At 45.3% G+C, this 69,657-nt stretch overlaps 6 protein-coding genes and 1 long non-coding RNA gene across 9 annotated transcripts; 3 read left to right on the top strand and 4 right to left on the bottom strand.

Annotated features, from left to right (window-relative positions):
- Nucleotides 1-572: 572 nt before the first annotated feature.
- Nucleotides 573-3,410, bottom strand: LOC135607526 (uncharacterized). Its single transcript, XM_065099463.1, has 5 exons — nt 3,156-3,410; nt 2,592-2,897; nt 1,998-2,489; nt 1,314-1,910; nt 573-1,241 (listed from the first exon to the last, which is right to left on the bottom strand). Exons 1-5 carry the CDS (start codon nt 3,408-3,410, stop codon nt 573-575), a joined length of 2,319 nt encoding a protein of 772 aa, XP_064955535.1.
- Nucleotides 3,411-6,672: 3,262 nt separating this feature from the next.
- Nucleotides 6,673-11,471, bottom strand: LOC103974368 (protein SMAX1-like). 2 transcript variants are annotated; one of them, XM_009389181.3, is made up of 3 exons: nt 9,310-11,471; nt 8,572-8,866; nt 6,673-8,492 (listed from the first exon to the last, which is right to left on the bottom strand). In XM_009389181.3, exons 1-3 carry the CDS (start codon nt 10,614-10,616, stop codon nt 6,897-6,899), a joined length of 3,198 nt encoding a protein of 1,065 aa, XP_009387456.2. In that variant the 5' UTR covers nt 10,617-11,471; the 3' UTR covers nt 6,673-6,896. The 2 variants fall into 2 exon arrangements, with proteins under 2 accessions (XP_009387456.2, XP_009387457.2); XM_009389182.3 differs by having other exon boundaries at nt 8,587-8,866; nt 9,310-11,469.
- Nucleotides 11,472-22,316: 10,845 nt separating this feature from the next.
- On the top strand, nt 22,317-24,404 carry LOC135607525 (uncharacterized). Its single transcript, XM_065099462.1, has 5 exons — nt 22,317-22,697; nt 22,806-23,091; nt 23,166-23,686; nt 23,754-23,858; nt 23,904-24,404. Exons 1-5 carry the CDS (start codon nt 22,317-22,319, stop codon nt 24,402-24,404), a joined length of 1,794 nt encoding a protein of 597 aa, XP_064955534.1.
- Nucleotides 24,405-31,573: 7,169 nt separating this feature from the next.
- Nucleotides 31,574-32,624, top strand: LOC103974367 (transcription factor IBH1-like 1). Its single transcript, XM_009389180.3, has 2 exons — nt 31,574-32,203; nt 32,328-32,624. Exons 1-2 carry the CDS (start codon nt 31,671-31,673, stop codon nt 32,437-32,439), a joined length of 645 nt encoding a protein of 214 aa, XP_009387455.2. The 5' UTR covers nt 31,574-31,670; the 3' UTR covers nt 32,440-32,624.
- Nucleotides 32,625-32,946: 322 nt separating this feature from the next.
- Nucleotides 32,947-35,908, bottom strand: LOC135607376 (uncharacterized). Of its 2 annotated transcripts, none has more exons than XR_010485162.1 (2): nt 34,390-35,908; nt 32,947-33,949 (listed from the first exon to the last, which is right to left on the bottom strand). It is a non-coding gene; the product is annotated as an uncharacterized LOC135607376 (long non-coding RNA). The 2 variants fall into 2 exon arrangements; XR_010485161.1 differs by having other exon boundaries at nt 35,287-35,908.
- Nucleotides 35,909-38,844: 2,936 nt separating this feature from the next.
- LOC103974366 (very-long-chain aldehyde decarbonylase GL1-2-like) lies at nt 38,845-42,625 on the top strand. The gene is made up of 11 exons (XM_009389179.3): nt 38,845-39,002; nt 39,074-39,288; nt 39,370-39,602; nt 39,707-39,926; nt 40,634-40,755; nt 40,905-41,161; nt 41,252-41,359; nt 41,470-41,676; nt 41,772-41,882; nt 41,964-42,137; nt 42,253-42,625. Exons 1-11 carry the CDS (start codon nt 38,952-38,954, stop codon nt 42,406-42,408), a joined length of 1,854 nt encoding a protein of 617 aa, XP_009387454.2. The 5' UTR covers nt 38,845-38,951; the 3' UTR covers nt 42,409-42,625.
- Nucleotides 42,626-43,804: 1,179 nt separating this feature from the next.
- Nucleotides 43,805-47,323, bottom strand: LOC135607375 (tetraspanin-7-like). The gene is made up of 2 exons (XM_065099146.1): nt 46,705-47,323; nt 43,805-44,293 (listed from the first exon to the last, which is right to left on the bottom strand). The coding sequence occupies exons 1-2, from the start codon at nt 47,203-47,205 to the stop codon at nt 43,973-43,975; spliced, it is 822 nt and encodes a 273-aa protein (XP_064955218.1). The 5' UTR covers nt 47,206-47,323; the 3' UTR covers nt 43,805-43,972.
- Between the last annotated feature and the right edge of the window lie 22,334 nt (nt 47,324-69,657).

Genomic DNA, 69,657 nt, shown 5'->3' with positions numbered 1-69,657 from the left:
AAGCATCCACAGAGCGGTCCGCGGAGTTCCAGGCGCGGTTGGAGACGTCGGAGGGGCGTAATACAGAGCTCCAGACGAAATTGAGAGCGTCGGTGGCCGAGGCTCGTTCGGCGAGGGTGGACTCCCTTGAGCTGCTCCGACGCCTCGAGGAGTCGCGAGACGAGGTGCGGGGGGCCTCAGAGGCTCTTGACGCCGAAATCTGCCAGAGGCCGGGGAGGGAAAGAAGCTGATCGAGGACTACAAAGACTCCCCGGGATTCCAGCTTGGCCATGTCCGGACCAGGCGGGTTTCATATGAGTACGGGTATTGGGTTGCCCTTGCTCGTTTCAAGGTGCGCAACCCCGGCTCGGAGGTTGTAGAGGATCCCTTTGGTTCCTTCCCTTAGGACTTGGACGTCGGTATGCCAGCCGATGTTCCCTTCGACGACAGCCCAGATGCCCCCGAGGAATGATGATCTTTGTACTTTTTTTGCTTTGTTTTGTAACCCACATTTTGAATAAACATGATCTTTCCCTTCTCCGGTAGACTGTCTGCGTCTCGGCACGGCTCTATCTTCAGCCCAGTCTTTTTTCTTACGGAAAGTATTTTTTGAGATTTTGGGCGTTCCAAGTCCTTGGCAGGGGATGGCCCATCATTGTGGTGAGTCGGAATGTTCCGATTCTGATGACTTCGGCCACCCGGTATGGGCCTTCCCAGTTTGGAGCTAACTTGCCTCTTGCCCTGGTCGGGTCGCTGACTTTGGTCCTTCGCAGGACCAGGTCGCCTAGCCTGATGTGCCGGGGTCGCACCCTTCGGTTGTAAATCTTTGCGACCGCCCTTTTGTACGAGAGGGCTCTTACAAGTGCGCTGGCGCGCCATTCTTCCAGCAGATAGAGGGCTGCTCGAAGTCCTTCATCCGAAGCCTTTTCGTCGTAGCTTCGTGTCCGGAGGGTGGTGGTGGCTACCTCAGGTGGCAGGACAGCCTCAGTTCCGAACGTGAGGCTGTATGGGGATTCTCCGGTTGCAGTTTTGGGAGTGGTGCGCAGCGACCATAGCACGCTGGGGAGCTCTTCTGTCCAGATCGATCGGGCTGCGGACACTCTTCTTTTGAGTCCATCCAGGATGGACCGGTTGGTCACCTCCGCTAGCCCGTTGGTCTGAGGATGGGCCACCGAACTGAACCTCAGCTGGATGCCATGATCGGCACAGAACTCTCGGAATCTTCTGCCGGCAAACTGAGGTCCATTGTCTGTGATGATGGCCTTGGGCAACCCGAACCGAGTTACTAGGTTCTTTCACACGAATTTCTCCACTTGATGTTCCGTGATCGTTGCCAGTGGTTCGGCCTCGACCCACTTCGTGAAATAGTCCACCCCCACAATTATGTACTTCCGCTGTCCAGAGGCTGGTGGGAAGGGTCCGAGCAGGTCCAAACCCCACTGCGCGAATGGCCACGCGCAGTCGATGGGACTGAGCGGAACCGCGGGCTGTCTGGGTGCGCGGGCGTGCTGCTGGCACGAACTGCACCGTCGAACGTAGGCTTTGGCGTCCAAGCACATGGTCGGCCAGTAGTAGCCTTGACGGAGTATCTTGTGCGCCAATGTTCGCCCGCCGATATGCTCACCGCATACCACCTCGTGGGTTTCAGTTAGAACCGTCTGGGCTTCGTCAGGCTCTAAACACCACAGGAGGGGATAGGTGAAGGACCGTTTGTAGAGGCGGCCACACTCCACGGTGTACCATGCGTGCGTACGTTGTAGGCGCCGAGCCGCGACTTCGTCGAGGGGGAGGGTTCCATCTTGCTTGAAGCGCAGCAACTCTTGTACCCACGTGGTCGGCGCGCCGCTTGGGGCTGTAGCTGCTATTTCGACGGCGCAGGCGGGGAGCTCCTCGACCCCTGGCCATGCTTCGGAGATCGATTTCGACGCCAGCTTAGTTAGTGCGTCGGCTCACTCGTTCTCCTCCCTCGGAACGTTAGATAGTGTAAAATAGCGAAACTTGGCGGTTAGGTCCCTTACCCGTGCCAGATATTTTGCCATGGTCGCGTCCCGAGCTTCGTATCCACCGTTGAGCTGCTCGGCCACAAGTTGCGAGTCGGTGAGGACGCGTATTGCGGCCACCTGCATCTCGAGGGCCAGCTCCAGCCCTGCTAGGAGCGCCTCGTACTCCGCCTCGTTGTTGGTGGCTTTGAATCCGAAGCGAAGGGATCGCTCGAACGAGCGTCCATCGGGGGCGAGGAGGACTAGCCCTGCGCCGGCGCCCTTTGGGTTGGCCGAGCCGTCGACGTGTAGGGTCCAAGCTTCAGGAGCCTGCTCGAGATCTACGTCCTCCAGCTGCGTTAGCTCCGCAATGAAGTCGGCTACCACCTGGGCCTTGATGGCGGTCCTGGGCGAGTAGCTTATGTCATGTTCGCTGAGCTCCACCGCCCATTTGAGGAGCCATCCTGCCACATCAAATTTTGTTAAGACCTGCCGAAGGGGTTGGTCGGTGATGACCTTCACCGGGTGTGCCTAGAAGTAGGGGCGCAACTTCCGAGCTGAGAGCACTAGGGCGAGCGCGAGTTTCTCTATCGGCGGGTAACGCTCCTCAGGTCCACTCAGGACGTGGCTGACGTAGTAGATTGGGAGTTGTTGGCCGGAGCTTTCTTTGACCAGGACGGAGCTGACTGCATGTTGGGAGGCCGCCAGGTAGAGGCCCAGCTTCTCACCCGGAGAGACGGAGGCGAGCCGGGGGAGGCTGGCCATGTGCTGTTTTATCTGTTTGAAAGCTTCCTCGCATTCTGATGTCCACTGGAAGCTCTTCGGGCTTTTGAGCGCCTTGAAGAATGGGAGGAAGCGATCGCCCGATCGGGCGAGGAAGCGAGACAAAGCGACAAGTCTTCCGTTAAGTCGCTGCAGGTCTTTAACCGTCCGGGGAGACTGCATATTGATTATAGCTTAGACCTTCTCTGGGTTAGCGTCGATTCCTCTCTCGTGCACGATGAACCCGAGGAACTTCCCGGAGGTGACGCCGAAAGCGCACTTTGTGGGGTTGAGCTACATGCCGAACTTACGTAGCGTTGCGAAGGCCTCGACCAGGTCTACAAGGTGTGTTCTGGCCTCTTGGCTTTTTACGATCATGTCGTCTACGTAGACTTCCATGTTCCTTCCTATTTGATGGGCGAACATCTTGTTTACCGTTCTCTGGTATGTGGCCCCAGCATTTTTCAGCTCGAACGGCATGACTTTGTAGAAGTACACGCCTTGATTGGTAAGGAAGGCCGTGTGCTCTCTGTCTCCGGGCACCATCTTGATCTGGTTATACCCTGAGTAGGCGTCCATAAAAGAGAGTCGCGCGTGACCGGTCATTGCGTCGACCAGCTGGTCGATCTTCGGGAGGGGGTAGCAGTCTTTGGGGCACGCGTCGTTGAGACTGGTGTAGTCAACACACATCCTCCAGCTTCCATTGTGTTTCTTTACGAGGACTACATTGGACAGCCACCGAGGATATTTGGTTTCTTCTATGAAGCCCGCGGCCAGGAGCCGGTCCACCTCTTCTTGTATTGCACGTTGTCGGTCAGGGGCCTAGCGTCGGGCCTTTTGTTTCACGGGGCGAGCGTCAGGTGGGATGTTGAGGTGGTGCTCCGCGATCTCGGGGTTGACACCCGTCATGTCCGATGGGGACCAGGCGAAGACGTCGGCATTTTCCCGTAGGAGACCGACGAGCTGCTCCCATTCCTGCTCTGGCAGCTCCGCTCCGATCTTCACGGTCTGGTCTAGTCGGGCTTCCATCAAAGGAACGTCAACGGTGGACCCCCTCGGCTCGGGATGAGGAGTCAGTTTTTTCGTTTCCCGCGGATCTGTCAGGGGTGGCTCGATCCTGGCTTTCTTGCCCAATGATACGGCGGTAAGGTAGCACCGCCTGGACTCTCGGGGACTTCCCGTGGCTTCCTCGACCCCATCGTGAGTCGGGAATTTAATGGTCTGGTAGTAGGTCGAGACAACCGCTCTGACCTTGTTGAGGGTCGGCCGGCCGAGTATGGCGTTGTAGGCGGTAGGGAGGTCGACCACCAGGAAAGTGGTCATCACCGTCTTCGACTTCGGTGGGGTCCCCAGAGTCAAGGGCAAAGTAATGGCCCCCAGGGGGGATATTGAATCTCCCGTGAAACCGGTGAGCGCCGAGCGCATCGGGCTCAGGTTCTCCGTGGCCAAGCCCAGCTTCTGAAAGGCGTCGAAGTAGAGTATGTCGGCCGAGCTCCCTGTGTCGACCATGATCCTCCTCATCTGCGCGTTGGCCACCCTGGCGGATATTACCAAGGTGTCGTCGTGGTCGGGTCGCTTGGCTGCTCTGGTTGGGAAGGTAATCTCGGGCTCCGGCTCGTGCCCCGAGGCTTCGTCGAGGGCAGCTCGGGCGTATGCCTTCCTGCCTGACGTGGAGCCTCCTCCTGATGCGAGGCCCCCGGCTATCACATCGATGTGCTGCTCGACGAGACCCTCTGGGCGAGGCGACTGCTCTTTGTTTGGCCGGAGGTACTGGCCGAGGTGTCCTCTGAGGATGAGCTCTTCGATTTGCCTCTTCAACTCGTAGCATTGCTCAGTGTCGTGCCCGTGCTGCCGATGAAATCGGCAATATCTTGATCGGTCTGCGAGCTCTCGCGGGTTCCTCATCGGGCGAGGGTCCTTGAGCAACCCCTTCCCCTTCTCGTGCAGGAATATTTCAGTCCGGGATGAATTCAAGGCGGGAAGAGGAGGCCTCGGGTCAGGTCTGTCCAACTTTCGTCAGGAGGCGGCGGGTTGTTGCTGTCGGGGCGGTTCTGACTTGACCTTTTTGTGTTCCTCCCGTCTTCCAGCCATCCAAGTCTCCGCGACGATAAACTGACTGGCACGCTGGAGCATCTCGGGGACCGTGACGGGGGGTCGCTCCACGAGCGACCAGAAGAACCTGGAGGGTCGCAGGCCTGTCATGAATGCCAGCATTAAGAAAGAGGGGGTCGCAGGCCTGTCATGAATGCCACAAAATGGGAGAGGGGCTCGTCCTCCTTTTGGTTGAGCCCGAGGAGCAATGCCATGGACGGCTTAGGCCGGGCGTACGCCAGGAAGTTAAGCTCAAAATCTTTGGCGAGCTGGTCGAAGGAGGCGACGGTCCCTGGTTTCAGGCCGTTGTACCACATGCGGGCCGGTCCCCGCAGAGTTGTGGGAAATGCCCTGCACATCAGGGCGTCAGAAGTCCCGAATAGCGCCATCTGGGCGCGAAAAGCGGCTACGTGGTCTGTCGGGTCGGTGGCGCCGTCATACGCATCCAGAGTGGGAAGGCGGAAGTGCGATGGGATCGCCTGATCTTGTATCTCGGGGGTGAACGGAGATCCCTGGCGTCCGTCCACCCCGAGCTCTCCCTTTGACTTGCGGACTTCCTGTTGTACCTCGTCAAGCCTTTGACTGACGAGGCGTAGCTGAGCTCGTAGGGCATTAGTCGAGTCGACGGTCGGAGCCTCGGGCTCGGGTCGGCTCGCCGTGTCTTCCGCTTCTCGGCTCCCCGGCCGAGCTGCGGGGTTTTGAGGTGAGACGGGAGGCTCAGGGGGTGGTGCGTGAGTCTGGACAGGGGTCTCTCGTTGCGGCGAGGGCCGGGTCGCGTGTGGAGGGGTTCGCTGGGAGACGAGCGGGATATTGGTCTGGACCATGGTGGTCAGGGTCCGGAGTTGGTGGGCGAGGTCGTGAAAAGCTTCGGGCGATACCGACGATGGGCCGACGGGTGCGCCGTCGGGAGGCGACAAGCTTGGGTCATTGAACAGTTGCCAGTAGCGTTCCGACACCGCTGCGGGGCGTTCGTTGCGAGCTTCATCGTGTGGGGGGTGTTCCCCCGAGGCGGGGAGCCCAGCGGTTGAGGACTCGCCGAGGTGGATTTGTTGGTCACCTGACATTTGAGGCCCTTCCTCTAGCGCCAATCTGTTACGGTAAGTAACTTTTTAGCCGTGACCTCGGGGTCGACATGGCTGGTTCAAGGCTCCAAATGGCTAGGTTCAGACGTGGTTCCTCCTTGGGGTCCTGAGATGGCGGACGCAGTGGGCCTGGCTGGGAAGCTCCGCCATGCCGAGAGGGCTCTACTACGGTCGCGTACCTGCACACAGGTCGGGTCGATAGCTCGGCCCGACTCCTCCGACGATCGAGTCAGTGATGTGGAGTGAAGTGTTGAGTGAGAGAGCCCCCTTCTTCGTTAGGAATCAGGGGGTATTTATAAGCGGGTTCGACATTACCTGATGTGCCATACTGCCAGAGCAGGGTCGTACCTCTGATGGCGTCTGTCGCTGTCATGGTCGTTGCGTGGAGGACCGGGCTACCGCAGGGTATGGGGGGTGTCAGCTAACGCCTCCCCCTGTCTCGGTCGATCATGGGGGTTCCGCCGGGGGGGTCGTTTGGGTACGTTCGATATGGGCGTGTGTCGTGTCGTTGTTAATGCTCGTTCTGGGGCAGTGCGCCGCACAAGACCTCCGTCGCGGGGGGTGTGTTACGTCGAATCCGGGGTGTTATGTCAAATCAATTAACTACCCCTATCAGGTGGCTGCCCCGACAGCTCATTTAATGATTTGTATGTGTCAAAAAAATCAAGGTATCCTGTGACACTCCTATGCTTGGAGCGTGTAAAGATTGAATCTAACTCGGGTGCTGCTCTGGGATACATCCTGAACATGGTATTGAAGACCACAGCAAAAGAGTGATGTTAAGAACGCTAATGTTCTGAACAAAATGAACCAAAAGAATATCGATGAACATACAACGAGTATTCTTAGCGTGATGAGTTTATATGGGTGTTTAATCTTCTCCAACCTGCTATACCTATCGACAGTCGAGTTCTTCCTCTTGACGTGAACTCACTACTCCTCTAACGAGTTACGAGAAATATACACATATATCCTCCAAAAAAAAATAAGTTTCTACAGCCCATCAACTGCCATGGCCATCATCAACGGCGATGGCAACCGTCGTCGGCAGCCAATCCTTGACGCAGCTCCTCTGCACTCGGTCTTCCTTCCCTGTGGATAGCCGAGCGACTACCACCCGGCCACCGACTTGCGGATGATCCTTCAGCTGCCTCAAGCTAGGGGCCAACACTCTCTCGGCCCAGTCATCAAAAGCCGCACCGCTGAGCCATAAACCACCAACGATTCGGTCGACAGCATCCTCGTCGATCTTTATTGCTCGCCCTTTGCCCATTATGGCGGTAAATTTCACGGATATGGACTCGGCTACGTTCCTTCTCAGCGTGACAAAGTCCACCGGCTTGAATGTTACAGCTTCATCCACCAATTCCACCAGTTCTGAGGCCAAGGACGACGTCGAACACTTGCTGACCAGCCTGCCCTTATCGTATTCACGCTCACTGGTGAGGTCGCTCGAGTTCCATGATCCCTCCCCGGACTCTGAATCGATTCCAGAAGCTAGATTCAGATCGAGCGATAGGTTGGTGCCAACCAACGACTCCGTTCTCAGCTTAATCGGCTGATCATCTTCACATAGCCAAGTTGGACGACGTTTCCCGGGCCTCTCCCCTGCTGTAATCTCCAGTTCCAGGCCACGATAAGCTGAATCCAGTATCCTTTCCTCACGCTTGAGGAGTGGGTAATAGGAGCTCTTCAGCTCTTCCGGCAGCCAGTCTGCGGTAAGGACAAAGATAACACTCCCCATGCTGACCTCCCGGCCGTATGAATCGGGCAGGCGGCCCCTCTCTATCGCCTGCTTAATCTTACCCTGTAGGAGCATGTCCGCTTGATCTACGTCCTCGAGCACGATCACCGAGAACGGGTTTCGCCGGACCGCCTCCACGACTCGGTCCACGGATGTCCTCCCACGGAAGCTCAAATTGGATTCTCCATCGTTGCCGCAGGTGCACGAAGCACGTCCAAAGTTAATGACGGTAGGTCCAACGCCAAACACCAGCTCCGATAGAGCACCTGCCATCTTCCTCTTACCAACCTTGTCGGGCCCAACGAGAAGAAGCCAAGTATCACCTTTACCACCACCACTCCGCCGCTTTCCGTTCACAGACTTGCATTGCATGACAACGGTAGCGATGGCTGATGCTGCTTCCTGCTGCCAACTGACTTTCTCGGAAAGCCCCTTGAATAGCCTCTTGAACATGTCGATGTCCAAATTGCCGTCAATTTTAGCGCTCTGCTGCACAGAGAAAGCGTCCTGCATGCATCCGGTGAAATCCTTGAGGAGCTCTTTATGGATTGTGTCCGATGAAGAATCGGCAACCTTTGAGCTCCCAAGGACCAAGTCGGTTTTCACTGGGCTCCCCGAAGGGCTGGTAGGCTGCTTGGCTGCATCCCTGTTCTGGTTGCTTGCCAACTGAAGGGGAGAGAGGCATCGAGATAGCGTGGACATGGGCTCAGATGGTGGATGTGGTCTCAACACGCTTGAAGTCTTTGACGGAGCCGGAGCCAAAGGCAGCTTGGAGGCGAGGTGCAACTGATGGATGTTGGGATGAAGACGGGAACATGTCTCACACCATCGCTTGAGCAGCTCTTCTTCCTTGGACTACACCACAATATCGTTCAATTGTAAAGCTGCAATAAGTAATACGAAATTGACGTGATTGCGCATCGTGATATGTCACCAATCGAATCGAAACCTGAAGAGGAGCAGATGAAGATTCGGTGCCGCCTCGCAGCCACTGAGGTAATGTCTGACCCGCCTCCGTCTTTGTAGTGTAGTCAGACTCCTTGGCGACGAGCTTCGCCAGTTCGAGCTCGTATCTCTCCAGACAGAGAGGGCAGAGGGTTGTCCTTTGCGAAGGAATGGTGCTCTCGGGTGGTCGACTTGAGGCTACAGCAGCGGCACTCATCCCCATTAAACCTTTCGCTGGCGCTGAAGTCCCCACAGAGTCGCCAAGCACGCCACTGCTCTCGGGCCTACAATTCGAATCAAGAAGAGGCTTAGTTCAACCTTCACTTCACTGTGTTGGTCTTCACACCACTACAAGATCTTGAAGAAAAGGGGAGAAAAATGGAGAATAAGCAGCAATACTATATGCAACTGCAAGAACTACTGTTCTTGAGCTCCTTAATTCATTCAGAAGAATCCACGACAGTAAAATCCTTCCTAGAATGAGGGCAAGAAGGTATTCGACAACCAAATCCCAACGCTGTCGAATTCATCCTACAAGATTAGATATTTCCACCGTAATAAGCGCAAGGACTCCCGACAGATAGACATGAACCGTCCATCAATGGATTTCCAGATGAAGAAACTGCAGAACTAAATGCAGTCGAAATGGTTGATTTAAGGATGCTGAAGGCGATGAGGCAAAGAGGAGCGGCATATAATAACCATCAGTAGGCAAGAAAGATCTCACCTTGGGAACATATTGGGGTGGGATGATCTCGGCGCGATCGGTACCGCCTGGAGATCCCAATCCTTCTCCATTGTCGGGTGGTACACCTGGCACCGGAGGTAGGTCGCAGAAGCTGCTGCGCCGACGAGCCACACCCGACCGCCATCGGCGAACCTCTTCAATAGTCTACCCATTTCCTCCACCGCAGCCCGGCCAACCTCTGAGACGACCGGCTTCGGCAGCTGCATTGGGCCAGAGCCCGCCGAGACGGCGGGGCTCTCTACGAGCCATTTGAGGTCTCCCAGGTCGAGAATCACACCGCGGCCGCTGCCGCAAATCATGGACTCGATTGAGCTGGTGAGCTCTCTGATTTTAATGGTGATCTGTGATTGGTCTGGGGAGGTGGTGGCGACTTCCTTTCCGAATGGGATAACTCGGGTGTTCCGCAGCAGCGACGGGCCGTCGTCGGATTGAATCCTTCGTAGCACTTCTCTCATCAAGGCATCAGGATTGCAGTCTCCAACGGGGATGGGGTTCCGCTTTTGGGATCTCAAGAGGATATCCAAGACCCGCTTCACGTCCTCCGTCCGCGGCTGATCGCCGCAACCTTCGACTGAGGTTGGGACGTTGCAGGCATTGTTGTTCTTGCGCTGCTGGAGGCGGGGATTCATGTACAGGTTGCGGAAGGGGGCGGCACTGCTAGTTAGACCGGGAACGAGAGAGGCGACGGGAGAAGGAGAGACGGTGGCAAGAGAAGCAATGAATGGCGGGGAAGCGGAGGCGGCGGTGGCAGCAGAAGAGGAGGAAGAGAGAGATTGCTCGACGACCGCTTTGGCGGCGGTGGAGGTGAAGCTGGCCTCGCGCATCACGCGGCTGACGGAGGGATCGTCGAGGATCGACATGAGGAGCTGCTCCAGCTCGACCTTGACTGCGAGGAGCGGCTGCTGCTGTTGCTCAGGGCATCCGCGGCGCTGGTTGGCCTGGGCGCGCTTCAGGGCCGCCATGAGTGCGTTGGAGATGGGAGGCTCCGCGAGAGCGGCGGCCCTGCTGCCGCCGTCAGCGCCGGGATCGGAGGCAGGGAGGCGGTCGAGGGCGACGGAGAAGCAAAGCTCGAGGGCGCGGCACTGCAGAGGGTGTGAGGACTGTGGGTGGGAACGGATGCAGGCCTGGCGGAGGAGGCCGGAGGGGGCGGCGAGGAAGGTGGCAGCGACGTGGAGCGGCGTCGTCTGCCCGTGGTTCCGCCGAGCAGCCTCAGCGATGGAGCAGGTGAGGACGCTCGCCGCCTCCGGCGTCAGCGTCTGCTGGATCGTGCTCAACCCCGCCCTCATCTCCTCTCCCTCTGTCTCTCTCTCTCTCTCTCTCTCCCACCCTCTTCTAATCAACCAAACACATGGGAAATAATCTTCCGGTTGCCAAAAATCTCAACTTTTCCAGCTTAAGACCAATAAGACTCCATTAAAAAAACCAGTCTTTCCTTTACCTCCACCCTGCTTCTATTCAGTGATCGAGAAACAAATGAACAAAGAAAGACGGACGGATTTATCAGAGGATAAAAGAAAGCTCCGGATGAAGAATTTCAATCAGAAGAAACCATGTCTGAACATGCCGAGGTTGTGAGAGAACAACTGATGGAACAAAGATAAGGCAAGAACAGACAGCACAAGAAAGCTAGCCCAAATTTTCTCCTTTGCTTCCAATAGGAGATGGTACCGACGTAAAGAGGAAGGAAGATGAGGGAGGTGGAATGGAATCTTCTTCTCTCATTTTGCTGCTCATTCCATTTTCCTGTTCACCTCTGAATGGATCTGCTTGCGAACTGCAAAAACAAAAAAAGGCATAACTCAGAGAGAGAGAGAGAGGATTTTTGGGACGATGGAGTTGGCTTTCTACGAAACAAAACAAAAGCCATTCCGTCGTCACCCCCTTAGCCCACCAAAGTAAAGCATCTCTCTCTCTCTCTCTCTCTCTCTCTCTCTCTCTCCTATTTTTCCCCTCATTACTTGTATAATCCAGTCTATCTTTTTCCCTTTAATTACTTGTCGCATTGTGATACGGTTATATTGAAGTACTGTTGACATAATCTCTGCGCTTTCCTCAACTTCTGATCCCTTTTTACTCCCACTATTCTTCCTTTTCTTCTCGTCAACATCCTTCCATTTCTCCCAGCTTCGCCTTCCGACTGCTGACCGCAGTCTTACTCTGTCTTCCTCCCCAAACTCTCAATGCACATTTCCTATTGATTTCTTTCTCTCCCCTGCCTGGAAACATGGACACCATTGTCTTCTCTCACTAGTTTATACAAAGTGCCGTTAATTAACAACGGAAACACATGATTAGATTTTAATATTGCTTGTTGCAGATATCCTTATCACCACCAAGAAATCATCATCATCATCATGATTCCCCCTCCCCCCACTCTCAGTTCCACCACCCTGCCGCCACGCCATGAAGCCCGCGCCCGCCCGCACGCTCATCTCTCTCTCTCGTCCGTTCTCCTGCCCTTTTACGCGTCCATCGAGGCCCTCGGTAAGGCCAGGAGTGGAGCTACGTGCACACACATCTTCTGTTCTCCCCTGCCATGTTCTCAGCTTTTCATGTCCAACTCTGCTTTTCCCCTCTCCTCCTCCGCTTGCCCACTTTTGGGATGTGATCTCTCTGTGGCCCAGACCTCATCTGCATTGGCCACAGACCCACAAAAATGCTCTCTCTCTCTCTCTCTCTCTCTCTCTCTCTATATATATATATATATATATATATATATATAAACTAGTCTTAGACAATCAAATTGTAAATTGTGTAAAATAATCAATGTTCGTAAGAAGCAAGAGATGGCTCCATCAGCTCAAGGAAAATGGATTGTTGTATTGCATTTTGCATGCATCAAATCTTACTCATGTTTAAACTGATGTTGCTACAATCTGGGGATTTTTTATGTATAAATATGATAAACTCGAGACGTCGGATAAGATTGTTCGATTGCTTTCCTATCAAAATAAAAAAGAAAGGACTGACTGACTGACTGACTGATTTAAGCTTAGGATTCCTTAAAGCTTGTCAACAACGGGAAGAGTTCCCCACTGGAAAGTGCAAAAGGAAAACGGACTTGTCCTACTGGTGAGTGCAGGAATCATTTTCTAGCATCAATGCATAAAGGAAACCCTCCTAAGCACCGCACCATTCATGACTTCCTTTCACTGTTTCTCATCAGTGCTCAAAATGAACAAAAAGTTGGGAGTGGATGAAGGCTTACTTAAAAAGCAAGGCTTTGTTGTGGTTGTCGTTGTAAATGTTGTCAGGTTCTGCTGCTGCTCTAAAGTGTCTTGAAAAGCTGATATTTTCCTTCCTTCTGAACTCGGCAAGCAAATTGCACGAGGCTGAGATGGATGTATGTGTGTGCACAATAGCTTTTGCCTTCTTCTTGGTTTGTTTATGCTGTAGGTATATGTGTTCAGTGTCAGATACTGGCAGCTCTTACAGTCGGTTTAAAGTAGAAATAGACGGATCCACAGAGAACATATAAAAATTAAATACCATTTTATTGGATAATATAAGTTTTGCATTAAAAAACAGTATTAAATGAACCTTTTTGTGTGTGTGTGTGTGTGTTGCTTTCTAGAGTTAGGAGACAGCAGTGGTTAGCTTCAAGGAAACTCTCTAGAACAGAATCCAAGTAGATGCTTATAGCGTTTGCTTTGCCAAGAAGAAAACTCACGTATTTGCTGAGTGCAGAGCAAGCACTTCAACCTCTCTACCTCCATGAAAGCTCCATCTATCTATCTGCATCGACATACAACACCACTTGTTTACCTTCATCAGCAACTCCGTTGAAAATTTTGTACCCGGTCGCACTTGCACCGGCTAGACAACTCCAAAGCGTCAAGATGGCATCTTTCTTTCGATGCGTGAAGATCTTTCCCCTGAGGAATTTGCCGGCCAAATAACTCCAATTCAGCCTAATAGAAGGAGAGATTCATTTGACCACACGAAAAGGGAGACTGAATGAATCATTTCGGAACTCACTCGCCTTCATTAAATTCATGTCTCGACCATGAGGCTTAAATGTGAACCTGTCAACTAATGATGCAGCTCTCATGCACGCGCTGAAGAGTGTAGCTGCCAAGTGGAACATGTTCTCTTTGCTTGAAGAGGGCGACAATTGAGTGCTACTCGGATCACCATGGCTGATACCTTCTCGTTAGATAGCTAGCAAGGGTAGAAGTCACGTATGCGTGATGATATTTAGCTGAAAGATCCAAAACAGTCCACGAACAGTAACCCTGGGTTCAAGAGACAAGGTGATGGTGACCCCAAGTTGAAAGAGAGCCATGAACACTGCACAGGTTCAGCTGATGATGCAAATACAAGGAGATATTTTTTTTATACATGCACTATTGCATGTGAAACAAAGGTGACAAACTTCGGGGACAAGGTCAAATTTCTGAGGGAGACTCATGGCCTCCATGCATATACTTGCTTCTTCCGGCTACTGTTTCTCTATGTAGAAGGAATCAGGGATGGGTTGGTGGTGAGCAATCCAACATCAAGGATGAGACCATTAATTGTCTCTGGACACACACCTACTTGCAAAGACATGGGGTTGTGATGGACAATCTGGGATGCAGTGGTCAGACACCAAGTGGATGTGTGAAATCTAGCATGGGTTTTAATGTGGGCACAGTGGATTTGAAAGGGCCCTATATACAGCTACTGTGGAGCAAGAAATGTTGACTTTGAACTTGGGGTCTCTATTCTTGCGTTGGTTCAATATAACATGTCTTTATGCAAGAATATTGCACCAATCACTGGGCACTGCAATGGTCAATCGCGAACGTTTCACAGACCTCGTACACACAATTCATTGCATCTAGCTTTATGGGTTCATGCATCCAGTGGGAGTCTTCGTAATGTAATTATCAAGGTCTTAAATGTAGGCCGTAGATGGACTTCTTATCCTATGATCAACCCTTTCTTTTCTTTTCGAAAAATTACATTTGCAAATTAGAGAAAAATATGTTTCTTTTGACTCTTTTGAATGTTAAGCCCAATCCAATGTGATCATTCTGACGAGGAAAATCTTCTATGTATTTATTTACCCATGGTCATTGAATGCAATCATTATATATATATATATATATATATATATATAATCATTACTACAATGACAATAAACATAGTGGTTTCTACTGGCTATCTCATGTTCTCCTACAGGGTTTGGAGTCAACATTTTGCCCGAGGATTTCGGTTCCTGTCGGGCGGAGTTTTGTTGGCTAATCCATGTACTTGATATTGATGCGTGTGAAGATTTCTTGAAGAGAGACTTGTTCGCCAATATTTTGCCGAGGCACTAAATTGGAGATAACATGTAGTGTTTCATTTAATGATTTTATGATGGATATACATATACATAGAGAGAGAGAGAGAGAGAGAGAGAGAGAGAGAGTGGCGGCAGTGGCCTTCGTGTTTCTTTTCCCTCACTGAATCCTCCTATTCAGTGGAGGTACAAATAAGGATAAAAAGCAGTCATTTCATCTCTCACTCGTCCTTCCTCCCTCCCCTTCGGCTTTACTGCACTCCGACAAGAGAAGCATTCAATGGCTAAAGCTCCGTCCACAGCAATATTTGAAACACTTGTTCTGCAAAACCGAGCTAGCAAACCATTTAGCCGAGACTGTGTGATGGGTGCCGAACCATAAACGGGTCCAGGACCACCGGTGGACTACCGCCCGATCACTGGCAGAGAAGTCCATGATATGATGGCAGGCACCGCCGCGTCGACATGCATGCTCGGCCCAGATCTATCCAAGATGAGCCGTCCGTAAGGGAATGGACCGTCCTGATCTGGGTCACTTGCAGGAAGCGCAAGATACGGAGTTCTCGGACAGAGAAGAGAGCGATACAACAAAAGACGGACGGTCTCCTTTACACGTATGTGTGGGAGAGCTACCGAGAACAGTCATGGAGTGGGGAGTTCATTGGGTCTCACCGGTTCTTCTTCACGAAGAACAGTCATGGAGAAGGCCCAAACTCATCCAGGCTTCGCCTGGGCCATTGGAAGCTGGCAATCTTAACTCGGTTTGATGCAACTCTAAGTATATTGCACGGTTAATCATGGAACATAACAATCATTAAGACGGTGAAATTGGACTGGCCGCGCTGCAGGAATCAATGATTCGTGGGAGAGAGTACACAGACTGAAGCAGGACAGGAAATCATGCTGGGAAATCAACGAATTGCAAACGTTTAGCTTTGCAAGGACACGTTTAGATATAAGTTCGACATAAACTGCTCATAGGCTGCGGGAGACACTATCTTCTGCGTGTACTCATGGTAACTGTAACACCTGGATTCCGATGTCTGCGTACATGAGACCGATGTAATCTGTCAATGTAAGGCAATATGTTTCAGATCTCTATGCATGTGATATGTCCATGTCAATGCAGCCAACTTAATGGCTAAATGGTGCAGCAGAGAACAAGTTATGAATTACAGAACAATGTTGACAGGTTGAGATCAGTAGATGGAAGTCAAACGGCTTGAAGTCAAACAGTGTACTGATTGATGCCATTGGGAAGCATTAGCATGTGTATTCTGACTGCACTGATCAAACAGAACGACTATGAAATGTTTGCGGTGGACGTTTGTGCTACTCTTTCTTGTCATCAGTGCAAGACTGTGAATCCCTAGGCATTAAGGATCCCTGTCTTCGCTCGTAGAGTCGTAGGCTTGATGTATCGTTAATTGGGGTTGAGTAATGGGAACTTCTCGGCAAAGTTTCTCCATCATATCTGAGTGGTTCTTCCACTGTCTGATGGGACTCACGTCTTATTACGGCGAAGAAGATAAGTATCCGAGGTAGCCAGATGATCGTTCATGTGAGAGTGCCTGAACATCGAGATCTCACCGGTCATTCTGCAAGATCTTGTGTAGCAGCTTGTGTTCCTGTTCCAGTCGTACGCCTCCATCTGGTTCTTTGATAAGACTGGATTATGATGATGACGACGACGACGACATTTCAAAGATGGGCACAGAAGAGGTCCAAGACGGCATTAGCCTCTCCCCGCGAGTCTACGTTATCTTGGGTCAAGGAAACAGCGGCTGAGACACGGAACGAACCGGTACGTCCTGCTCGACGAGTGCCGAGTCCGCTGTCTTCCATGTGCATGAGCATGAATGAATGACAGAGACTCTCAACCACACCATTAAGTGGATTCTCTCTCATTCCTCTCCTGTCTCTTTGGGCATACTGTTCCTCGCGGCTTAGGGGTATCCTATGTTCCATGGCCCAATCATATAAATATCCGCAATTGAGTCCAGTAACCAAGAATTAAAAAAAGTAAAGAGGGAAGCAGCAGCTTACGACTCTCTCGGACGGATCATGTTTGATGCCGAAGCTTCCATCTTCATCTCTGGTTTTGCTTTCCTCGCTGGTCCACTCCAACTCGAAAGAACACAAGTGACGATAAGTGAAACGCTTATCTTCCGAACCGTGTCTCAGTCTGCGAAAACCTAGAATATGCTGAAACAGGAAGAAGATGTCTTAACGCAGAGCTGGTGGATTCTGGCAGGCTCGAACAGAGTTAGCAGGACCAGATTCTATGGATAGTTGAGGTTCGAGTTGGATTACGCATGCCTGGTCCTACCTGCATCAAATGGCTCCGGATAGATACATGGAAGAATAAAGTTGATCCACAAGTCATATGTGGACAGGGTCTGCAGACACGAAACATCATGTGTGCAGGTTGGCTCACTTTCTCTTGCAGTGGTGACTGTGGGCTACTGCTTGTCAGCTCACATGCCCTCGATTCATGCGGACGGCCATGGCCCCATGTCCCCATGTGCCACCCTAGCTAGGGCTGATGGTCCGAAACGAAAGACGCAACTCCTTTGGACCATGGCTTCACTCATCCCCATCCACCATCTTCCTCTTCTCCCTCATACCTAGTATAAGACAGACTGCTTCATGTTCAGACGCAAACGGACACATGCTACTGCCTCAAAAGCTTGTTGAAACAGCACTTCGGTGTACATAGACAATGGCTCGATGGTGCGAGTTCATCTCACCAAATAGTATCAAGTTGTCCTATTCGATCACGTTTGTGGAACCCTAATGTTTGGACCACTCATTTTTTGCCGTGGAAACAATATGGAGATAGCAGAGCTGAATCATGCTCATTAGGGTTCAGTTGTATCTGCTCAGATCGGACGTCGACAGCTTAGTGCAGTACAAACGCACGCAGAGGAGGCCTCACCATTGTATCATTTTAATTGGAAGGCTTTAGTTGGGACCATCACATCTGTACTGATATCTATGACCATCCGAGCAGGGACAGTGGCACAGGACCAACATACGGAGCTTCCTTGTAGCTGCAGGCAAAGAACAGTGCGTAGGACCTTGGGAAACCAGAAGGGTGAGCCTGTAAGGCTCGTCGACGTTTGGCAACATCAGGGCATGGATTCAGTGGACCATGCTGAATGCAGAGTCCACTACACCTTTCACCTTTCTGGTAAACTTGATCATGGGCATCCTTGTTTGTGGAAATTAAGGTTGTGCTGCACTCAACAATGAATGAATGGTTCAAGGATGGAAGGGATTCAGTGCGCTTGCTGCCTTCTGTATCGTAGATATACTTCTCTTGGATTTCGATTACAGATCGGTATCAAGTGTGTTAGTTGAAACATTGTGTTCCTTTGTTGTTTGGACCGCATCTTTTTCTTGTGACAACAGTGAATGAGCGAGCTACAATTCAACAATGTGAATTCTTCCCTTCAGATTTCAAAGTTCACCATGGCCCTATCCGCTGCTACACTTTGAATGCTTTGTGGGCGTACAAGCTCGTTTGGTCCACTTGCCCATGTGAGCCTGTGGCCACCCTCGCTGCTACCTATTTATATTTCATCCTTCACGCATGCGTGAACGCACTGAGGAGGCTATAGCTTGTCTTGCGTGGGTAGACCACTTGAAATGAAGAAGCCTTCGTCTTCTACAGGGGGAGCAGCAACGACAACAAGAAGAAGAAGAAGAAGAAGGACTGTGCCCCCCAGCGAGAAGGAAGACAGCCCGCAGAACTCAGTGCAGGGAAAGCTCAGGAAGCTGGAAAGCATCATTCCTGGTCGCCAAGACGACAGCGTCGAGGGGTTGCTCATGCGGACAGCCGAGTACATATCCTTCTTGGAGCTGCAGGTTGATGTCCTCAAGAGTCTTTCTCATCTCTACGGCGTCTCTCCTCTCTAAATCCGATGTCTCTCTGCCGGAATCCCAGCAGTTGTTATCTGCGTGTAAATACTAAATGGCTGAGATCTTCCTTTTTCTTCCTGCGATAACATTACATGCTCTCAATATGTCTCTCCCACTTTATGCCGGCGTTATAGCTGATCCAGTATGTACGTCCAAATCTATCTATGTATGTCTTCCACTTACCGGTGGCAGGAGATGTGTTATTTCCATGATCCGAGCTTGCAGAAACGCGAGAAGAGAAGCGAAACCACACGGTGGAAATCCATGAAGTGGAAGGAATCGATGCGAAAGTGACAAGAAACGCATGCATCTCGGTCTTCAAAGTGGCTTTGGATCCATTTTCCGCTTTCGTGAGGGAGAGGAGAACAAGGTGTCAATGGAAAAGGAAAGAAACTATTAACAGGTCAATTCTGCATTTAAGCTGCCACAAACATACATGCCTTTTATTAATTCCGCAAGACTTGCTTAATTCAGCTATACTAAATCATCCAACACTCCATCACATGCTTACGAGCTTGCAATACACATCACATGCTTACGAGCTTGCAATACACATCACATACGTCTCCTCCTACTTAATAAAGTTATGGTCAAAAGTAGAATTCTATACAATCGTGGAAGCCTCTCAAAGATCTACGCGTAAGCTTACTATGGTTTGCCTGTCCAGAAAAGACTGAAGAGAAAGAAAACGAATCTAATGCAGCTCAATTAGAATGAATAACTGCACAGTGATCACAAGACAGCTTACTATGGCGTAGTGCATCATTATCAACATGAGATAAAGAGTAGATGAAACAACAATTCTCATGCCCAGCGACTCTTTTATCGATACATATCTATTATACTTTCTATTGCAGTTTGTACATGATCATGATTTCCTGGTGTTTGAAAGCGATAAAGTTAGATATATTCCATTGACCGAGCTCTTTAGAAAAAGAAGAAGAAGATGAAAGCTTTGGATACTCCCATGCAGTGGCATCATAGTTGATATCAACACCTTGCTTTGTCCTCGAAATGATTTGTGAGCTTGGATCCCCCAAAAACCAAGTGCTATGAGACAAGATCCTAATCTCTGCAACGCATGCATTGGGCACGGAAAGCTGACACAAAGACTCCCCATGTTTCCAGGGAATTAAAACAACATTAATCAGTCGTAGGTAGGCGAGCTATGTATATATATTCAAGTCATGGATATGTTCAGCTGCACAAAGAACATGATCCAAGAAGACAACTCTGAGAAGCCTGACGAATAAGAATTATTTTTCCAAAGGTGTTCCAGTTGAGGACATAGGAAGAGAGGGGTCCCTCTGTCCTCAAATCCGGAGGGATGCATGCCTTTGTTGGGATAAAGAGGAGCCCATCCATGTGTGACCATGTGTTCGCGTGATTCGAGCACCCTAGCTGGGGCATGTCATCCCGGGCAAACCCTAGTCACATTATATACCGCATGTATATATTATACACACGTATACGTATTATCTTCTCCATGAATCAAGCATAACATATCAAAGAATGTGACAGAAACATAAAAAATATTTTCCATCATATATAAATTTTTTTTGTGCGAAGTCTGTTTTTAGTCTAGTAAACTGATTTTATTACGTCGATTAATTTGAGATTATTCATCATGCTATTTTTAATATTAGTGGTATAAAGAAAGATAAAGCGAGACCTAAAAATATTTCATCAGAAAATTATAAAGATGCTTAATTTGTGTGCTAAGTTAGAATTATCGATTCAATATATATATGTTATTATGTCATTAGGTTGATTGATTTCGATAAGACCGTTGATTCAAAAAGGATGCATCGACTGGTCACAATCGGTTCTGTGAGAAGAGTACAATTATACCTTTGCCCATGTGTTCTCTGATTCTAACTGCTACAACCAAGAATTTAAAGGCAATTGCAGCAGAACCAAATGAAAAGAAGATGGAGACTTGGAAATAAGAGCTCAAAATAGAAGAAGAAGAAGAAGTTAAATTGATGGATCACTGGAAGTCCTTTTCTGATCGCCTATTGTTACAGAGTAAACTGTCTCACCCATTAAATCTCTCACAAGTTAGACACAAACTGTTCATGTCCTCATGATCTCCATCCGCGGGAGCACGAACTACGAGCTTTCGGCATCATCAAATCATTAGCATTGTTACGGTAAGTAACTTTTTTAGCCGTGACCTGGGGATCGACGCGGCTGGTTCAAGGGTCCGAACGACTAGGATCAGACGAGGCTGCCAGGCTTGAGATCTCGGGACGACCGATCACGGGGAATAAGGCCGGGATGCTCCGCGTCGCTGGGTCGGCTTTCCCCGAATACCTGCACAAAGGTCGGGTCGGCGATTCGGCCCGACCCCTCCAACGGTCAAGTTAGTGGTGTATAGGGGAGTTTTAGGGGAAAATCGTGTGCTTGTCTGCTTACCTCGCCGGCTGGGAGCCCGTGGGTATTTATAGGTGAGCTCGATGTTACCTGACGCCACCCCGTCGGGGCAGAGCCGTACTCCTGATCGCGTTTGTTGCCGTTGTGGGCGTTGCGCGGTAAGGTCGAGTTGTAGGGTGTGGCAAGCCTTGGCCGACGCCTTCCCCTGCTCTGTCCGGTCGTACGGGGTTAGCAAGACGAGGCCGTGCGGGTACGGTCGGTGAGGGTGCGCGTTACGCTGGTATTAATGCTTGTCCCTTGGCGTGGTGCGCCGTTTGGGGCGGTTGTCATGGGGCAGTGTTACGTCAAATCCGGTGCGTCATGTCCTATTCGTTTTTACCCCTATCATATTCCCCCCCGGAAGGAGCTATGCGTTGGTTTTCGCATGTAGGGGGGGGGGCCCGAGGCATGGCTCCTGTCTCCGGGTGACTTGTCCACGCGGGTCTACAGGGCGAGTTGTCGGCGGGTTGGTCGGACGGGGCCAAACTTGATGATCATAGAGCCGAAAAGGGTCGGGTAGTATGATGCGATTGGGTTATAGTGTCGCCGTGGTCTCGGGAGGCGTGCGGCCGAGGGCCGAGGAGCACGGCGCAGGCGGGTTACCGCGCAGGCGTGGTCTCGGGAGGCGTGCAGCCGAGGGCCGAGGAGCACGGCGCAGACGGAGGGCCGAGGAGCACGGTGCACACGGGTTACCGCGCAGGCGTGGTCTCGGGAGACGTGCAGCCGAGGGTCGAGGAGCACGGTGCAGACGGGTTACCGCGCAGGCGTGGTCTCGGGAGGCATGCAGTCGAGGGCCGAGGAACACGGTGCAGACGGGTTACCGCGCAGGCGTGGTCTCGGGAGGTGTGCAACCGAGGGCCGAGGAGCACGGCGCAGGCGGGTTACCACGCGGGCGTGGTCTCGGGAGGCGTGCAGTCGAGGGCCGAGGAGCACGGCGCAGGCGGGTTACCGCGCAGGCGTGGTCTCGGGAGGCGTGTAGCCTAGGCCTTGCTTTTGATTTTTGGCGGCGGTGGGGGCCGAAAAGTTACCGTATTTAATCCCGCCTCGAGAAAGGGCGGGTTGGCTCGTTGTTGAGGTCGAGGCGCCCGGCTGCTGCCGCTTCAGCGGGGTCGCCATGTCATGCCTTCATTAAGGCGAAGGGCCTTTTGGTGTCTTCCGATGCGACGCGACGGCTGGGCGCGTGCGTGGGTGAGCTGTTGTCCGTTCTTGGGAGGCGAAGGGGCCTTGATTCTGGCGGGACATCACCCTTAAATAGCGGACGCCGAAGCTTGTCTCTATCTTCTGCTGCGACGTTTCCTCCTTCGAGCTCTGCCGTTGCCTCCCCGACTCTCTTCCCAGTCTCCTGCGTAGTCTTTTCCTCCTCCTAAGGTCAGTTGGGATGTCGTCCTCTTCTCCTCCTTTGTCCCTTTCGTCCTCTTCTTCTTCTTCCCCCCCACCTATCCTCGGGGCTGGAGAGGGGAACCCTGCTTCGTCCCCCATTGAGTCTTCCAACGGAGAAGCAGCACGAGCCCTCGAGGCTCTGATGTGGCCACACGACCTGGACTCCGTCGTGAGCGGGTCTTTGCTGGAAGGACTCCGGGATTGTTATCATATTCCGGGGGACTGTATCCTCTGTGCCCCCGAGCCGGGGCAAAGGGCGTATGATCCCGTCCCGAAGGGCTTCGCCCTATCCCTTGACGCCCTGGAAGCGGGCTTGCGCTTTCCTCTCCATCCACTCATCGTATCTTGCCTGTCCTTTTGGCGGATCTCGCCGTCTCAGGTGACGTCGAACTCTTAGCGTTACCTAGTGGCATTCCTAGGGGAATGTCATTATGCCGGCATCACCCCTACCATCGATCTCTTTCTCTCTTGTTATCGTCTTTGCAAGAGCTTGGGGGGCTACTTCCTGTCGGCCCGAATGGGCTTTCGCGTGGGGGGTGCCCCTTCCAACAACAAGGGATGGAAGGGGAGGTTTTTCTATATCAGCCGTGAGCAGGACTGGGGCTTCAGAGTCCGCTGGTCCGCGCGGGCGATCGATAACACCACCCCCTGCTTGGGCGATGCGGAGCGCCACGCTTTGGGGAGGCTGAGAGAGATCCTCCCTAAGTCGCAGGCCATCCGGGCCATGACCGAACAATGGCTGGTCGAGGCGGGCCTTAGCTCGGTGCCTCTGGGTACGTTTAACGGCGCTTGGATTGGGGTTTTGGCGTGGCTCATTCTAGGTACTAACCCGTTCCATCTTTTGCAGAAATGGTGAAGCTCCGGTCGTTCCTGGAGGTTCAGGCGCCGCAACCTCTTCACCCCACTACGTCGGGCGACTCGGCACCTTCTCTCCCAACTCAGCCGGACGACCCGCAGCCCGGCACGGAGGCCGTCCCACTGGAGGTCGAGGCTGAGCGTCCTTCGAAGAGGGCGAGGACAACCCCGTCGAGGGGCCCTGAGGCAGGCCCCCGCCGCGGCGGGGCCGGGTCTAGCCGGCGGCCATCGGGGAAGGGCCCACGCCCTGTCTCCGTGCGCGACCTGTGCCGACTCCCGGCTGGAGACGGGGAGCCGTTTCTAACACGGCTGGCGAGCGAGATCCCACTTGCTGGGGCCGCCGAGCCCTTGGTGGCCCGTTGGGAAGGCCTATCCCGAGGAGACAGGGTGTGGGCCGGGGGAGATCCCTCCGCGGCATTTCTCCGAGGCGCGCTTCACCCCGACATGGCTCGGGACCTGTACACCCACCCTTCGGATGTGCTGCTCAATAAGTCCGCCCAGTCTTTGGTTTGGGTACGTTTCCGCTTTCAGGGCTTGTCTGTCCGGCGCCGGCCTTCTTGACCCGATCTTCCTCGTGTAGGGGCTCCATTATGCGAAGGCCCTGATGGACAGGGTGCGTGACGCCAGCCGGGTCATCGGGGGCCTTGCCAACCGCAACGCCGAGCTTGTCCGCCAAGTCGAGGAGGTTCGATCCGGCTCTGGTCCGGAGGCCGTGGCGGCTGCCGAGTAGCGGGCGGCGGATTTGGAGGCGGAGGCTGCACGCCTCCGATCGGAGCTCGAGGCCTCCAATAAGGCGAACGAGGGGCTTCAGAAGACAATAAGAGTGGAACGGACAGAGCTCCGCTTGGTGAAAACGGAGGCGAGTTCCCTCAGCAAGAAGCTGGAGGAGGCGAAGGCCGAAGTGAAGTCGGCCTCGAAGGCGCTGGAGGAGGCGAAGGCCGAAGCGAAGTCGGCCTCGGAGGCGCTGGAGGAGGAGACCCGGCTTCGACCTGCGAGAGACAAGGAGCTCCTCGAGGCCTACAAGAAGTCGGAGGGGTTCGAGCTCGGGCTTACGCGGACGGGGCGGGTGTCCTTTGAGTACGGCTACCGTATCGCCACTTCCCGCTTCCGCGCTCGCCACCCCGGTCTTGAGGTAGAGGAGAACCCCTTCGCTCCTCACCCCGAGGACCGGGGGGTGGATATGCCCGAGGAGGTTCCCTTTGATGATCGCCTGGAGGAGCCTGGGCAATGAAGACAAAGCGTCCTGTATTTTATTTTGCCAGTCGGTCGATTTTTTGTAAGTCGGGTCCTGTATCTTGGCTTGGTTTCTTAAAGGCTTTTTCCCTTCCATTTTATCAACTCCCTCCTCTCTTCCTAGGCGAAGGCTTCCGTCCTTTGGGAGAAAAACTTTTGAACGAAAAAGTTCTACCTCTTTAAACGAAAAGGTTTCTTTGCCTCAGACGAAAAACTTCTTGAGGTTCCCGATGTTCCATGTTCTCGGTACGCGAGAACCGTCCATCGATGTGAGTCGGTACGTACCCGGCCGGATCACCTCTACGACCCGATAAGGTCCTTCCCACTTGGGGGCTAGCTTCCCCCTGGCTCGGGCTGGGTTGCTGACCTCGGTCCTTCGGAGAACTAGGTCGTCTAACTTTATCGGTCGAGGTCGTACCTTCCTGTTGTAGACCCTTGCGACGGCTCTCTGGTAAGAAAGGGCTTTCAGGTGCGCATCCGCGCGTCGTTCCTCGAGCATGTCGAGGCTGGCGCGAAGTCCTTCGTTAGAAACTTCTTCGACGAAGCTCCTCGTCCGGAGGGTGGAGATGGTTACCTCGGGCGGAAGGACAGCCTCGGTTCCAAACATCAGGCTGTACGGGGATTCCCCAGTCGCGGTCTTGGGTGTGGTGCGTAGTGACCATAGGACGCTAGGGAGCTCGTCGGCCCAGGTCGACCGGGCCGCGGACACCCTTCTTTTGAGTCCGTCCAGGATGGATCGGTTAGTCACCTCTGCCAGTCCGTTCGTCTGAGGGTGTGCTACCGAGCTGAACCTTAGTTGGATGCCATGACCTGCGCAGAACTCCCTGAACCTTCTGCCCGCGAACTGCGGTCCGTTATCCGTAATAATGGCCCTGGGCACCCCGAACTGAGTCACTATGTTTCTCCATACGAACTTCTCCATTTGGTGCTCCGTGATCGTCGCCAATGGCTCGGCCTCGACCCACTTTGTGAAGTAATCTACCCCCACGATGATATATTTCCGTTGTCCCGAAGCCGGCGGGAAGGGGCCGAGGAGGTCTAACCCCCACTGCGCAAACGGCCATGCGCACGTGACGGGGTTGAGAGGGACCGCGGGCTGTCGGGGTGCGCGGGCGTGTTCTTGGCATGCGCCGCAACGTTGAGCGTAAGCTTTTGCGTCCCGGCACATGCTCGGCCAGTAGTACCCCTGGCGAAGCAATTTGTGCGCCAGGGTTCGCCCTCCGCTGTGCTCTCCGCAAACCCCTTCATGGACTTCAGCCAGGACCGTCTGGGCCTCCTCCGGCTCTAGGCACTGTAAGAGGGGATAGGTGAAGGACCGCCTATAAAGCCGGCCACCTTCTTCGGCGTACCACGCGTGCGTACGGCGCAGCCGTCGAGCCGCTACCTCGTCGCGGGGAAGGATCCCATCCCGCTTGAAACGCAGCAGCTCCTATACCCACGTGATCGGGGCATTTCCGGGGGCCGTAATCGCTACTTCGATGGCGCGGGCAGGAAGCTCCTCGATCTCTAGGTGTGTTTTGCAGGTTGGTTTTGACGCCAGCTTGGCCAATGCGTCGGCCCGCTCGTTCTCCCCCCTCGGGACATTGGATAATGTGAAATAAGGGAACTTAGCAGTCAGGTCCCTTACCTGTGCCAAGTATTTCGCCATGGTCGGGTCCCGAGCCTCATATGCGCCGCTGAGCTGTTCGGCCACCAGCTGCGAGTCAGTGAGGACGTGTACAGCGGCCACCTGCATCTCGAGGGCCAGCCTGAGTCCTGCCAGGAGCGCTTCGTATTCCGCCTCGTTGTTAGTGGCCTTGAACCCGAAGCGGAGGGAGCGCTCGAACGAGCGACCGTCGGGGGCGAGGAGGACCAGTCCCGCGCCGGCGCCCCTTGAGTTGGATGAGCCGTCCACGTGTAGGATCCAAGCTTCGGGAGGCTGCTCTAGATCCTCGCTCGTCACCTGGGTTAGCTCTGCGATGAAGTCGGCCACCGCCTGTGCTTTGATGGCGGTCCTGGGCACGTATCTTATATCATGCTCGCCTAGCTCTACTGCCCACTTGAGAAGCCGACCTGCAACATCGAATTTAGATAAAACCTGCCGCAGGGGTTGGTCGGTGATGACCTCAACTGGGTGCGCTTGGAAGTAGGGACGCAACTTCCGAGCCGACAGCACCAGGGCGAGCGCAAGTTTCTCTATCGGCGGGTAGCGCCCCTCGGGTCCGCTTAGGATGTGGCTAACGTAGTAGATCGGAAGCTGTTTGCCCGAGCTTTCTTTGATCATGACGGAACTGACTGCATGGGGCGAGGCTGCCAGATAGAGGCCCAGCTTTTCGCCGGGAGAAACAGAGGCGAGCCGGGGGAGGTCCGCCAGGCGCTGCTTTACCTGCTTGAAGGCTTCTTCGCACTCCGTTGTCCATCGGAAGTTTTTCGGGTCCTTGAGCGCCCTGAAGAAGGGGAGGCAGTGATCTCCCAACCGGGCAAGGAATCGGGATATGGCAACAATCCTTCCGTTCAGTCGTTGCAGGTCTTTGATCGTCCGGGGCGACTGCATATTGATGATCGCTTGGACTTTCTCTGGGTTGGCGTCAATTCCCCTTTCATGTATAATGAACCCGAGGAATTTCCCGGAGGTGACCCCGAAGGCGCATTTTGTGGGGTTGAGCCGCATGCCGAACTTACGTAGTGTGTCGAACGCCTCGGCCAGGTCGGCAATATGTGCTTCGATTTTTTGGCTTTTTACGATCTTGTCGTCCACGTATACTTCCATGTTCCTTCCGATCTGATGGGCGAACATTTTGTTCACCGTCCTCTGGTACGTGGCCCCGGCGTTCTTCAACCCGAACGGCATGACCTTATAGAAGTACACCCCTTGGTCGGTGAGGAAGGCCGTGTGCTTGCTATCCTCGGGCGCCATCCTGATCTGGTTATATCCTGAATAGGCGTCCATGAAAGAGAGGCGCGCGTGTCCTGCTGTGGCATCGACCAACTGGTCGATTCTTGGGAGGGGGTAACAATCTTTTGGGCATGCATTGTTGAGACTGGTGTAGTCAACGCACATCCTCCAGCTTCCATTGTGTTTTTTCACGAGAACTACATTGGACAGCCATTGAGGATACTTGGCTTCCTCTATGAAGCCTGCTGCTAAGAGACAGGTCACCTCCTCTTGTATAGCCTGCTGCCGATCAGGGGCCTGCCGTCTGGGTCTTTGCTTTACCGGGCGAGCGTTAGGTGGGATGTTAAGGTGGTGCTGCGCCACCCCTGGGTCGACGCCCGTCATATCAGACGGGGACCAGGCGAAGATGTCGGCGTTTTCCCGTAGGAGTCCGACGAGCTGCTCTCGTTCCCGCTCGGGTAGCTCCGATCCTACCTTGACCGTTCGGTCGGGTCGGGTTTCTTGTAATGGTACATCAATGGTGGGCCCCTTCGTCTCGGGATGAGGGGCCGGTTTTTTTGTCTCCCGTGGGTCCTCCAGCGGTGGCTCGACTCTGGTCCTCTTGTGTAGTGAAACGGCGGTTAAGTAGCACCGTCTGGACTCACGGGGGCTCCCGATGACTTCTCCAACCCCTATGTGAGTCGGGAATTTGATGGTTTGGTAGTAGGTCGAGACAAAGGCTCTGGTTTTATTGAGGGTCGGTCGTCCCAGTATGGCATTGTAGGCCGTAGGAAGGTCGACCACCAAAAAGGCGGTCATCACCGTTTTTGACCTCGGCGGGACGCCCAGGGTTAGGGGCAAAGTGATGGCCCCCAAAGGTGATATTGACTCTCCCGTGAACCCGGTGAGCGTTGAACCGATCGGGCGCATGCATCCCTTGGCTAAGCCGAGCTTCTGGAAGGCACCAAAGTAAAGTATATCGACCGAGCTTCCCGTGTCGACCATGATCCTTCTTACCTGCGCGTTGGCTATCCTGGCTGATATTACCAGGGCGTCGTCGTGGTCAGGTCGCTCGGCAGCTCCGGTTGGGAAGGTAATCTCGGGCTCGGGCTCGTATCCCGAGGCTTCGTCGGGAGCGGCCCGGGCATACGCCTTTCTGCCCGACACGGAGCCCCCCCCCCCCCCCCCCCCCCCCGCTGCGGGCCCCCCGGCTATCATGTTGATGTGTCGTTCAACGGGGCCTTCCAGGCGAGGTGACGGCTCCTTGACCGGTGGAAGGTAGTGGCCGAGATGCCCTCGGCGGACAAGCTCCTCGATCTGCCTTTTTAGCTCACGGCACTGCTCAGTGTCGTGCCCATGCTGCCGATGAAAACGGCAGTATTTCGAGCGGTCCGCGAGCTCTCGTGGGCTCCTCAACGGGTGGGGCTCCTTGAGTAATCCCTTCCCCTTCTCATGGAGAAGTATTTCCGTCTGCGAAGAACTCAAGACAGGGAGGGGAGACCTCGGGTCGGATCTATCCAACCTGCGACGGGAGGCAGAGGGCTGCTGCTGTCGGGGCGGCTCCGTCTTGACTTTCTTGTGTTGCTCCCGCTTCCCAGCCATCCACGTTTCTGCGGCGATGAACTGGCCAGCACGCTGAATCATTTCGGGAACCGCGGTAGGGGGTCGCTCCACGAGGGACCAGAAGAACCGGGAAGGTCGCAGGCCTGTCATGAATGCCTGCATCAATAGAGAGGGGTGAGCGTCCGACAGTCCGCGAATTTGTGTCGTGAAGCGGTTCACAAAATGGGAGAGGGGCTCGTCCTCCCTCTGGTTGAGTCCGAGGAGTAATGCCACGGACGGTTTCGGTTGAGCGTAAGCCAGTAAACTGAGCTCGAAGTCTCTGGCGAGTTGGTCGAAGGAGGCGATGGTCCCGGCCTTCAGGCTGCTGTACCACGCGCGGGCCGGACCCCGTAGGGTCGTCGGGAATGCCCTGCACATCAAGGCGTCGGAAGTCCCGTATAGCGCTATCTGGGCGCAAAAAGTGGCCACGTGGTCTACTGGGTCGGCGGTGCCGTCGTATGCGTCTAGCGAGGGGAGGCGAAGTGTGGCGGGATCGCCTGATCTTGGATCTCGGGGGTGAACGGGGATCCTTGCTGTCTGTCCACCCCGAGGTCCCCTTTGGACCTACGGACCTCCTGTTGTACTTCATCGAGTCTTCGACTGACAAGGCACAGCTGGGCTCGTAGGGCATTTGTAGAATCGACGGACGGAACCTCGCGCTCGGGACGGCTCGTCGTATCCTCCGCCTCCCGGCTCCCGGGCCGAACCGTCGGGTTCTGGGGTGAGCCAGGGAGCCCGGAGAGGGGCATGTGAGCCCGGACGAGGGTTTCCCGTTGCTGTGAAGGGTGAGCCCCATGCGGGGGGGTTCGCTGCGAGATGATTGGGATGATGGTCTGCACCATACTCATTAGGGCTCGGACTTGGTGGGTGAGGTCGTGAAAGGCCTCCGGAGGTACCGATGGCGGGTCGGTGGGGGCGCCGTCGGGAGGTGATAAACCTGGGTCGTTGAATAATCGCCAGTAACGCTCCGACGTCGCTGCGGGGTGTTCGTCGCGAGCTTCATCGTGCGGGGGGTGTTCCCCCGGGGCGGGGAACCCAACGGCTGGGGGCTTGCCAAGGCGGGTTTGCTGATCGTTTGTCATTCGGAGGCCCTCCTTCTAGTGCCAATCTGTTACGGTAAGTAACTTTTTTAGCCGTGACCTGGGGGTCGACGCGGCTGGTTCAGGGGTCCGAACGACTAGGATCAGGCGAGGCTGCCAGGCTTGAGATCTCGGGACGACCGATCACGGGGAATAAGGCCGGGATGCTCCGCGTCGCTGGGTCGGCTTTCCTCGAATACCTGCACAAAGGTCGGGTCGGCGATTCGGCCCGACCCCTCCAACGGTCAAGTTAGTGGTGTAGAGGGGAGTTTTAGGGGAAAATCGTGTGCTTGTCTGCTTACCTCGCCGACTGGGAGCCCGTGGGTATTTATAGGTGAGCTCGATGTTACCTGACGCCACCCCGTCGGGGCAGAGCCGTACTCCTGATCGCGTTTGTTGCCGTTGTGGGCGTTGCGCGGTAAGGTCGAGTTGTAGGGTGTGGCAAGCCTTGGCCGACGCCTTCCCCTGCTCTGTCCGATCGTACGGGGTCAGCAAGACGAGGCCGTGCGGATACGGTCGGTGAGGGTGCGTGTTACGCTGGTATTAATGCTTGTCCCTTGGCGTGGTGCGCCGTTTGGGGCGGTTGTCATGGGGCAGTGTTACGTCAAATCCGATGCGTCATGTCCTATTCGTTTTTACCCCTATCAAGCATTCTTCCGAAGATTATGCGATAGCACTCACCACTGTTGCTGCCATCTAAATGAGCTCAGTCGGATCGTAATATTATTAACTGTTGGGATTGAGATTTCTAAAATCAGTCCTACGACGATAATAAATCTTAATACGAGAAAAAATCGAAAGAAAATGCTAATGATTAGAGTTTAGTTCTTCTATATATCTCTATGTTTTGATAGGTGAAAATATTAAAAATACTTTGGATGTTTTAGGTTTCTTTTTAAAATTAAAAAGGATGAAAGAAAAAAAATATAAAAAAATTAAAATTTTAATAAAAAAATATTCAAGGAGATTTAAGTTTGAAAAAAATAACTCAAATATCTAATCTCACACAATTTTTTTTCCTCGCCAATATATATATATATATATATATATATATATATATATATATATATATATATATATATATGTATATGTATATGCATATAAATATAAAATGGGCGATGGTGAGGAGGTCAATAGGTTGGAACATATCAGGCATTGTCTTGGGGAACGGGACTTGGGCACCATGTGCATGCATGTGGTTTGTTTTCCGAGTAGGGCCACCGTGGCTCTCTCCATGAGCTGCGAAGAGATTGGTCTCTTCCGGTGCTTCCCAGTGACTCACTCGATTCCCTTCCTTCCTTTTTGCCAAACACCATGTGAGACTCCCAACTCACACTCCCTACTCTTACGACCTATGTATGATAGGATGCATGATCCAATCTCACCCTTCGTGAAAGAATCATTTGCTTGGCCTCTACATATGTTACAAGTACAAAATTTGGTAGATGTATTTCTCTCTCTCTCTCTCTCTGTGAACCACACTTGTCTTCTACCCTCTGCTCTCTAATTTTTCTCATCCTTTTGTCATTAATTCCACCAGCGTGAGATATCAAACGCCTATTGGAATAAAAAGTACATAGAGGTTCGTAAACAAAAACAATATCACGTGCAATGCCCTTAGCAGAACCTCTCTCTCTCTCTCTCTCTCATATTTTCCTTCCTTCCTCCTCCATATAAGCAATCCCTCGCCCTCGCTAACCTGTTAAGTTATTCCACTCGATCGATAACCATGCGAGCTTCTAGCCGGTTCAAGTCGGTCTTTCTCGAGCAAATGCTAATGGGCTTCCAACTATCTGGCTTTCCATGCAGGACCATGAGTCTCCGAGCGAGAATGCACGCCATCAAGCTCTCGGCCGACGTCGCCATGGCCGTCGCAAGAGGCAGCAGGAGATGGACACATGGCCTCATCGCACATCTGTCCAAGAAAGAAGACAACAAGTCCTTTCTCAAGTGTATCCTCGGGAAGCAGTATGAGAGGCTAACCATGCCATGTTATAGCTCGTGGAAGATCCAAAGATGCAAGACGATCTTGCGAAGGAGCTTCAGAGAGCGTTTCGGGAAGCAGAAGCCTGCGCAGGCATGTACTCTCGCGAGGAGTTTGGTGAAGAAGAGGGCGCAAGTACTCAAACGACTCGTGCCAGGCGGCAAGGCCATGGACGGCTACTCCTTGTTGGATGAAACGATGGACTACGTCGTCTGTCTTCAAGCTCAGGTTGATCTCATGCGGCACCTTCTCAGAGCCTTTGAAGCCTCGAAGCTCAGGTCTGTTCGCCACCCGATAATCCCTTTCTTTGTCCTCCTTTTGCATAGGTTTTGACGATAATATCTTTGTTGCATGTAATGTTTATGGTCCATGCAATTTGCTTCACCCCTCTTCCCCACAAAGAGCTCAGACCAAAGGCACGTCGTCGCAAGGAAGAAAAAGTATCAAGGATGAGACAGATGGGAACAAGAAAGATCTCATCGAGCTGTGCATGCATCTGTCAGACAACGCATAGGAAGTGTGTTCATTTCTCTGAGGATTAATTACTCTCTAAGTGAAGGTCAAAACTGCTGAAGGAGGTCGTGTATGAATGAATACTCTTCTTCATGTCCAAGTCCGAGAGGCTTTAGTCTTTACCTACTGGTAATGTCAATGTGACCCACCCAACTATTGGAATTATGAGGATTAAATGATTATTAATGGGTGCACGCGCAAACCAGATATGAAGGCCCATATGGCCAAGATCACATCCACAGTGTTGCCCTTTAAGATTCCCCGCCCCCCCCCCCCCCCACTCCCCCACACACACACATTTTTTTTTCTCCTTTCATTTTGAAGCCAAGAAAGAAAACTTTTAAGATTCCCACACACACACATTTTTTTTCCCCTTTCATTTCTAGCATGGAAAGAATCATTTTGAAGCCAAGAAAAAAAAAGATCATGTTTCTTCATTTATAAAAACCTGAAATATTCTTTAGGAAATCACTCCGAATTTTAAATTTTATGGTGACAAGACTGCATATATTAACCCCAAATTATTTAGGAAAGAAACCCAATAACATAATGTTAATAATAAACATCAAGCACATTTGGACGGAGTTGAAATGCTTTCTTACTAAATATTTACTCTGATCACTTCACCAAGTTTGAGTCACCAACGGTAGATGCAGACAAGTCGAAGAACATTGTTTTCTTGTCCTTCATTTTCATCCACATGATGAATCCTTTTTATCTCAATTTTCCTGAAGATTACCAGAACTCATCAACGTCAGTACATCTAAAGCAAGCAGTAGCTGAAATTTTAAGAGATTTGTCAGGCAACTTCTTACCACAACTTGCATCTGCTCTCAGAAAGTAGAAATGCATTTGCTGGATGACTAAGACCAGATGAAGTTAATGCAAATAAAACTGTGTCCTTGTAATAAGGTATTTTAGCAAATGCACAAAAAAAAAAAAAAAAAAAATCAAGGGCAAGCTATAAGGATCACCTTTGGCTGTTCTAGTGAGTATTGCTAAAAGCTGTGTACTTTCTGAAACTTTATAGATCGAAAGAGGACAAGATATTCACATAATTGCATCATTTCATTTGCGCCTCAGAGAAGTGCAACATGTAAGGATTCTGTTCGTATTCTATCTTATTTAGCACTGTCTACTTTCCTGTCATATTAACTTTATAAAGAGGAAAAGATTATTCATGTAACAAATGCAAGATCAAACTGGAAAAGTGAATGCGTAAGCTTAGAACCAGAAGGTCGCTTCCACAATTCCAATATGTTGTTGTTAGGAAGAGCAGTAGAGAAGCTCATGTGATTAAGTGCAGCAACATCTTTTTCGATCCTTACCTTTAGCCATATGCTGGAATGAGAGGCTTGCAAATGTAACCCCTACTAGCCGATAGCAGAAGCCATTACCTTCGATTACTCTTCTAACTTTTGGTCAAAAACAATTTTGCATTAACAATTGAACCAGTTGAAAAAAAAGCTGTTCAAACTTTTCCTGATGGAGCTTTTGCTGCAATGACCAATCTGACATCAAAAAGAAAAACATTTTATGACCGCATGATCAATTAAATCCCGTAATAGTTCAAGGATGAACAGTCCATTTAATGGCCATAATCGAAAATGGTTTGTTACTCACAAACCAAAATGAGTCAATCGGAATATAGAAATTGTAATATTTCTATTAACCAAGTTATCAAAATGTTATCAATCTCAATAATTTTCAGATTAGTTTATCAGTGATTATTAGCATACTACAAAATCCCGTGAGTAAACAGGAAAAGAGTTCACCTCTCAGAATGTACATGCACACAATGTAAATTTTACTTCATGCCCCTAGAAGTAAACTAAGAGTATAGCAAAAAAAAGAAAATGGAATACTAAAAAATGTCAACGTGCCGAAAGAATAAATCGAGGAAAGATGTGACAAAGTAAAACATGAAGATTACCAAACATCTGAAATTCACCTTGAATGTGACACTGTCAACAATAAATATTTTGCAAAAATATGATGTTGGGGGACTTCCACACAGAGGGGGTCTCCTGGTGGCAGGACAGATCATTTTCCATCATCATTGTAAAAGAATCCTGTAACATAGTTTAAGACCGCATGCCAAGATAAAGAAGTAGAAGAACATCTAACAATCCACAAAATTAGTACCGATCTTAGATACATGGATTGCCTGACTCTGCAATAGTCTGTGCCAATAAGTTAGTATGCTTCAACACAGTTCCAAAGTACATTCTCTCTCATATGATATGAATTGCGTTGACTTGAGCACTAATTCTATTTTGTCCATTTTATATGCATATCTGAGTTCAAGAAGGCAATCATAGAAGACTACATATTGGACAGCTCTATTACTACCAATTGTATCTCAGACTGAGACGAATATATTTTAGCATATTTTGCAACTTAATCAATAAAGCGGCCATTCAAGCCAATCTCAGTCTATAGGGAGCAAAATGGATGCTGCGAGGAAAATGCTTCATAAACCGGTTGTTCTACAGAAAACATAGGAAAAGTCCAAAGAGGTTGTGGCTGATATGATAATTTAAGATGGTTTATCCACAGGTAAATAGGCTCTAACGATTATACATCAAATGAGGAAACAATTTGCAGCAACATGATTATACCAAATTATATGTGCATGTTATCCAATGTTTATCTTGAGAAGTAACAAAGAACAAACAACAAGAAACTTGCAGAAAACAGAAAAGCGAACCATATTTCAGATATCAGTTGACATCTTTCCACACATTCAATCCATGGCCGAATCCGAGTCTTTATAAGACCACACTGATGCTACCACTAAGTTCAAAGTAACATGCGCTTAAAATCAAGAATCTTGAGGATTTCTTACCTCCTTCATGCCCCATTTCCACATCTCGAAGCCGTTTCCGAGAAAAATATCATCGGTCGACCAAATTCAATCAAAATGCAAAATTTTAGAGATCAACGGACAAAGCAGCAAAGACTTGCAATCCAAACAAATATCGCACTGAATTGTCGAAAAGAAAAGAGGGGGGGGGGGGGTTGGGGTTCTGAGAGTAGCTTATGGGAAGAAGCGTCGAGACTACGAACCCTAGATCAACCAATCAACCGACTCTTGAAACCATTCCCAGAAACATCGTCAGATCAACGGATTCCAATCAGCGCGCAAATTTCTCAGAGACGAACGGGCAAAGCAGAAAAGATTTACGATCAATCAAAACAGGGGCTAAAAGGAAGCACAGGGAACCCTATCTTCTTGGCGAGGGAGGGGGAGAATCGCCCAAACCACGAGCCCTGGATCAATCCGCGGAACAAATCTTGAGAACCCATTTTCCAAGAAAAACACTACCCGACCGATAACTTGAGCCAAAATGCAGATCTTTAGAGACAAACAGGCAAAGCATCAAAGATTTGCGGTCAAGCACTCGATGAATTCTGGAGAAAAAACAAGGATTCTGAAGATCAAGGCAAGCAAGCAGCACAGCGGTCAAAGGGAAGAGACCGAATTATATTATTTACACGATATATATGTTATATCAATGATAAATATATTAAAATATACATCAGTGTAAGTATACTAAAATATGTTAATATACATTTATATTAGACATCAATTTAACCATTGACTTAAGTTCGCTAATCTGAGGGCGAAATTATATATATATATATATATAATCTGACTCTTTTTTTGATTTTTTTAATGACAAATAGATATAAACATCATTTACCCAAATCATACAAAATCCAAAAGTGATGTGAAGGCCAAATTCTTTTATTATCTATCATGACGTATAGAAGATCTCGACATCACCTACCTATCACAATTAAAGATTATATGTATCACTAAAAACAAAAATGAATACTCATATTACTATGATGAATGTGATAGGTCTAATGGTAAATAATATATATACATCTTATAACTATTGTTATATATAATCATGAATTGCATGATCAATATTGTCGCCACCTTTAAGTGGTTGTCTCTATCTCTTGTCATCGAGGGCCCGTTGTTACTATTAGTAGAAGAGAAAAATATTGTTACAATGAAGCTTCCCTTACATATAACCCGTTACATCATATGCCACCTTTGTTTTCTTTTCAAGTTGAGGAAGTCCTAATAAAGCTACGATAAAGGGTGTCACAACTATCAAAAAATTTTATAATAATGAATTTGAATCAAATTAATCAAGATTAACATATATCACATCATATATCATTTCAATCCAAAATTTTAAGCTTCTAAGTTATGGGCCAAACTTAATATATGTTATATGAGTATTTCAATCATCAATAACATGAGATCTTTCATCATCTCATACACATAAATAATTTCAATAATAATTATCGTTATCATAGAAGAGAGAGGTGAGAGCATGACAACGACCAACGGTGTGAAGGAGGATATAGTGGATGATAACATGATAGGTGTGGAGCTTGAGCTTAAGGAGACCTGAGAAGCAAAGAGAGAAGATAGAGAAAGAGGGTCATCGTCGATCCCATCATAAGTGTATGATTATAATCATCGAAAGTCGAAGCAACGATGCATTAGCCAAGAGAATCGTAATGAGCAAAGAGTAAAAGCAACAGGATGAGATGAAAATATAAGTATACCATCTTTTATAAAATAAGGGATATTTTGCGAGAGTAAACAGAGTGCCAAAATAAAAAAACAAAACCTAATATTATTTTTAATTGAAAGAATATTCTTGATAAGATTAGTTTACTGCTGACATGATAGTTTAATTTATCTATTTTGACAGAATATAGGTGACTATGGGCGACATGTATGCATATAGTTGATGTGATATATCCAACCTAACCCTCATTAAACTTGGCCACATACGATTTGCTCCATCCATCGATCGGATCTTGACATTTATTGGACTAAACTTGAATATAAGACAATAAAATCCAGATTAAAATGCTTCATTCTTTTATTATTAATACTTCATTCCACCAAATCAATGCCACTCGTAGTGAGTCAAAGAATAGGAGGGCGGTCTACCTACCCGATAATGCTGTGCCAAAAGCACGTCATTAATCCCAAGGGTACCTTCGCTCCTCCTATCCTTGCCTTCACTTCGTCCTCTCATGGGTGGCAGAAGAGAAATCCACAATTAATGTCCCTTGTGCATTGCTAAATTTCCCATGACCGAGTAATTCTCGATCCGCGTCACTTGTCATCTCCCTAATTGATGTCCAAATTAAATGCCATTCATTGATCTAATATAATCAATCCACAAAGCTCTCTCTAGAAATTATATATATATATATATATATATATATATATATATATATATATATATTAGATAGAGACTTTTTATTTATATAATTATATGCTATTTTTAAAGTAGGGTGAGACTCACGATATCGAGATATCGAATTAAAGTCAATTCATTGATGTGGATACGAGAAATCGATATAGAATCTTTGAATTCTTGATGTAATATCGGAGAAGATTCTTTTCATGCTTAATAATAATAATAATAATAATAATAATAATAATAATAATAATAATATACTCCATCATTACTCTCAGATTTGGCTGCTCGCTATTCCTCAAACTCCCTCTGTGTGCATGAAGATTCAGTATGCCCTAAAAATGATTTGACGATATATCTAACGCTCAATGAATTATTCTCACTGTACAAGTCTTCAACTCTATAATTTGTAGGGAATGAATGCAAACTCTACTTACTCTTTATCCAATATAGAATTAAAATAATATTTTATTACATATTTCTTGTGGTTGGTAAGTTGAAGGTTAATGAATTAGGAACAGTATCAGAACTTACATTACGTGATGTCATGTTTTTCGATAATATATTTCGAAAAAATAGAAGAAAAAAAATCAGATAAGAGAATTGAGGTTTAGTTTGGCTCAAATGGAAGTTTTATTTCTTGTAGTTTATTTGGTCTGATAACTGTGACTGTATATAACAAGTGTTAGAATAGATCATATTAATTGTATTGTTTTGGTATCAAGATCATCTTCTCCCCTTTATTATCCAAGAGCATTAATCGATAGACTATCCACAAACCCAGAAGGGAGTCACAGTCTCAGCCCCAAGCCAATCCATCAAGCACTGGTGGCGACTGGAAGGGCAACTGGATACCCATTAAAGCAGCTGTAATGAGATGTGTGGGGTTCTGCGCTGAATCCAGAGCAACTTGTCTGCTTACCCTCGTGACATGTTTGGGGGATTGACTGTGACATATTGAATACGTTGTGGCTTTCGAGGACACTCTTTAAACCACAGAATATGTAAAGAAGCCAAGCCAAGCCAAGCTTCGCAAAGCAACGAAGCTGCCAACTCTATGTGACCTCGGGTGCGTGCTTGGGAAACTCCACGTTTTACGGGATCTCCCTACTTAATACCTGCTCGCAAAGATCATTTCATCGGGTGTTTAGGTAGAATTCTTCACTTATATGTATAGAGAGAGAGAGAGAGAGAGAGAGAGAGAGAGAGAGAGGGAGAAGGAGACCAACCCAAGCTTCTCTCTCCCTCTCTTGCCTACTTCGCAGAGGAAATGGGTGCCCCCTTATCTTCCTGGCCATGGGAGAACATGGGAAGCTACAAGGCAAGCATACTTCACTCATGCGTTCTTCAATGTGCTCGTCTCGGTACTTGGTTTAAGCGTTGGTCTTGCAGTACATGTTATACGGGCCTCTGGTCGCCAAGGCTGCTTGCGAATGGAGAGATGGGAGGTCAGTCGGGTGGTCGCTGCACCTTCTAATTCTCTTCGGCCTCAGGAGCCTCACGTACCAGCTCTGGTACTCCTTCACCAACATGCTCTTCTTCACCCGCAAGCGCCGGGTGATCAACGAAGGCGTCGACTTCAAGCAGATAGACAACGAATGGGACTGGTAGATTCTAAACCTCCAAGTTTCCTGCTTAGGTCAGCCGAAGTACTCCTCTCTTCTTCTTTCTTCTTCCTCTTCGTCCAGGGATAATTTCCTCATCCTGCAAGCTCTCCTCGGATCCATGATCTCCCACCACGCCCCTCCCCTCGAGGAGCTCCCTATCTTGGGACTCCAAGGGTGCATCATCGCGCTGCTGCTCCATGTGGGCGTCTCAGAGCCTGTGTTCTACTTGGCGAACAGGTGGTTCCACAGCGGCTCCCTCTTCACCCACTACCACTCCATCCAACACGCCTCCCCCGTACCAACGCCGATGACAGGTAAAAGGCAAAGGCAACACAACACTGTGGCCACTGCCCCGTTTCCCGATACATTTAATGGCCATTAAGTGACGCTGTTGTCTTCTTCCCGCCCTCTGGACCAGCTGGGTTTGGCACGCCATTGGAGCACCTCGTGTTGGGCGCGGTTATGGCCGCCCCGCTGCTCGGCGCCTTCTTGATGGGATGTGGCTCGGTTGGGTTGGTGTACGGGTACGTCTTCGTCTTCGACTTCCTGAGGTGCATGGGATACAGCAACGTGGAGGTGTTCCCTGTTCGGCTGCTGCAGGCCCTGCCCTTCCTCAGATACCTCATTTACTCCCCTACGTAAGTCTTGTCGTCCCCTACCCTTCCCTCCAAATAATTTATGTCACTCACATGACCTTGCAATGACCGCGTACAATCCAAAGGAGAGCCTCCTCGTCTTCTATCTTAGGTTCTGTGCACTGTAATTTATGTCCGCTGTGGATGATCGTGCATCCAATGGTGCCATTTCTTTGTGCATAGAAACCAAAGAGATGAAACAGCTCCACTCGAGGATCTCTCGCCTCGTTGAAACAACCTGTACCGCTGAACCCCACAAATTTATGATCACCTGGGTATTCATGGACGCATCTTCTGCTTGGTTTTATGACCATGCAATTAGGTCGGGTGCGTATGTCCACATCTAGGAATGAGGGAATAGAAGAAACAACGATGGCTGTATTTGCTCTTTAATGCGCACATATGAAACAGCGTGATGACTGTGATATCATCATCATGCTGCGACCCACATGTTTCCTCCCCCCACCCCCACACTGCATGTACTGTTTTCCATTCAATTTGACCCACAGTGGACATGCACCGCCATCGAAGCCTTTGCGCGCAGTAATTTACTTGGGTAACAAGTCGTAGTTTCGAGTAAGAACCAGTTCGATCTTTGATTACCTTTTTCACGACGCAGCAAGTGTTGGATCCTCCAAAGGACATACGACTAAAAAGCGATACTGTAATTTGTCCTGGTTTTGAGATCATTTTTTTGTGTCCTCTTGCAGATATCTAAGCCTACACCACAAGGAGAAGAACTGCAACTTCTGCCTTTTCATGCCTCTTTTTGATCTACTCGGGAAGACAGTGAATAGCAGGACATGGGACTTGCAACGGGAGATTAGCGCAGGTGTGTGTTTCCACATATTTTTTCCAGTGCAAGATCTGAACATCTATGAGCATGTTTTCAACTCAGATCGGAGTGGATGTGAAGTGACAGGCATCGGCTCTTGTTTGTTGTCATGTTTCATGCCAAAGAAAACTGGTGTTGTTATGCAGGGAAGAACGACCGAGTTCCTGACTTCGTCTTCCTCGCGCACGTCGTCGATATCTTCTCCTCCGTGCACGTGCCCTTCGTGTTCCGATCGGCCTCCTCGATGCCGTTCTTCACCAACCCTCTGCTGTTCTTCCTTTGGCCGCTCGCCTTCTTCTCCATGCTCGTAATGTGGGCTCTGTCCAAGACATTCTTGCTGTCCTTCTACAACCTGAGAGGGCGGCTACACCAGACGTGGGTAGTCCCGAGATATGGATTTCAGGTGGTCGTCCGTCCCCAAGTGCTCCTCTCTTCTCCATTATGTTGTCATACGAAAACAAACCGAGCTGATCCATCATTCGATTGGTTGCAGTATTTCTTGCCATTCGCCAGGAAGGGCATCAATAACCAGATCGAACTGGCCATCCTGAGGGCAGATAAGATGGGAGTCAAAGTCCTCAGTCTCGCAGCACTGAACAAAGTCGATCTGTTTCACTTATTTCTACTGGAGTTCCTCTGTTTACTAGCTAGCTAACTCGTTTGCCTTGACATTTCCATTTGCTAATTGAGTTGGCACAATATTGTCGATAGAATGAATCGCTTAACGGTGGCGGGACACTGTTCGTCAGCAAACATCCAGATCTAAGAGTTCGAGTCGTCCATGGCAACACCTTGACGGCAGCCGTGATGCTAAACGAAATCCCCAGGGATGCGAAGGAGGTGTTCCTGACAGGGGCCACATCCAAGCTTGGAAGAGCGATCGCACTGTATCTCTGCAGGAAGAACATCCGAGTTCTAGTGAGTTATTAGTTCATCGCCATTGGTTCATTGCATCGATAGGATGCAGAAATCTAATCTCTCGAGACTGATTCTCAACTGGATAACGTCGACAGATGCTGACTCTATCGGCCGAAAGATTTCTGAATATCCAGAAGGAGGCCCCGGCAGACTGCCAACACCATCTCGTGCAGGTCACCAAGTGCCAAGCAGCACAAAATTGCAAGGTGGAGAGACGAGAAGATGAGTGCACGAGGGGTTCGAATAATCCAACTTCTATTAGCTAACCAGCTCCGGTGTTGGTGCAGACATGGATCGTTGGCAAGTGGATGTCGCCGAGGGAGCAGCGATGGGCGCCGCCGGGCACGCACTTCCACCAGTTCGTGGTGCCTCCCATCATTGGCTTCAGGAGGGACTGCACCTATGGAAGCCTGGCAGCCATGAGGCTTCCCAAGGATGTCCAAGGTCTCGGATCGTGTGAGGTAGTGCAAACCTACTCATTGCCTGCGAAATGCAGATCGAAAGAGATCTAAGGAATTCAGTTCTTGGCTCCGCTAACCATCTTCCTTGTTTGGTGTTTGCTTGGCGATGGAACAGTACACGATGGAGCGAGGAGTGGTTCACGCCTGCCACGCCGGCGGAGTGGTTCATTACCTCGAAGGGTGGACGCACCACGAGGTGGGCGCCATCGACGTCGACCGCATCGACGTGGTGTGGAAAGCTGCACTGAAGCATGGCCTGACGCCGGTTTGAGGCGGAGGTGATGTCATCAAACGGCAGATTCGTGTTCCTTTGCTTTCCGTACGTATTCCCTTCTCAGGATGACAGCAACGCTACGGCAGCTCTCGCATGTGGATGTTGCAACTGTAATCCAAGATTTCCGAGTTCGTAGTTGGCATCAACTCGTCAAATTCTTTTACATGTAGGTGTGGAACTTATCATCATAATAAAAGCAAGGCATGTTGTTGCATATGGTAGACTCGTGTTAGTGGAAGAAGGAGTCGTTCCCAGCTTCCGAGACCTTCTCACTCACTGCAGAGTCTTTAGCAACTGGCGCGGCTTTGAACGGACTTCGCATGTGGACCAGGTCATGGGGCCCAGTAGTTTTCTTTTCTTTTTCTTTTTAGAGATGATGAATGAATAATTGAAATGACCTCAACATTATTATAGTAGTTTACTATTTGAAGTTTTTTCTTACTATTCATACATAACCTCTTAAAAAATTACTAAAATAAAATTTTATTATTCACAACCTCTTTAATTTTATTTTTACTTTTATAGTAACCTCCTCCACTTGTGCACATTATTATTACTGACTTTCTTTATCAATTGACCCAGAAGTGTTTTTTTTGGATTATTACAAAATTACATAATTTTAAAATATTAAAATTATTATAATAAACAACAAAAACTATTTCTCATATTTTCTTTGATCTCTAGTTTGTCTCATTTTATTATTTATCTTTTTTTTATCATTTTATATCATTTTCGATGATTAAGAGGAGTAGAATATATATATATATATATATAGTAAGATTTTTTTTTAAATTATAAATTAGGATCATATATCTATTTACCAAAAAAAAAACTTTAGGAACATTCATACTACTTAACGTGAGATTATAAATAAATAAAAAAAGAAATACAAATAATAACGTCCTCATTGTACCTCATCGTTCATTATCAACTTCATATCATTCCATTTGTTTGTAATATTCTAACTTAATCCCATACCCAAAAATCGATAATAAATCGAATGCATTCTGTGTATACTTAACTTGGATTTAAATATTATTATAGATATGATTTTACAAACTACTAATTTTGAACCTCCAACATAAAAAGTATCAGACTGTTTGAAGGTCATATCCCTTATCCTTGATGTCCCTACTGGGATTTGCTCCTATAAAGCCATCACTTGAACATGATTTTCGATGAAAGCAAAAAATACGGTCATATACCTACTCATATCTAATATTTGCCTAAAATCAATAAGCATCTTTTGTATGGGGAATAACCATAACAAAGATTATTTTGAAGGCGAACATCATGGCTAAAAGTAAAAGATTATCACATAGTCAACTCTGAAATAAGCAATAGTTCTCAACAGCAATCCATACGTCCAACCTAAATCCAGAAGATCAAGGTAGTGAAAACCTTGTCAAGTAGTAGTACCTGATAACGAAAAATGAAATCCCAGGCAGCAACCAAGAAATGTGTATATCAGAACACTCTCCTGCAATGGAAAGGAAGTGACCAGGATATACAGAAAAGAACCAGGACTAGAGCAGCAGTAGGCAAGACGATGAGGAATTCTTCAAGGGTACGGTTTGTATCTCGGGTAAGCATTGTCCTGCCTGTTGTTCCTGAAGGCACAGCATCCAACAGAGTACACGACGATGAGGAAGATGAGGAAGATGATGTTAACAACAGCAACCTTCTTCCAGTCGTTCTTGATGTTGGCAAGGACCCCAGCCTTGCAAGACTGGCAATCGTAGCAGAGCATCGACTGGTCATTCTGCCATGTGTTGCAGTCTGGATCTGGAATATCCGATGAATTGTAGCCAACGGGTTTAGTCCAGAAGGTTTCATTCACATAGATGAAGTTGCAAGCTGTAGGAGGCTTGCAGCATCCAGACTGTCCAAACAAGAAAACATTATCTGAGTAGGAAAACAAGATGAAGATAATATCAACATATTGATTACCATCACATTTCATAATATGTTCTTTTTTTTTAACTAAAACCTTTGAAAAGGTATCCTCATATGGGATGTTAACCTATTAAAAGCAGTTTAGTCAAGATCCTCTATCTTTACCATCAGAAGAGGTCTCATCTCTAAACTAGACTAGCAATACTTAAAGCTTAATGGGAATCTGCACATGGCAAGTTGCAGTTAAAACAAAAATCATCTGAATGCGTGTAGACTGATCACTTATATAATATTGCAATAGTCAGTACGGCAAACATTCAATTATATAATGGTGCTCAAATGTAGCGTTTATGAATAACAACACCAGGACACACTCACAAAGAAAGATCAAAGACAGAGACAAGAGTGCGCTAGCACATCAACAAATTGAAAGCTTAAGATACCAACAGAAATGAAAAACTGTCAACAGCTGCAAAATAGACTTGGTGAACTTTATTTAACATTTGACTAATTTAAACAGCTTTCAAATCAATATGACGGTTTTGTGAATCAGTGTGCGGACAGATCAATATGGACAATCTGCAACAATAAATGTAAAATATACATCACAAGGAAACAACACCATACGAACACATAATGAACAGAATTTTATGAGCAACTAATACTTTTATCAGTTGCAAAAACCAAACATGTTAGGTATCAGGGACAAAGTAATAATGGTTCCATAGTTTGACTAACAATGAAAACCCACATGAGAAGTATTTGCTGTAATAGCAACCAAAGATATATAGCATTTTTTCCAAGTCCAAAGGTACTTCAATAGAAGTTTGCAAATTGTTTTGGCTGGGAGGAGAGATGACACTTCCTATACCCACATTGGCCGTAGCCTCTTGCACCAGATTTGCCTTGTTTTTTCCTATAGGGATGACGTATCAACTATGTTTTTGAAAGTCTATTCTAAGTTGTCTTGCGAGTCATATTCAAAATAAAAGAAGAAGACAATAGAACGTTCTGACCTATGTTATGGTATTATGATGTCTGAATAGAGATAAAGATAATTTCTATTGCAAAATACGATCGACCGCAAAAATTAAAATACGAATAAAGATAATTTCTATTGCAAAATAGGCCAAATGAAGGAAAAGAAAATTACAAATAAAAAGAATAAGGAGGCTTCAGGTGGAGTCAAGAACAAGGAAGAAGTTGAAAATATGTCATACACCGAGTGTAGCTCTTTCAACTTCTTCCAGCAAATGATACTCTTGATTCAAGGGGCTGATTAAAAATGATCTTTCCCCATAGTTTTGCAATATGGATTTTAATAGCTCAATCAAAGTTTCCCAATCAAATCATTTGATTCAAACAAATGAATGCCATCAAAACAGAAAGCGACACTCTGATGAACTCGACAAGCATCTCAATAGGAAACCCTAATTTCAATGGACCATAATATAAACCATACAGAAAATCAAATGGTCCACGATAATTTGTGTATAGCTATTGCTTTTGAAAAAAATGATAATAAGTAATGATATACCAAGTAAAATCTTGCAGAAAAGAATAGTAAAATGAAATAAACAAACACAAGAAAGAAGAACATAGTTGCAAGTATGACTTGTACAATTAAGTAATTAAATTATAGGACCAAAATTAAAAACACCAATCTCGATGAACAGAAACCGTAGATGAGTGCCAACATTTTTCATTTTCTTCTTTTTCTCCCATCTCTACGGTTCTTTAGCTAATATCCAGAGTTTATCAGTTATGATCCCATACATATAATTCACCAATAATAAGTCATCTTGGTCAAACCCATATTTCAAGAACAAAATCTATATAGTGGAACTGCAGTACTGATAAAAAAAAGGCGAGCATTTTAGATGCAAAAAAAAGAGAGACCGCCATGTCTCAAAGATCCCATATTCTTTAAAGACCTGTTCTTCGTGTGCCGAGAGAGAGAGAGAGAGAGAGAGAGAGAGAGAGAGAGAGAGAGAGAGAGAGAGAGAGAGAGAGAGAGAACCCGGATCTATGAAATCGGAAACATAGCTAGAGTAATCAAGAATGGATTATCATGGTAAGGTCATAAAAAAATGCTAGAACACTAGAATCAAGACAGAATGGGGAAAACAAAGTTTTAAGAAGCCCACAGTGATGCGGGTGGTTTCACGGGAAGGGGGAAAAGAATGGAGATCCAAGAAACCCAGATCTGGAAGATAGTATCTTTAGAAGACCAGAGACATTTGCACAAATGGACATCTTCAGAACCCTAACTTTCCACTAACAACAAGCAAAGGAACCCTAGAGTTATATAAGAATAATCAAGACGTTGATTAAAAGCAAGAATGAGGAGATTTTTCAGAGGGATTTTGTGGAATCAATCAGCAAGAGTGTGCAAACCTGGATGGGAGAGAGGTTATCGTTGATGAACTGCTCCCACGTCTGGTTGTTCTGCTGGAGGCTCTGGCAGACCTTGCCGTCCTGGAGGCAGCTCTTGAACCGCTTCCAGTTCTTGTTGTTCTCGACCCGCTTCTGGAGCCAGTTGGAGTAATCGCCGAGGCGGTACTCCTTGAACCCGCGGCCGGAGACGGCCTCGCCGGCGCCCTTGTTGGTGACGACGAAGGCGAAGACGGTGAAGCAGAAGAGCAGGACGATGAGGATGAACATGACGAAGAGGTAGAGCCAGAGAAGGCAGGAGTTACGGCAGCAGCCACCGACCACGCCGGCGAGGGAGACCAGCAGGAGGAAGACGCCGAGGGCGATGACGGGGCCCTGCAGGAACTTCTCGCAGTCCGTGGTGGCGCGCCTACCCAGCCATATGCCGACGCTCAGGATGGGGATCGACAGCACGAAGGTGATGATGTTGAGCACCCCGATCATGTTATTGCTGCACCGAACCATCTTTGCCCCCTTTCTTTCTCTCTCTCTCTCTCTCTAACGCTGCTTCGGGATCCGAAACCGACGATGAGGAAGGGAAGAGTTGGTGGATGGAGAGAGACTACAGAGAGTGTAGTGGAAGAGATGGGGAATATTTATAGGGGGAAGCAGGAGTTACGACTTAGGAAGGACGAAAGGTTTGTGCCTTTCCGGGTGGGTTCCGAGTTCGGATCACCGAGTTAGGCAGCATCGGCTCTTCCGAGTGGTCTCCGAGTTGAAATGTTTGACGCGCCGCGGATGCAAGAAGTCAGCTGGACAAAGGTCGGCAATGTGCTAACACACCCAGCCTAGCTAAGAGGTGGGCACAAACTTAACGCGGTGCGTGTGTCCGAGGGGCCTGATTGGATGATTCTCTGGGTCCCAAGACTCATGATGATGTATCGGGCCGAGAGGCGAGTGGTTGATGACGTATTTGCCCCTCCTCACTACGAGAAATGCAGATGGGTATCAATGTCAATTCAATTCATTTTGTTCGGGTTTAGACTTATTGAAACGAAAATTATTTGAAGTATCTCGAAAAAACAAAATAATTTGGCACAAATATAATCCAGTTTCGGTGGGTCCCAAGGCCGGTCTCGGAGATGACTTGTAAGCCAATCGAAACTGGCTGAGTCAGACTGGTTTGACCTCGGCCGACGATGAAGCCTAGCTTGACCACATGAGCCAGATTAGAATACTTTGTTTACTATTATCCTTCTTCGTTTCGCATCAGATATTGAATCAGATCAGTATAGCGTGAATCCAAATTGGAATTTATCAGTAAAGATCGGCACCCATTAGTGTAATTGATTCCTTCAATTTGAAAGCCAAGTACAATTAAATTGTGGTGGAAATGTGAAGACGGTCTCCGGCGCTTGAAACCAGCTCGGTGCTATCGCCGACCACAGAAACCAAAGTTGGTGATATATAATATTTTGGAAATAAATCGTTATATATATATATATATATATATATATATATATATATATATATATATATATATGGTTGAGATTCATTTTAACTTATATGGGTTTAGTCATCGACCACTTAACTTTTTATGATTTAATTATGTCTAAATAACTCATATATTTATAAAAATATAATATATAAGAGTATCTCTAAGTTAATAAATATTAAAAAAAATATTAATATAATGATACTTATAATTAAGTTTAAAAAAAATCCATTGTAACCCTTTTAATTTTTATTATGGACCACATAAACCTTTATGATTTTACTCCTATCTAAAATAATCTTTATATTTTTAAAAACATAGTATATAAATCACTCATATCAAGTCTAAGTTAATAGATATTAAAATGTGATTATGTGATATACTGACTCATAATAAACTATCAATATAATAATACATATAATTTAAATTAAAAAAATTGAGATCATCATTAATGATGGGAGGAGGCATCGTCGTGGAAGCGACCACCAGTAGTAGTATCAAGCTACTGTTGTCTAGTAAGATGTCATACGTATGTAATCTCTCTCGCGCTAATAATAAGCTCAAGAGCTTCTGATCCTACCTCAAGTGGATATGCGTCGACCAATCCGATGCTAAGCATGTAATGGTCTCCTAGTCCATCTTTTTACTCTTGGATGTCTTCGTCTCCACCACCTCCTACTTCGTCCTCTCTTACATCTCCACTCATCGCGACTATGTCATAGTGTTCCAACTCTCCATCACTTCTATCTTTGGCCTCTCCTACCTTCGTCCACCACTATAGCTTTCATCACTTCTTATTCCTCGACCTTTTTTTAATTAAAATTATATATATCATTATATTAATGATTTATTGTAACTTAACATGTCAGATAAGCAAACTCTAATATCTATCAACTCAGACTTGATAGAAAGGGTTTATATGTTACGTTTTTTAAAATATATGAATTATTTTAGATACAAATAAAATTAAGCATACTCTAACATTTGTTAACTCAAACTTGACGGGAAGGATTTATATGCTACGTTTTTTAAAATGTAAGGATTATTTTAGACACGAGTAAACCACAATGGCTTAAGTGGTCCATGACCAAAACCACAAAAGCTAAAATGAACAGTGTATATATATATATATATATATATATATATATATATATATATATATATATATATATATATATATATATATATATATATATATATATATATATATATATATATATGTTAGGATCAAGAGCTCTAAGAGGGGGGGGGGGGGGGGGGGGGGGGGGGTTGAATTAGTGTAGCGGAAAACCTTCTACGATAAAAATCGTGTTCGTTCGATAAAAGTGATTTCGGTAGGAAAGTCGATTCGTAAATCACTTTAACTTTTGATTAAGCGAGATGCAGCAAAAATATAAGTGCAGTTTGCAGTTATGGTTTAAATCAGATAGTAGGTGCAAACTGAAATATGATATTCGTACGAACAAACTGATTTACGTCTAAATGCTGATTTGTAAATCACTTGATTAAGCGAGATGCAATTAAAGCAAGGATATAAAGGCAGTTTGCAGTTATGATAGAAATCAAAACGTAAATGCAAACTGAAATATGATGATCGTATGATAAAACTGATTTACGTCTAAACGCCGATTCGGAAAGTGCAAAGATTGAAACCCGATCGTATATGCACAGAAAGCAGTAAGTTTTTGAGGAGATTTGCAGTAAGGATAAGATGCTCAAAGTAAATGCAAACCGAGATTTAGAGTGGTTCGGTCAGTCTTGACCTACTCCACTTTTGGCTTCCTCCACCGACGAGGTCACCGACGTCAACTAGAGGCCTTCTTTCAATAGGCGAAGGCCAACCACCCTTTTACAGTTTCACTCCTTTTGATGGGCTTAGGAGACAACCCTTACAGAATTTTCTCTCCTCTCTTTAAAGATCATAACTTGGAAGAAAAGAGGGAGAAGAACTTTTGGCCTTTACAACAATTTGGAGCTCTAAGAATCACAGAATAAGATCAGGATTTCGGTGTTTGTATGTTACCTTTCAGTGCTGAATGGGTGGGGTATTTAAAGGCCCCAACCCAGTTTGAATTTGGAGATCAAAATTGTCAATTCTCGGAATTCCGGGATCTGGCGGTTGCACCGCCTGACTGGAGCGATTGCACCGCTTGGCAGAGCTCGAAGACTGAGCCTCTGGGCGGTGCCACCTCCTGTCAGGGGCGGTTGCACCTCCTGCCAGAGCTCGAAGACCGAGCTCAGGCGGTGCCACCTCCTGACTGAGGCGGTTGCACCGCTCAGCTAGAGCTCGGAGATCGAGCTCAGGCAGTGCCACCTCCTGACTGAGGCGGTTGCACCGCTCAGCTAGAGCTCGGAGACTGAGCCCAGGCGGTGCCACCTCTGTCAGGGGCGGTTGCACCTCCTGCCAGAGCTCGAAGACTGAGCTCAGGCGGTGCCACCGCCTGACTGAGGCGGTTGAACCGCCTGGCAGAAATCAGGGTCCGAATGGGTTGATCCATTCCGCCCAATTTAGGTTTTTTCAGGGGCCCAATTGCCCCAAGATTAAGTTAATGTGATCACCTCCCATTTCCAACTTAATCATTGTGCTAACTACGATTTTTCTTAAGATATTTACTACAACTTGCTCCGGTGTGTCAATCGCTTCTTCCGGCGAGCTTTCGGCGAACTTCCGTCGATCATCCGATGAACCCTCGGTGATGCTCCTGTGGACTTCCGGCAAACTCCTGGACTTGCGACGATTCACTTGGTGAGTTTCGACGAGCTTCTTTGGCAAGCTCATGGACTTCTCGGATTTGTTCCCGTAGAACCTCCGACGACTGTTCGAACTTTCGTCGAACTCTCGAACTCCCAACGTGATCATTGTCTTGACTCCGGCACAACTTTTGTTGCATATCTTATTTTCATCGTAGTTAGTCCTGCACACTTATCTCAACATATAGATTAGATAACAAATGACAATTGACTTCATCATCAAAATCCGAGATTCAACTATCTCTCCCTTTTTGATGATGACAATCAATTGATAATGGAGTTAACCTTAACTCCCCCTGTCTATATGCCATACTTGAGATAAGTCATTCTTGAATTCAAAACCTTTGAATTCAAGAGACATATTGATAAGTTAAAATCATTTAAACTTATCAATACTCCCATCATGATTCCCATCATGATGTTTCTCTCTGAAGATGATGTCAAGGCTTGACATTCATTTTCAAATTTTACATAACAGGTTTGAATGATGGTAATAGTAGCAATTCATCATATTATAAGATATCAACATGTAAAACTGTGAAGTAAGATTTTGATATCATTGCATGATACAAACAAGGCATAATGCAAATTATAACAATCATAGCATCAATTCATATATCTCTTGGTAATGCAAGCATGACATTAATACTCATATATTTTCGGTGATGCAAGTATGGCATTAATGCTCATATATTTCTCCCCCTTTGTCATCAACAAAAAGCATGGTAATTATGATAGCAGGAGAATAATAAGCAAATTTTGAACATAAGTGTGATAGTTGTTCATGCCTTTACATGTTATTTTCCAAGCATATAAAGGAAAGCATGATACATAAATTGTTTTGAATATTTCTTCCTTTTTATTTGTTATAATCTTTTTGCATGAAGGAGGAAGGCTATTTGTGATTTTACTTTGAGTGAAGTTAAAATCGATGAGAGATTAAATCATGCTTCATTTTTACAAGTATCAAGATATGTATGTGAAACAAGTCTTTGCAAGTAAAAACACTATCATCCATATTTCAAGATGGAATTTATAAACAGGAATCATTTCATCAAATCCATTTCAGAAAAATATTTTTCATAAGTGTATGAGAAAATCCGATTGTTAGGATACTAATTGTTAAGCGAATCCGAAAATGAAATTAACACTTTCATGCATTCGGACAAGACTATGCTATTGATTTTCAAATACAATCATGAAGACAAAACATGCTTATTGTTATGGAAAAACACATAATTTCCAACATGTTATTTAGGCATGTAATGGCAATCAAGTGATTTGATCATTCAATAAGGTCCGAAAGATAATTTTAACTAGTTTATGTATTCAGACACATCAACATTCCTAATTCTCTTCTTATGAAATCAAATTGTTCTTCATTTAGAGGTTTTATAAAAATATCAGCTAGTTGATGTTTAGTATCAATGAACTCTATGATTACATTATGATTAGTAACATGATCTCGTATAAAGTGATGTCTAATATCAATATGTTTTGTTCTTGAGTGTTGTATAGGATTCTTCGTTAAGTATATTGTACTCGTGTTATCACATTTAATGAGAATATTTTTAAGATGAATTTTATAATCTTCTAAGGTGTTTTTCATCCATACAACTTGTGCACAGTATGCACTTGCTGCAATATATTCAGCTTCAGTTGTTGATAGTGCAACCGAGTTTTGTTTCTTAGATGACCAGGAAACAAGGGCATGTCCTAAAAATTGACATATTCTTGATGTGCTTTTTCTATCTAGTTTACAGCCAGCAAAGTCCGCATTAGCATAAGTAATTAACTCAAGATTCTTTGATTTTGGGTACTATAATCCTATATTTGTGGTACCATTAAGATATCTAAGTATTCTTTTAACTGCTTTGAGATGAGATATCTTAGGGTTTAATTGAAATCTAGCACAAAGTCCTACACTGAACATGATATCTGGTCTAGTTGTAGTGAGGTAAAGTAAACTTCCTATCATGCCCCTATAAGTTTTTTGATCGAAGCTTTCTCCATTTTCATCGATTTCTAACTTAGTGGAGGTGCTCATAAGAGTGTTAATAGCTTTTGAGTTATTCATATTAAACTTTTTTAGCAAATTCATAGCATATTTAGTTTGACTAATAAAGATGCCATTGCTTAGTTGTTTGATTTGTAAGCCTAAGAAGAATGTTAATTCTTCCATTAAACTCATTTCGAATTTAAGACTCATAGTTTTAGCAAAAGATTCACAAAGAGATTCATTCGTAGAACCAAAGGTAATATCATCAACATAAATCTGAACAATGAGAAAATCATTTTCAAAATTTTTGATGAACAATGTAGTATCAACCTTGCCTTTTGTGAAATTATTTTCGATAAGAAAAGAACTAAGTCTCTCGTACCAAGCCCTCGGAGCTTGTTTTAAACCATAGAGAGCTTTAGTTAATCTAAACACATGATTAAGGAGGCTATTATTTGCAAATCCAGGAGGTTGTTCAACATATACTTCTTCGGAAATAAAGCCATTAAGAAAAGCGCTTTTAACATCCATTTGAAATAACTTAAAATTATTACTACTAGCGTAGGCAAGGAGCATCCTTATGGCTTCTAATCGAGCCACAGGAGCGAAGGTTTCTTTGTAATTGATACATTCTTCTTGGTTGAAACCTTTGGCCACTAATCTAGCCTTGTTTCTAACCACGATACCATATTCATCTTGCTTGTTTCTAAAAACCCATTTAGTACCAATAACTAAATGGTCATTTGGCCTAGGAACAAGCTTCCACACCTTATTTCTCTCAAATTGATTTAATTCATCTTGCATTGCGATAATCCATGAATCATCTTTCATTGCTTCGTCAACACATTTGAGTTCAATTTGGGAGAGAAAAGCGGCGTTGGAACAAAAATTTTTAAGAGAAGAACGTGTTTGAACCCCCTTTGATGTGTCTCCTAAGATTAGCTCCTTAGGATGAGCATCTACATACTTCCAATCCTTGGGTAAGGATATTTCGGAAGTGGATGCATTCAAGTTATCTTTTTAGAAATCGAAGAAATCGAAGCTTTAGAAATCGAAGAATAACCAAGAAAGATTCCTTCATCGGATTTAGCATCAAATTTTCCTAAGTTATCTTTTTCATTCAAGATAAAACACTTACACCCAAAGACTTTAAAATATGAAACATTGGGTTTTTTGTTGTTCCATAACTCATAGGGAGTTTTGGTGAGTAAGGGTCTTACTAGAACTCTATTCAAAATATAGCATGTAGTATTTACGGCTTCGACCCAAAAATATTTGGGTAGGCTATGTTCATTCAACATGGTTCTTGCCATTTCTTGTAAATTTCAATTTTTTCTTTCTACTACTCCATTTTGTTGAGGATTTCTAGGAGTAGAGAAATTATGGTTGTATCCATTGAGTTCACAAAATTCTTGAAAATCATGGTTTTGAAATTCACCACTGTGATCACTTCTAATTGACGAAATCATAGAACCCTTCTTATTCTGAACAAGTTTACAAAACTTGGTAAAATATCTAAAGCATTTATTTTTCTGTTTTAAGAAGTAAGTCCATGTGTATCTGCTATAGTCATCCACAATGACGAAGGCGTATTTGCTACCTCCTAGGCTTGATGTAGAGATTGGTCCGAATAAGTCCATATGGATCAATTGTAAGGGCCTAGAGGTGCTTATTTGATTCTTAGATTTGAAATTGCCCTTAATTTGTTTACCTAATTGGCAGGCATCACATACATTATCTTTGATGAACTTGATATGAGGAATTCCTCTTACAAGTTCTTTAGATGATATTTGAGTGATTAGTTTCATGCTAGCATGACCTAATCTTCTATGCCATAGCCAAACATCCTCATTCAAAACCGAAAAACATATTTCATTACACAAATCATTGATGTCAATAGTGTATACATTATTTTGTTTTAATGCAATCATAGACATGTTTTTGTGTGGTTTTTCAATGATGCAAGCATTAGATTCGAATATGACAATATATCCTTTATCACATAATTGACTAATGCTCAAGAGGTTATGTTTTAAACCATCAACTAACAAAACATCTTCGATAAAGAAGTTGGATTTGTTACCTATGGTTCCTTTGCCAATGATTTTACCCTTGTTGTTGTCTCTGAAGGTGACATAGCCTTCGTCTATGCTAGTGAGCTTAGAGAATTGAGATGGATCTCCGGTCATATGCCTTGAGCATCCACTATCAAGGTACCATCTCTTGCTCCTAGCTTGCGATGGTATAGGTTTCTACAAGAAAGGATGATTTTTTAGGTACCTATTTGCTTTTGGGTGCCTCAAAAATAGATCTACATTGTTTATCATGTTGCATAGAATTTATCATGGTTCCTTTAGGAATCCAAATTAATTTGTTTGGACTAATTTTCTTGAATGGACAATAATGCGTTTTGTGTCCAAGTTTGCAATAAAAGTTACAATTGCTTTGGTGTCGAACATGTAAGATGGGGCCTTTTATGAAGGTGGTTGGATTCTGGTGAGGACTTCTCACAAATCCGATTCCACTTCTTTTGGAAACGTGACCCTTGTTTGCAAGAATCATGTTCAAGGACTTGCTACCAACCTCGAATTTCTTCAAGGTGTCCTTAAGTAGCAAGTTTTCCTTTTGGAGAGTTTCTAGATCAGGGCATTTTATGTATGAACCTAAACTATCATGATATTCAGTTTTTAACTTATCAAAATTACAAGTAAGACTATCATGCTCCTTTTTTAGCAATTTATATTTTCTATTAATAATCTTGCATTCATCAAATAAGTAATGGAAGACATTTAATAATTCATCAAATGATAAATCTGCATCTATTAAATTCGTTACCTCCTCTCCGATGGCCATTAAGGCGTAATGAGCAACTTGCTCGGTGTTGGACTCCTCTTCTTCGGACACGCTCGAGTCATCCCATGTTGCTTTGAGCGCCTTCTTCTTTGATGTTCTCTTTTTGACTTGGGGACAATCACTCTTGTAGTGTCCCGGCTTCTTGCACTCATAGCAAATAACTTGGTCCTTCTTGGGTTCAAGTTTATTTTTTGTGTCATTCTTAAACTTGTTTCTTTTAATGAATTTTTTAAATTTTCTTATTAGAAGTGCCAAGTCATCGTCACAGTCCTCATCACTTGAGTTTTCTCTAAGTGGTCTTCTGAAGTTCTAAGTGCCATATCATTCCTGTTCTTTGGAAGGATGTCTTCTTGCTCTTCATGAGCTTTGCAAGTCATCTCGTAGGTCATTAATGACCCGATTAGTTCTTCAAGAGGGAAGTTGTTTAGATCTTTCACCTCTTGAATAACAGTGACTTTAGGATCCCAACTCTTAGGAAGGGATATTAGAATCTTATTTACGAGCTCAAAATTCGAAAAACTTTTTTCGAGTCCTTTTAGACCGTTGACGACATCCGTGAAACGGGTAAACATGTCGCCAATAGTCTCACTCGGTTTCATCCGAAAAAGTTCGAAAGAATGTAACAAAAGATTGATTTTTGACTCTTTCACTCTACTTGTGCCTTCGTGAGTCACTTCGAGTGTGTGCCAAATATCAAATACGGTTTCACAAACCGAAACATGGTTGAACTCATTTTTATCAAGCGCACAAAATAAGGCATTCATAGCCTTTGCATTAAGAGCGAAATCCTTCTTCTCCAATTCATTCCAATCGATCATTGGAAGAGAAGACTTCGAAAATCCATTTTCGACAAGATTCTAAAGTTCAAAATCCATAGAAATAAGAAAGATCCTCATTCGGGTCTACCAATAGGTGTAGTCCATCCCATTGAACATGGGTGGACTTGTAATAGAATGGCCCTCTTGGTTTCCGACGTATGCCATCTCTCTTGGGTTTTAATCCGTTTGAGAGTTAACCCCGCTCTGATACTAATTGTTAGGATCAAGAGCACTAGGGGGGGGGGGGGGGGGGGGTGAATTAGTGCAACGGAAAACCTTCTACGATAAAAATCGCGTTCGTTCGATAAAAGTGATTTCAGTAGGAGAGCCGATTCGTAAATCACTTTAACTTTTGATTAAGCGAGATGCAGCAAAAATATAAGTGCAGTTTGCAGTTATGGTTCAAATCATATAGTAGGCGCAAACTGAAATATGATATTCGTACGAACAAACTGATTTACGTCTAAATACTGATTCGTAAATCACTTGATTAAGCGAGATGTAGTTAAAGCAAGGATATAAAGGCAGTTTGTAGTTATGATAGAAATCAAAACGTAAACGCAAACTGAAATATGATGATCGTACGATAAAACTGATTTACGTCTAAATGCCGATTCGGAAAGTGCAAAGCTTGAAACCCGATCGTATATGCGCAGAAAGCAGTAAGCTTTTGAGGAGATTTGCAGTAAGGATAAGATGCTCAAAGTAAATGCAAACCGAGATTTAGAGTGGTTCGGTCAATCTTGACCTACTCCACTTTTGGCTTCCTCCACCGACGAGGTCACCAACGTTAACTAGAGGCCTTCCTTCAATAAGCGAAGGCCAACCACCCTTTTACAGTTTCACTCCTTTTGACGGGCTTAGGAGACAACCCTTACAGAATTTTCTCTCCTCTCTTTAAAGATCAGAACTTGGAAGAAAAAAGGAAGAAGAACTTTTGGCCTTTACAACAATTTTGAGCTCTAAAAATCACAGAATAAGATCAGGATTTCGGTGTTTGTATGTTACCTTTCAGTGCTGAATGGGTGGGGTATTTATAGGCCCCAACCCAGTTTGAATTTGTAGCTTAAAACTGTCAATTCCCGGAATTTCGGGATCTGGCGATTGCATCGCCTGACTGGAGCGGTTGCACCGCCTGGCAGAGCTCGAAGACTGAGCCTCTAGGCGATGCCACCTCCTGTCAGGGGCGGTTGCACCTCCTGCCAAAGCTTGAAGACCGAGCTCAGGCGGTGCCACCTCTTGACTAAGGCGGTTGCACCGCTCAGCCAGAGCTCGGAGACTGAGCTCAAGCGGTGCCACCTCCTGACTGAGGTGGTTGCACCGCTCAGCTAGAGCTCGGAGACTGAGCCCAGGCGGTGCCACCTCTGTCAGGGGCGGTTGCACCTCCTGCCAGAGCTCGAAGACTGAGCTTAGGTGGTGCCACCACCTGACTGAGGCGGTTGAACCACCTAGTAGAAATCAGGGTCCGAATGGGTTGATCCATTCGACCCAATTTGGGTTTTTTCAGGGGCCCAATTGCCCCAAGATTAAGTTAATGGGATCACCTCCCATTTCCAACTTAATCATTGTGCTAACTACGATTTTTCCTAAGATATTTACTACAACTTGCTTCGGTGCGTCAATCACTTCTTCCGGCGAACTTCCGTCGATCATCCGATGAACCCTCGGTGATGCTCCTGCGGACTTCCGGCAAACTCCTAGACTTGCGACGATCCACTTGGCGAGTTCCAACGAGCTTCTTTGGCAAGCTGATGGACTTCTCGGATTTGTTCTTGCAGAATCTCCGACGACTGTCCGAACTTCCGTCGAACTCTCGAACTCCCAACGTGATCATTGTCTTGACCCGGCGCAACTTCTGTTGCATATCTTATTTTCATCGTATTTAGTCCTGCACACTTATCTCAACATATAGATTAGATAACAAATGACAATTGAATTCATCATCAAAATCCGAGATTCAATAATATATATATATATATATATATATATATATATATATATATATTCCTAATTAACATCTCTTTTTCATTTATTCATGGAAAGCACCCCTTACTTTTCTAAAAGATGATATTGGTCTTAACTTTCCCCTGTCGGATACATGCTCTCGTCACCCCTCAAGCCCTGCATGCCCTCCATCCTATCGCTAGCTTTCCTCAATTGGATCGTGTCCACTCTAATCGTGCATGGATCGATCGGGGTGTATGAAACGACGTAGCAACGATGAGAGCTAGGAGCAGGCTTTAGCCCAAGGTTGAAGTCAACTCTTTGGTAGCTAATATCTTTGCCAACGTCCGTTGTGACATAAATGAAATTCTTTGCCTATACTATATTATCAATCCACCCACTATTTTGACTATCTTAACCAAGAATAAACCTTTCATAGGGTTATCAATGGAGTGGGACAAGGCAGGAAATGCTTCCGTGAGTTCTTTGTAGCATCCAATTAATTATACTAAAAATCTATATATAATAAAAGATAAATATATTCAACTATAAATATAATTAAAATTATCGTAACCTAGGAGAGATACATGAGGAAGATGGAGGAGGATCAGAGAAAGGTGCGAGGGGAGGGAGCGAGCTATAACAATCAACAAGACAAGACCTTGTTATCACGGACTTAGTTGACTTTGCCTAAGTTGTGCGGCACCCTTGCATGTCCGTCCGCAAAGGTTAGCTTCTCCAAAACCTCCCATGGTCCCTTAGGACCTACAAAAAATAAAATGGGTTAGAGAAAGCGTCTCACTCATGATCCATAAGCAAACATTTCTGAAAACACTTCATAGACAATGCAAATTACAAACATGCTTTACAAGCTCTAAACGGTTGCACAACAAAGGGTCAAAATGGTCCACTACAAATCGAATATCTCTCGCAAGTGTTCATATGACACAACCTTTATTTACAACCATAAGAAGGCTATCAAACCCAACTAAAATAGGGTTGTTAAGCCTTCGACCGTTCCTCTACATGCTGTGCAAAGCATGAACAAACAGAAAGACACAAACATATATAAGTATTACATTAAACATCTTGTTTAGAACTTTGTCTGTGACATTCTCCCCCACTTATTCCTTCGATATCCTTGTTGAAGCCTTTGCCGACACTGCAACTTCTCGCCTTTGCCGAGTCTTTAATCTTCTGCTCTAGCTACAATGCGCCTCTTGGCTCCCAACTGCTCTCCGCTGTTGTTTTTGAGTAGTCGAACCTTTGATCCGCTATGTTACTTCAACTTGCCAATGACTCTGACTCTAGTGTCGGGTTGGATGAGTTATGCTGATCCCTGTTAGTTCTTGCAGATCCTTTAGATGAAGGAAAAGACCATCCTTACTATGTGCCAATCTTTCAAATGTCTTATGCTGCTTGAATTGGGTGGATGCTCATTAGAGATTTAACGAGCAACGCCTCGTAAACTTCTGAAGTTTTGGGTCATTCCTCCATAAAATTTACCCATCGACTCTTCTTTCACTTAGTTGTCACTTCAAAGTAGATTCGCATTACTTCCGCTTTCGATTGGCATTCTATTGGGAAATGAAGCGGATAATCTACTCTCAGTAGTACTGATCACCATTAGTGAGGATTTGATAACTATTGTCTTCTAATATATTCGAAGGGTCTTTGAACCTGTGCGGAGCTCCTCTACTTGATAGATGAGAGAATTGGGGTACTCGGTTTCTCCCATTCTCTTAAGAGTTAAGAAGACAATAGTTACTTGACTTTGCCCGCCTCCTCAAGGGTTGTACTCCATGCATTAAGCTGGTTACTAACCTTCGCCTATTCTTTGCTCACACTTCTGATGCACTCGAAGTATTTACACTCCTTGCGTTGAGTTAGCTACTGTGATTCACCTTCTCAATGCCATCGAAATCCTGGAATGCAGGAAGTTTTTTGCCCCAACTTGGAGTAAGTCTCTAATAGTTTTGGTCGCCTTTAAGATTGAACCGTCTTCTCAATCAACCCTGCTGGCTACTCCATTGAGTAGCAAAGGTACATCACCATATACTACCTACTTCGTTCCTTGGTCGTGCACTCTTGCATGACCTGAAGTCCTTCACTTTCGGTTATTTTGATGACAAGCTCATTAACACCGATCTTATGAAGTTTCTTGGTCTCTTCCCTTCAGCCTTGTCTTGGTACTTAGAGTTTGCCTTTGCTTGCTCCACTTTCTCAGCCCCTTTTACGACTAAGCGCTCTCCCTCCATGAGAGCAAGGGATCAATAACTTTCACGGATGTCCTGCCTCTGCGGTACCATGGCGCTACCATGCCCATGACCCTACTATCCGTCGCCTCGCATCTGCATATCTTTTCTTCACAATCAGTAGATATGTCTCTGCGGTATTCCTCCGAGTCCACCTCCATTCTAACTAATGCTTGATTTTGGGTAGCTAAGTCCCTCTAGACTCATCGTCGTTTCTTCGCCCCTTTCGACCCCTTGCTTCAACACCTCTGTGTTCTCTAAGCAGCTCCCTTTGGTCGATGGAAAGACAGACTACAACTCTCATGCATGGCCTCTGCCATCATGTTATAGGGTTTGCACCGATTCTGTTCTCCTTAGCTTCCTTGGTAGCAACGTTCGCTTACTCGACCTTGTCCTATGACTTGCCGGGCTCCCTTAAGCGAATATGAGCTTTGAAGTAATCCACCTCTCTAACTGCTTCGATCATACCTCTGTATGATCAAGTCCCTCCCATGGGACTCATTAGTACTTGCATTCGAACTTTTCCCTTGGTGGTACATAGCCCCCATATGCTGATGACAAAGGCTATCATCCGATGCAAAATTTGGTGCACGCATAGAAGACCCGCCTTTGTAGTACCATGACCTTCACTCATTGAATCCATAGCCCTTTTGTCGTCATATTGTTCACCGAAGTAGAGCTTTCAGTAGCTCCCGATCATACCTCTGAATGATCTAGTCCCTCACGGGACATACTGGTACTTGCATTCAAACTTTTCCCTAAGTGGTGCACAGCCCCAATATGCTGATAACCAAGGCTTTCATCCGATGCAAAATTTGATGCATGCATGGAAGACCTACCTCTGCGGTACCATGGCCTTTACTCCTTAAATCCATAGCCCTTCTTGTTGTCATGTTGTTCACCGAAGTGGAGCTCCTAGTAGCTCCCGATCATACCTCCGTATAATCTAGTCCCTCACGGGACTAGATTCGTGTGTATCGCATTGCTATGAACTGTTCCACCATAATCCGCTGCACCATGTCGCCTCCTAGTGACATCTCCATTGCATTATGATCCTTGTAGGATGAACTTGAATTGTGATCCCTCCATGTGTGGTGTCACGCCCCCCGAATTATCGTATTCAGGAGGTGTGACCCTGTCTAAAATTAATAATATTATAATTCATCATCAATTCAATCCAGGATCCAATCTAACAATTTGAGGATACTAAGAACCATTCAAATCAATATTCACAATTCAGAAACCTGTACGTTTCATAAATCATACTTCACTTTACTCAGAGATTTATAAAATCCAAAGGTAACTCAACTAAACATCAACCACAACACAAATCCATAATCGTAGATATATATACAATCATAAAAAAAATAATTATTTACCATGAGTTCATATCCTTATACAACTTAAACTTATCATTCCATAAATATGAGCGATCCTTTAAACTTTTACAACACATAAGTATCAACATATCCTTAACAATACATCAGAAGTAAAGTATACTATACAACAAAAACCTATCAACCAATAAAGATTAGCCCAAAAATCTTCTAGCCTTTCACCGCTTCAACCCAATTCTAGCTTTTCAGTATGTGACAAGCTACCCTGAAAAATTTATATAGCAACGGGGTGAGCATAAAGAGCTCAGCAAACGACTAACATATCCATGGCGATAGGAGAAGTTCAAGCAGGCTTAGTATCAAGATACAAAAGTAGAAATACAAGTGTTCATTTGAAATCATCTCATTTGATATAAAAATCATAAGGGTTACTTTATTCGAAAACAAGTGTTAGATATAATAATAGGAGAAAAGAAATTGGAGCATTTCATTGGCAAAAGAAGCATTTAAGCATGTATCAAATGACACATGAAGCATTTAGGTGCATATCAAAGGCGTAAGAGTGTTTGTGAGCATAACAATGACATACAAAATATTACAAAGTATAACAAGTGAACCGAATAATAAACATAAGCTTATATGTCATTTTTGATGTAGCATGTATTCCATTTTTATCCAAAGCATAAATATAAACTCATAAGAAAAGCTTTGGATATCATATCAAAAATATAAAGGGTACTGTGGGACCACATACATAATGTGATTCATCCATTTCTGGATAACCACCAAGCATAAGTCATCCACGTTTGGGAGCTCTATCCACCCACGTTTGAGTGAAGTCAATGGGGCCGGCAAAGCAATCGCAGGCTCTAAGCATAACTCCCTTTACCATTTTTGGCAAAGGTTCACATTATTCCACAAGACACCAGAGTACAAAAGGGTAGTATGAACAATAACTTGGCACATATCGGAAGCATATACGGAATAACGGAAATATGCATGTGCCTTTATCAAACAAGGAAATGCAAATGAAGCATTACATAATAAATTTTAGACATACAATAATTTTAGGATGAACAATACAAGAATTTTAAAGGACTAATATAGAGCTCAATTGAAGAAGAATTTAGCAGAAATCAAATTTCTAATAGGATGAAACTTGAACAGGCAAAACCCAACAAAGTTTTCAATTCTAGCAGAATTTGAATGGTACATTTCCTGAATTGTTTGAGTGACCAAGCATGCTCCAATTCACTAAAAATATGTGTCATTGGAAAGCTATATAAATCTATTTTTAGATAAACTAAAAACAGGAAGTTACAACAAATAGAGTAAAGGAAGGTCAGAATTGATCATCTCTATTTTGCAGAATTGATAGAATCAATTTAAATAGATGTTTTAGAAGGCAAACATACTTTAAAATTTCTAAATTATATGTCAAAAGAAAGATATATGAATCTAGTTTTCAAAGAACTAAGTTTTACATAATTCAGAATTTTTACTAGAGAGTTATGAGCAATTTAGTAACAGAATGTCAGAATTGATTATCTCTATTTTGTAGAATTGATAGAATCAATTTAAACATATGTTTCATAAGGCAAACATACTTCAAAATTTCTAAATTAGGTGTCAAAAGAAAGTATATGAATTTAGTTTCCAAAGTACTAAGTTTTATATAATTCAGAATTTTCACTAGAGAGTTATGAGCAATTTAGTAACAGAAAGTCAGAAGCTGTAATATCTGTTTTACCGAATACATGAGGTCTTTTCATTCATATGTTTAAATAGGTAAATTGTTACACTCTCCCCTCCTTAAAAGAAAATTTAGTCTTCTAAATTTGTTATACCTTTTTCGATGAAAAGATAAGGATAAGCTTTCTTCATTTCTTCCTTAGCTCCTAGGTCATTTCATTCGTAGAATGATGCTTCCAAATTACTTTAACCAGAGTAATGATTTTATTTATTAAGATCTTCTCTTTTTTTATCAATAATCCAAATGAGCTCTTCCTTGTAAAACAAGTCTTTCTCAATCACAATCGGCTTATACTCAATGACATGAGAGGGATCAGGTATATACTTTCTGAGTATTGACACATGAAATATATCATGGATATGACACAACGATGGTGGCAAGGCAATCTTGTAAGCGATAGAGCCAATTCTTTCAAGTATCTCAAAAGGTCCAATGAACCTTAGGTTTAACTTTCCTTTCTTTCCAAATCTTACAATGCCTTTGGAAAGGGGAGACCTTTAGGAATATAAAATCCCTTACTTGGAACTCGATATCTCGTCTTTTATTGTCAGCATAGCTCTTTTGTCGACTCTGAGCAGCCTTTAGCCTTTTTACGATAACCTGAATCTTTTCAGTAGTTTCTTATATTTTATTTGGTGCTAACAACTTTCTATCATTAACTTACTCCCAACATATAGGCGTTCTGTACTTTTGCCCATACAATGCTTCATAAGGAGCCATATGAATGCTCGAATGGTAACTGTTATTGTAAGTGAACTCAATAAGAGAAATATCTTTATCCCATTTACCTCTCCAATCCATAACATAGGCTCTAAGCAAATCCTTAAGTACTTGAATTGTTCTTTCAGATTGACCATCAGTCTGAGGGTGATAGGCAGTGCTAAATTTTACTTTGGTGCCCATAGAATCTTGTAATCTCATCCACAATCTAGAAAGAAATATGGAGTCTCTATCTGAGATGATCTCCTTCAGGACACCATAAAGTTTTACTATTTCATCAATAGACAAATCTGCAAGCCTATCAAGAGAATAAGTCATATTGATTAGTAAGAAATAGCATCATGCTTTCTAGAGGTTCTGGGTAGTCTTGAAACAAAGTCCATAGTAAAGCATTCCTATTTCCATTCAGGAATATCTAAGGGCTGTAACAAACCTCCAGATATCTGGTGTTCTGCTTTGATTTGCTTACATGTCAAACACCTTGAAACGTATATTACAATCTCCTTCTTTATGCCTTTCCACCAATAATGACTTTGAAGATCTCTATATATTTTTGTGCCACTAGGATGCATTGTGTACTTTGAATTGTGACCTTCGTTCAAGATTTGATTTTTGATATCTGGGTCATTTGGAACACATATTCTATCCCGAAATCTCAATAGGTTATCATATGAAATTTGAAAATTCAACTTCAATCCCTTTTCAACTTCATTCCTCAAGTATATTAAATGTGGATCTCGTAGTTGTCCTTCTTTAATTAGTTGAATGAGATCAGTTTGCACCTGGATAGAGGCCATCAACATTATTGAGTCTTTTATGGTGACTTTCATTTTCAAATCCAAATGTCTTGACCGTCTTGTTATCACATTATGATTCATTTCTAATTATATTTTTATTGGTAAACTTGTCCTTGTCATTCTTGCTACTGATCTCCAAAAATTCTTTTCATTGTTCCTATTAATAATCAATCTCTACTTCCAATATAAGGTGGCAAAAGAAACCTTTTGATTATCGGAACAATTTCGTACATCAAATATATTTTTCATTCACATCATCCATTTTTCTGCCACCAATGGATTAGGTGCACCATGCTTTTGCTGCGCCACTCTGATTAAATATCCCCGATCAACCCTTTCATCTCACTTAATTAATCAAAACCAGAAGAAGTAGGAGAACTAAATGTCTTTGTCCTCCTAGATTCCTAAAAGACATCAAAGAAAATTTCTATCAATCACTATATTTCACTAGACCTCAATATATTTTGCACTTCAACATATCAAATATTTCAGTGATTCTCAAACCATGCTATGATACCACCTCTGTCACGCCCCCCAAATTATCGCATTCAGGAGGTGTGACTCTGTTTAAAATTAATAATATTATAATTTATCGTCAATTCAATCCAGGATCTAATCTAACAATTTGAGGATACTAAGAACCATTTAAATCAATATTTACAATTCAGAAACCTATACGTTTCATAAATCATATTTCACTTCACTCAAAGATTCATAAAATCCAAAGGCAACTCAACTAAACATCAACCACAACACAAATCCATAATCGTAGAAATATATACAATCATAAAAAAAATAATTATTTACCATGAGTTCATATCCTTATACAACTTAAACTTATCATTCCATAAATATGAGCGGTCCTTTAAACTTTTACAATACAAAGTATCAACATATCCTTAATATTACATCAGAAGTAAAGTATACTATAAAACAAAAACCTATCAACCAACAAAGATTAGCCCAAAAATCTTTTAGCCTTTCACTGCTTCAACCCAATTCTAGCTTTTCAGTACGTGACAAGCTATCCTGAAAAATTTATATAGCAACGAGGTGAGCATAAAGAGCTCAGCAAGTGACTAACATAGCCATAGCGATAGGAGAAGTTTAAGTAGGCTTAATATCAAGATACAAAAGTAGAAATACAAGTGTTCATTTGAAATCATCTCATTTGATATAAAAATCACAAGGGTTACCTCATTCGAAAACAGGCGTTAGACATAATAATAGGAGAAAGGAAATTGGAGCATTTCATTGGCAAAAGAAGCATTTAGGCATGTATCAAATGACACATGAAGCATTTAGGTGCATATCAAAGGCGTAAGAGTGTTTGGGAGCATAACAATGACATACGAAATATTATAAAGTATAACAAGTGAACCGAATAATAAACATAAGCTTATATGTCATTTTTGATGTAGCATGCATTCCATTTTTATCCAAAGCATAAATATAAACTCATAAGAAAAGCTTTGGATATTATATCAAAAATATAGAGGGCACTGTGGGACCACATACATAATGTGATTCATCCATTTCTGGATGACCACCAAGCATAAGTCTCCCACGTCTCGGAGCTTCATCCACCCACGTCTGAGTGAAGTCAATGAGGCAAGTAGAGCAATCGCGGACTCTAAGCATAACTCTCTTTATCATTTCTAGCAAAGGTTCACATTATTCCACAAGATACCAGAGTACAAAAGGGTAGTATGAATAATAACATTGGCACATATCGAAAGCACATGCGGAACAACGGAAATATGCGTGTGCCTTTATCAAACAAGGAAATGCAAATGAAGCATTACATAATAAATTTCAGACATACAATAATTTCAGGATGAACAATACAAGAATTTCAAAGGACTAATATAAAGCTCAATTGAAGAAGAATTTAGTAGAAATCAAATTTCCAATAGGATGAAACTTGAATAGGCAAAACCCAACGAAGTTTTCAATTGTAGCAGAATTTGAATAGTATATTTCTTGAATTGTTTGAGTGACCAAGCATGCTCCAATTCACTAAAATAGGTGTCATTAGAAAGCTATATCAATTTATTTTTAGATGAACTAAAAACAGAAAGTTATAACAAATAGAGTAAAGGAAGGTCAGAATTGATCATCTCTATTTTGCAGAATTGATAGAATCAATTTAAATAGATGTTTTAGAAGACAAACATACTTTAAAATTTCTAGATTTTGTGTCAAAAGAAAGATATATGAATCTACTTTCCAAAGAACTAAGTTTTGCATAATCAGAATTTTTACTAGAGAGTTATGAGCAATTTAGTAATAGAAGGTCAGAATTGATTATCTCTATTTTGCATAATTGATAGAATCAATTTAAACAGATGTTTTAAAAGGCAAACATATTTTAAAATTTCCAAATTATGTATCAAAAGAAAGATATACGAATCTAGTTTTCAAAAAACTAGGTTTTGCATAATTCAGAATTTTTACTAGAGAGTTATGAGTAATTTAGTAACAGAAGGTCAGAAGCTGTAATATCTATTTTATCGAATACATAAGGTCTTTTCATTCATATGTTTGGATAGGTAAATTTACTCCAAATCTTTCAATTTTTATATCAAATGAAAGCTCTATAAGTTTCCTTTTGTATGAAAGAGGTTTCTCCTCAATCCGAATTTGGTGCAAAAAGTTATGGCCACACGAGTATTGAAAGGTCAAAATCTGAAAAATTCCAGATTCAATATTTGATGTATAAACGGCATGGATATCTACATGCAGCCACAATATTCCAAGTTTCTCAAAATCAAGGTGAAAACAAGGATCAAAATTTATCTCTAGGATGGGTTAGAATACTTGCCTTAAAAAGTTTTGATTTTCAAATGTGGGGGAATTGATGCAAAGCCTTAAGCCAAGATAAAACTTCTTCTTCAATTCTTTCTCTTTCTCTTCTCCTTTGATTCCTTCTCCTCTTCTCAAGTTAAGTTGGCTGCAAAGTTTCCCTTAATTATGCCTTAAATTACTTAGGTTTGACTCATGCTAAAATAGTGAGGTGGCAAGGATACATGGAGGTTTAGGTGTCAACTTTAGAATAAATGTAAGTGGTCATCCTTGCTAATGCCACAAGTCCTCAATATAATTTAATATTGATATAATAAACTAAACCGTTAAAGTATTATATAAGCATTTTGATGATAGATAAATAAAATCCTCATATTTACAAATAAGTCCTTATAAATTTTTAAAAATGAGGGATGTTATATGTGGTCTCGGCTAATACATCGTAGGATCTCTTTCACCCTCAATTTTATTCGCTCATTCGGCAATCGACCTTTATCCACCTGCTCTTAGGTCATACTTAGATGAAGCACCACTCTAGGATATTCCGTCGCCTAGTAGCTCCCGAAGTCCAACGACTTTGCTGAAATTAGTACATTATTGTCTGAATCCTGAGCCTCTGCCCTTACCAGCATAATCTCCGCTGCGCACCGCTTCCTTAATGACAACTTGAATGACAACACTGTGGCATATTCTTTAAGAGTACCCGCCTCCGCATCCTCTTGCCCCATGCCAAGGCTTTCTGAACCCAACTTCGCCTCTGCAAGTTGAGTCACCTTACTTCCTTTATCAAATACTTCTTCGAAATAAGGTACATGTGCCCAGAAACTCCCTTCATCTTTGTCACCATGCAAGATGAGTCCGCTCCATCAGAATAAAGAACCCATGGAACAATATGATCACGCTCTTGCCTCTGCAAGAGTTCATGTCCTTGACCTCTATCAAAGGAAAGCTCTGTGCCTCCGCTCCATATTTCATCTTCTATGTCGGCTCACTTCATGCGGCTTGGATACTTGGCCAAGTTACACCCAAGTTGCTCCGCTCCTCATTTTGCATTGAGTTGATTGGCCTTTGCACCCACAATTCCATAGGTTAGCCCTCCCTTGAGTTTGATTTCTATATCGACTCCAAGTGTGCCTTTATTTATGTTGCTTTGGGTCGCTTCCCCACTTGATCTCGCAATGCATCCACTAATGCATTCTCTCAAGCGAGATCATGCGACGACTCCTCACTGCTCGCTCGGTCCATTGAGCTTCGTGAAGTTGTTGTGTTTGAGGTACTACTCCTCAACATGTGTGGTCTGTTGCACATGATTCTCCCTCTAGAGAGCCGAGACCTATCCCTCTTGGATATCTATCCTATTAGAGCAATATCTCTCTTCGTTTCCTTCTCTTTGAAAGTTTTGGAGACCACCATCCCCTTGAACTACTCTGCCTTACTGAACAAACTGTGC

The sequence above is a fragment of the Musa acuminata genome, chromosome BXJ2-3, assembly GCF_036884655.1.
Source record: "Musa acuminata AAA Group cultivar baxijiao chromosome BXJ2-3, Cavendish_Baxijiao_AAA, whole genome shotgun sequence".
NCBI classification, from domain to species: Eukaryota; Viridiplantae; Streptophyta; class Magnoliopsida; order Zingiberales; family Musaceae; genus Musa; species Musa acuminata.
Note: the sequence above shows the minus strand (reverse complement) of the source record. Positions and strands in the feature narration are given on the sequence as shown.

Excerpts from the sequence above, each read along its gene's own strand:
- LOC135607525 (XM_065099462.1), top strand. The coding sequence starts at position 22,317 with ATGTCGTCCTCTTCTCCTCCTTTGTCCCTTTCGTCCTCTTCTTCTTCT. Across the intron at positions 23,092-23,165 it reads CCTTAGCTCGGTGCCTCTGG|AAATGGTGAAGCTCCGGTCG; the intron begins GTACGTTTAACG and ends CATCTTTTGCAG. Across the intron at positions 23,687-23,753 it reads CCGCCCAGTCTTTGGTTTGG|GGGCTCCATTATGCGAAGGC; the intron begins GTACGTTTCCGC and ends TTCCTCGTGTAG.
- LOC103974367 (XM_009389180.3), top strand. The coding sequence starts at position 31,671 with ATGCGAGCTTCTAGCCGGTTCAAGTCGGTCTTTCTCGAGCAAATGCTA. Across the intron at positions 32,204-32,327 it reads TTTGAAGCCTCGAAGCTCAG|AGCTCAGACCAAAGGCACGT; the intron begins GTCTGTTCGCCA and ends TTCCCCACAAAG.
- LOC135607526 (XM_065099463.1), bottom strand. The coding sequence starts at position 3,410 with ATGTGTGTTGACTACACCAGTCTCAACGACGCGTGCCCCAAAGACTGC. Across the intron at positions 2,490-2,591 it reads AACAACTCCCAATCTACTAC|GCACACCCGGTGAAGGTCAT; the intron begins GTCAGCCACGTC and ends CCCTACTTCTAG. Across the intron at positions 1,242-1,313 it reads GGGTCGAGGCCGAACCACTG|GCCATCATCACAGACAATGG; the intron begins GCAACGATCACG and ends GGGTTGCCCAAG.
- LOC103974366 (XM_009389179.3), top strand. The coding sequence starts at position 38,952 with ATGGGTGCCCCCTTATCTTCCTGGCCATGGGAGAACATGGGAAGCTAC. Across the intron at positions 39,003-39,073 it reads AGAACATGGGAAGCTACAAG|TACATGTTATACGGGCCTCT; the intron begins GCAAGCATACTT and ends TTGGTCTTGCAG. Across the intron at positions 41,677-41,771 it reads GGAAGAACATCCGAGTTCTA|ATGCTGACTCTATCGGCCGA; the intron begins GTGAGTTATTAG and ends TAACGTCGACAG.
- LOC135607375 (XM_065099146.1), bottom strand. The coding sequence starts at position 47,205 with ATGGTTCGGTGCAGCAATAACATGATCGGGGTGCTCAACATCATCACC. Across the intron at positions 44,294-46,704 it reads ATAACCTCTCTCCCATCCAG|TCTGGATGCTGCAAGCCTCC; the intron begins GTTTGCACACTC and ends TTGTTTGGACAG.
- LOC103974368 (XM_009389181.3), bottom strand. The coding sequence starts at position 10,616 with ATGAGGGCGGGGTTGAGCACGATCCAGCAGACGCTGACGCCGGAGGCG. Across the intron at positions 8,867-9,309 it reads CACCCCAATATGTTCCCAAG|GCCCGAGAGCAGTGGCGTGC; the intron begins GTGAGATCTTTC and ends TTCGAATTGTAG. Across the intron at positions 8,493-8,571 it reads TTCAGGTTTCGATTCGATTG|TCCAAGGAAGAAGAGCTGCT; the intron begins GTGACATATCAC and ends ATTGTGGTGTAG.